Consider the following 72089-nt stretch of genomic DNA (forward strand, 5'->3'; position numbering starts at 1 on the left):
TACCGCATGGTCTTGTCCTCTCCATCTGCTTCTGGGTTCTAGTTCGACTCAGTGTTTATGTATGGGTGTTTGCTCTTGTTTTCAACAGGCATTAGTTGAGGATTCCATGGAGAAGTTAGTTGTTGATCTCACTCTCCGGGAAGTGTCCCATATGTTCGGGTATGTTGTATCCTCATTCTCGTTGAATATTAGAAAGTCTTTAATTTCTTTATTTCTTCTTTGACCCAGGAGTGGTGCAATTGCACATTGTTCAGTTTCCATGAGTTTGCAGGTTTTCTGCTATTTGTGTTGTTGTTGAATTCCAATTTTAAAGCATGGTGGTCCGATAAGATACAGGGGACTATTCCTATTCTCTTGTATCTGTTGAGGTTTGTTATGTCTCCTAGTATGTGGTCGATTTTAGAGAAGGTTCCATGTGGACCAGAGAAGAAGTTATATTCTTTTCTCTTTGGATGGAATGTTCTATAGATGTCTGTTAGCCCCAGTTGAGACATAACATCTGTTAATTCTTTTGTTTCTTTGTTGAGTTTCTGATTTGTGGTCCTGTCTAGTGTTGGGGGGGGGGTGTTGAAGTCCCCCATTATTAGTGGGGGGGTTTTATGAGGGGGGGGGTGTTTTAGTGGTGTTTCATAAAGGGGGGGGGGGTTTTGGGGGGGGGGGAAGGAGGATATGAATTGTGTGTTTTGGTTGATGGCTTCTGCTGGAGATGAAAAAAAAATGCCCCTTTTTTTTTTTTTTTTTTTTTTTTTGTTTGTTTTTTTTTTTTTTTGATATTAGAAAACCTCCTCCTTTTTTTTTTTTTTTTTTTTTTTATTATAAAATTTTCCCCTCCTTTTTTTTTTTTTTTTTTTTTTTTTTTTTGTTGTTATTTGTTTTTTTTTTTGTGTTTTTGTTTTTTTTTTTTTTTTTCTTTTTTTTTTTTTTTTTTTTTTTTTGTTTTTTGAGTTTAATATTTTTTATGGTGAGTAAGGTCCATTGATTGTTGATGCTTGTTTGGTTTAGGTTTGTTGTTGGCAGTGGCATTGTGAATATATTTGTTCTGTTTCACCCTAGGTTTCTGGTGTAGTTGGATTATCTGTTGCCTACATTTTTGTGGGTGTAGTTACCTTCTTTGGGTTGGAATTTTCCTTCCAATACTTTCTGTAGGGCTGGATTTGTAGATACATATTGGGAAAATCTGGTTTTGTCATTGAATACCTTGTTCTCTCCATCTATATTTACTGAGAGTTTTGCTGGATATAGTAGCTTAGGCTGGCATCCGTGTTCTCTTAATACTTTTAGAACATCTATCCAGGACCTTCTGGCCTTGAGGGTTTCCATGGAGAAGTCAGGTGTAATTTTGATAGGTCTGCCTTTATATGTTACCTGTCCTTTTTCCTTCGCTGCTCTTAATATTCTTTCTTTATTCTGTATGCTATGTGTTTTGATTATTATATGTCGAGGGCTCTTTTTTCTTTGGTCCAGCCTATTTGGGGTTCGGTATGCTTCTTGTACTTTCATGGGCATGTCCTTCTTCAGATTTGGAAAGTTTTCCTCGATGATTTTGTTGAATATGTTTTCAGCACCTTGGGCTGGGCTTCCTCACCTTCCTCTATGCCTATTATTCGTAGGTTTGGACTTTTCATGGTGTCCCATATTTCCTGGATGTTGTGTGTTAAGGATTTGTTGGATTTATGGTTTTCTTTGGTCGATGAATCTATTTCTTCTAGTTTATCTTCTGCGCCTGAGATTCTCTCTTCCATCTCTTGAATTCTATTGGTTATGCTTGTGTCCGTGGTTTCCGATTTTTTGCCCAGCTTTTCAATTTCCAGCTTTCCTTCCATTTGTGTTGCCTTTATTTTCTCAATTTCGGTTTTCAAATCTTGAACTGTTTCCTTCACCTGGTTAATTGTTTTTTCTTGGCTTTCTGTACTTTCCTTAAAGAATTTGTTCATTTCTTCCCCTTTTTTGTTTGTTTTTTCCTTCATTTCTTTAAGGGATTTTCTCATATCTTCTTTGAGGGCCTCTATCATTTTTATGATGGTGATTTTTAAGTCGTACCCTTCTGATTCCTCTGCTTTGTTGTTGTGTTCCATTCTAGTTGGTGTAGATTCCCTTGATTCTGGTGGTGTCATGTTTGTCTTTCTGTTGTTAGGTGTTCTCTTGTATTGCCTTCTTCCCACACTTTCTTCCAGAAGGTTTTGGTGGTGTCTCTTCCCTCTCTCTATGGTCCTTCCCCGATGGGCTTATGTGGATCAAAGATTCAATGTCTGTAGCTCTGTGTGGTCCAAGCTCTCTAGGAGGTTTCTCTGCAGACAGGGATCCAGGGATGGGGTCAAGGATGAGGATCCAGAAGAAGATGCCAGCAGGTACTCACAGTGGTCCTCTGGCCAATAGCTCTGGCCAATAGCTCTGGCCAATGACCGGCAGAAGAGGACAAGGTCTGAGCTTGAACTTGAGAAGGTTTTGCAGGGTTGTGGGATCTCACTGAAAACTGGCGCTCTCCAGCTGAGACCTCGTTCTTTAGCAGGGGCCCGGATTTGGGGGTCAAGGATCTTGCTGCAGGAACTCCGAGTGGACCAGCAGAGATAGGCGGATATCTGGGAGGGGCCTGGGACTCCAGCAGAGGACTGGAGGTGGGGTCAAGGACCAAGCTGGTGGAAATTACAGGTGGTCCCACGTGGATAGTCAGGTCTCCTTTGTTCGGAGTTGCTCCGAGAGGTTTCCGAAGTAGGGTGGACTGTTGGCTCCATCCTCTGTCCCAGTGCTCAACCAGAGTGGCAGGACCGTAGGTGGGGTAGGCCACAGGGTAGGGGGGGTAGGCTGGAGGTTGGGATGAGTGGGGGTGTATCAGAGCTCCAAGGGTGCTCTCAATGGGGACCGGAGACAGGAGCAGCAGGATCAGGGGCCCGGATTGTTACTTTTGTAAAAGTTTTTCTTCTCTCTTGGTTTTTTTTCTAAAAAAAATTTTGTTTTCTCAAAAATTATAATTTTCTAAATTTTTTTAAAAATTTTTTATAAAAAAATATATTTTAAAAAAAAATTATATTCTGTAATATTACCTAAGACACATAGTCTTGTTTTTTCTAAAAACCATGTACTAAGTTTTCTAAAATCACTGCTATTTATTTGTCGAGCACTATCACCTTGCCTGCAAGAACAACGCTCAACAACAGGATTCTTCTGCAGCTATGTTTATTGCGCGGCTCATTACAGCAAGTTGAGAGAAGACCCCGAGGAGGCAAAAGGGCTCTACTTATATATGCTCACAGGAGTCATGTCCGTTACTGACAGTTGCAGCCTGCAATGCTCGTAACGGTCACCCCATGACGTGGATCGCACATCCGTGCCTTGCTGGCTTATGGACAGGAAACCGATGCCATCTTTGGGAATGGCACTGGTGGCTCTCTACATTTCACCCTTTTTTGTTTTATAAACACAACAGGCAAGGGTAGTGGTCTGATCTACAGTAATGAGATGGACATTGTATTGCCCCTGAATCCTGGTAGTCAGCAAAGTCAGTGCCATATCCGTCTGGCATCTTTTCCCTGGAGGTGGTGCCTTGGACACCAACCCACATGCAACCAGACTTGCCCTTCTCAGAGCTGCTCATGGCCAGAGTCAACACGGAGTGCAGTGCTAAGACAAACAACCTGAGCATGAAGAATTTATTAGAGTAGGCTAAACTAAAGAAGGACCTGTCTACGTGCAATGGGAAAAAAAAAACCCAGAGCATTAGGGCTGTTTCTGGTAAAAAATGGACACCCTAACCTGGTGCAATGTCATAGAAGACTCAGGGTGCAAGGGCTGTCCTATTGGACAATTAATGTCCATTTAAACATGCTTAGCCACACAGTGGGAAAGGAGCCTATCTCCATAGCAGCTAGGGCTTGAGCGATAACCACTTTGTCATGTGTCTTTTGAGCACGTAGCTTACACACCAACCAGACCAGGAGCACCACCCCACCACATAACAGCAGGCCAAACCTCATTACACCTGCCCTCTCCTTAAAGTGGGAATAAGCGGTGGAGATCCAGGAGAACAATCCTTCTGATAGAGAGGCGTCCACACGGGTGGAATTCACATGGACGATGGCCGTTTGGAGTTGGTCCATCAGGCTACCAAATTCTCCCATTCACCTAAAGGATGCTGAAAAAGTTGTTTAGAAAGGTTACTCCTGCATCATGATGACTGGGCATGGGTTTAGGAAACACCGACAGTATTCTCCATCTGGGTTCAACTGATATCCGCGGAGGATTCACAAGGAGTATCATCAACCGCAGGAGCCACAGGAGCATCTTCTTGAGGGATGGTTGTCACTCTTCGAGATAATCGCTCTGGTACCCAAATTGGATTTTCACCGTCCTGTGGAAAAACACAAATAGCTCCCCTGGATCTTATTAAGATAGGATCCGGGCCTTTCCATGTACCTGAGAGCACATCTTTCCATTTGACTTGTTCTTTTGGAGGTATAGGCAAGAGGCCATGTCTATCAGCTGCTGAATGACCATTAAAATCCAAATTTGAAAAATTTAAAGAAAGGAGTGAAAAAGATATGGCAACTTTTGGTGGGAGAGAGGGCATTTCCTCTATTCTCCCTTTTTGTTTTATTAGATAAGATTTGAGCGTCCGATTGATGCGTTCCACAATGCCTTGCCCTTGTGGATTATCAGGTAGACCAGTGAGGTGTTTGACACCCATCTGTTGACAAAAATGCTTAAATTTTTCAGAAGTATATGCAGGTCCATTGTCTGTCTTCAATATTTGAGGCATGCCCCAAACACTCCAGGATTCGAGGCAGTGCTGGATGACATGAGAGTCCCTTTCCCCTGTTAGTGGGGAGGTATGGATAATACCCGAGCAGGTATCCACAGAAACATGTAAATATTTCATTTTTCCAATAGATGACACATAAGTGACATCCATTTGCCATATTTGTAGAGGCCGAAGGCCTCGTGGGTTAATGCCCACATGAGGTGCTGGAAGAAATTCAGAACAATTTTTGCATTGCAAGACTATTTCCCGTGCTGATGATCTGGAAATAGAAAAACGCTTGCGCAGTGTTTCTGATTTTACATAAAATAATGAATGAAATTTAGTGGCTGCTTCTATAGGATATAAAATAGCAAAAGCTGCTGCTTGAGTGGCCAAATCTGCCAGATCATTCCCTTGTGCCATTGGCCCAGGCAGACCTGAATTGGCATGGATGTGGGTAATGAAAACAGGATATTGACTTGCTAATAAACATTTTTGGATCTCCTTAAACATCTCAGCCACTGTACATAAGCCCCTATTCCTGTTTTTGATCCATCTGTATATACTATCTCCCTATCAGGGAGAGGCGTGGCACTTACCATTTTTGGAAAAATCAAAGGATGTGTTCTAGCAAATGCTAATAAAGGATGTTTGGGATAATGGTTATCAAAAGTTCCCAAGAAGGTAGAGGCAAGAATTGCCCAATCATCACTCATAGCACATAGGGTCTGAATTTGTTCCATATTATATGGTGTAATAATTTGCTTAGGAAACTCCCCAAAATGGGCAAGAACCGTTTTTAAGCCCTTCAGGGCAATTTTTGCAAAAGAAGTTGGATAGTATTCTATAGTTTTTGCTGGGGAAGCTTGAGGGTGTATCCAAATTAATGGACCATTTTGCCATAAGACGGCAGTTGGCAGCAAAGCGGTCTGTAACACACAAAGATCCAAAGTCTCCTGCACTGAGATTCTAATTAATTGTGCTGCAGTGACTGCCTGCTCCACCTTATGAAGAGCTTCCGCAGCTGCAGGAGATAGGGTTCTTAATGAAGTCAATTGTGGATCCCCTTCAAGCACATCAAACAATGGTTTTAACTCTGCTGTGAGTATTTTTAAATAAGGCCATTGCCAATTAATATCTCCTAGTAATTTTTGAAAATCATTCAAAGTTTTAAGTTGATCTCTTCTAATCTCCATCTTTTGTGGTTGTATAATCTCTGGTCGCACAACAGCCCCTAAGAACTGTCCTACTTCTGACCTTTGTACTTTCTCTGTAGCTATGCTCAGACCATATTTCTCCAACCATTTTACCAAATCTGCATAAGCCTTTTCAAGCTCTTTCTCATTATTCCCACAAAGAAGAATATCATCCATATAATGAATAATTCTTAGAGAAATATATTTTTCCTTAACTGGTGCTAATACTTGTTGTACATAAAGTTGACACATACTGGGGCTATTGGCCATGCCTTGGGGCAACACCGTCCATTGAAACCTCTCATCTGGTCCCTCATGATTAATGGCAAATCTAGCTCTATCTTGCTCAAACAATGGAATAGAGAAAAAACAATCCTTAATATCTATTACAATAACTTGCCAATGCTTAGGTAAAGCTGATAAAAGTGGAAGGCCCCGTTGGACTGGGCCAAACAGTTGCATTTGTGCATTAATGGCTCTGAGGTCATGAAGCAATCTCCATTTTCCAGATTTCTTCTTGATAACAAAAATAGGAGTATTCCAAGGAGAGTTGGATCCTTCCAAATGTCCCAAATCTAATTGCTCTTTTACTAATTGATAAGTGGCCTCTAAATTCTCCTGTGAAAGTGGCCATTGAGGTACCCATACTGCCGCTTCAATTATCCATGGTATGGGCACCCCTTCCCCAATGGCCCCTAGGAAAAACCCAATCCTGCACGATCATTTTTTGAAATAACTTGAACAGGTTCTTTAATGCCTTGATACTGCTTTCCTATCCCTATCCCTGGTATATATCCATTATCCAACATCATATTTTGTGCAGAGATGGAATATTCATTCATTAATTTTAATCCTAAAGCTTTTAAAATATCTCTTCCCCATAGATTTACCAGCAAGGGAAGAACATAGGGAGTAAACAACCCTGACTGACCTTCTGGTGCCTTCCATCTTAGGGATTTAGAGCTGATAGCAGTAGTGGCTTCATAGCCTAGTCCCTGCAATGAATGTTCTGATTGGGTTATTGGCCATTTTGAAGGCCACCAGGAGGTGGCAATGATGCTTTTATCAGCTCCTGTGTCCAAAATTCCCTGAAAATTCTTTCCTTCTATATTTAATGTTAATGTTGGTCTGGTATCAAGATCAACTGCAAGATAAGCAGAATCAAATTTATCTGAGTGGCCAAATCCTTCTGCCCCTCTGTTTCATTTGGTGGCCCCAAAATCCTCATGACAACTAGGAAGAATAAGTAACTGTGCTATGCCATCACCCGCGGAGATGGGAAAAATCCTGCATGGCGATGAGCACATGATCTTGAGTTGTCCCTCATTTAATCTTGATCTATAACTCCAGGATGGACAATTAAACCTTTTAGGGTGGTAGATGACCTTCCTAGTAATAGTCCTACTGTGTTTTTTGGTAGAGGGCCTGAAAAATCAGAAGGAACAGGTTGTTCACCCATTTGGGGGGTCAAGACTATTCTAGTGGTGGCAAGGAGGTCCAATCATGCAGAACCTGCATTAGCTCTCTGTGAGGCTTCCTCCTTTCTAGGCTCAGGGGGGAGCTTGTTGCCCCATATGAGGGCCCTGAGGGTGGGAGCCCTGCAGGGCGTATTTTGGCTCAGGCAACCATGTACCATTAATGTCTTTGACTGACTTACAATTATTTCCCCAGTATTTGCCTATTTTACGTCGGGGACAGATTCCTGGCATCCTCTAAGGTGCTGACATACACTCCCTACAATTCTTTTGTATATGTCCCATTTTGCCACATTGAAAACAAGTGTTCTTGTCCGCCATATTGCCCTTTCTTTGTCCTTATAAATTGGCGGCCGCCAGCCTTGCATTGGTCAAAGGACCTCCTATTTTTCTACAAGCCTTAAGCCAAGCTTGTAAGCCTTTTCCTTTCCAAGGAGTTATGGCTTGTCTACATTCCTTGGTGCATTGTTCATAAACTAGTTGTTCTATTAAGGGCATAGCCTGTTCTTGATCTCCAAAAATCCTTCCTGCAGCCTCCATCATACATGCTACCAAGTCTGAAAATGGTTCATTTGGTCCCTGAATGACTTTTGTAAGGTTTCCTGATACTTACCCTCTATTAGGTAGTGCCTTCCAGGCCTTAACAGCACATGTGTTAATCTGAACGTAGACCTCTAAAGGATACACTATCTGATTATTTGTCCATTGTCCTTGTCCAGTGAGCATTTCAAATGTCCAAGCAGGCTGCCCCGCTGCTGCGTTAGTGCGGGCTTGTGATTGACTCAAATCATGCCATATGGCTTTCCACACTAAGTATTGTCCCATAGTGAGACAAGCCTTCACAACGAACATCCAGTCCGAGGGAGTCATGGCCACATGGACAGTCTTTCTATTTGCGACAGAGTATAGTTCGCGCTGATACCATAAGTGCGAACAGACTCTACCAATTCTTTAACCTGTTTATGCTCAAGAAGGTGATGGGTACGATTCCCATCTTCCTCGAACACAGGAAACATCCGGGTTATCTCATGTCTGGTTTCAGGTGAGCAAAAGGAGTATTTACATTCCTTCTCTGCATAAGGAGGAGGCGCAGTAAGGACACATGCAGCCTGCTCCTCCAAATCTTCCTCCTCAGAGGGCGATAGTTCCTCTTCTGAGGGGTGACTGGAAAGCTCTAAAGCCTCCAGTTCCTCTAAAGGATAAAGATATTTTTTCTTTCCTCCACGAGATGGATCCGTCTCGCGGGGCCCTTTCACTTTCTCTTTATTATGTTTTTTCTTTTTACGTGCACCCATCTTTTCTTCATGTTCTGCTTCTGACATGCTTTCTTGAAAATCTGATAATGGTCTAGTGCCTGCTTTTAGTTGCCTATCATGTGCTTCCCCAAAACAAAACAAATACAGTAAAAACAAGCAGGCAACCAAACGCACAATAATCAACCCTTCAATGGCAGGATCAATCCCAAACAGTAGCATGACTATCAGAACTCACCTTATTTGTTACCTTTGTGCCACAGTTCTGAATCCTCTCTAGTCTCCTGAATGGTCCCCCGTCTGCTGCTGATGTCAGTTTCCCGGGTTTCAGCACCACTTGTCGAGTGCTATCACCTTGCCTGCAAGAACAATGCTCAACAACAGGATACTTCTGCAGCTATGTTTATTGCGTGGCTCATTACAGCAAGTTGAGGGAAGACCCCGAGGAGGAAAAAGGGCTCTGGTTATATATGCTCAGAGGAGTCGTGTCTGTTACTGACAGTTGCAGCCCGCAATGCTCGTAACAGTCACCCCATGACGTGGATCGCGCATCCACACCTTGCTGGCTTATGGACAGGAAACGGGCACCATCTTCGGGAATGGCACTGGTGGCTCTCTACATAGAGACAGCTGATCTGACCAAGGAGTAACTAACAGGCCCCCAGATTTATAGCTGGGAATCCAGCATGGGACTGACTCAGACCCCGTGAATATGGGTCTCTGCTAGAATATCTGAGCAGTATAAGGGACCTCAGACAGGGGAACCAGGATGCATTCCTGGTGCAAAAAAGGACCTTGAGGACACATCCCCCATGGAGAGATACTCCCTTAACCTAGAGACAAGAGAGATGTCCTAGTCCCTACTTCAAATGACTTGACAGATTTACATGAACCCACCTGGATGGCATAGCCCTACATGTGGAATGGGGGTGGGAGGATGGGATGGGAGGGTGGTCAGTGTGCATGAAGGAGGAGAGAGGGTAAGAGAGAGGGAGGGAGAGGGAACTGGGATCGACACGTAAAATAAAATTAAAAAAAAATGTTGCTCTGGCTTGATACAGGAAATGGGGGAGCATTTTTTCCTGACTTAACTTGATATGCCAGGCTTTGTCAAAGTCCCCATGGGAGGCCCTAATCTTTCAGAGGAGTGAAATGGGACTTGGTAAAAAGTAGGTGGGGGAGAAAATAGAATGAGAGGAGGGAGAAGAAACTATGATTGGAATGTAAAATCAATAAAAACATTTAAAATTAAAAAAGAATAAAGCTGTTATGAACATAGTTGTGTAAGTTTCCTTATGATAGGAGAAAGGATCCTTTGGGTATATGCCCAAGACTGATGTAGATAGTTCTTAAAGTAGGTTCATTTTTACTTAAAGTAGTGTCATATTTACTTCTGAAATGGTTCTCTTCCTCCATATCTTCTCCAGCAATAGAGTTCACTTGTCTGTCTTATTCATTATTACAAGTTATAGATGGAAAATTTTATAATTATATGCATATGTTGTACCTATATGAATATAAATATGCTTACACAATACATATATGTGTGTGTGTATTTATTCATATTCCTAAATAAAGTACTAAAACTTGCCAGTTTATATGATGTTACTTGTATGTATTTTTTTTTAAGAGCTGATCATTTGATATTAGATAAGTAGTTGGTGCCGGTGCTTTTTCCTGGGGAAAGCTATTTCTCGAAATCTCAGCATTCCTCAGAATTGTAGCATTTATTATTAAAGTACTTGTCTCTGAGGGATCAGGGAATGAGGCAATTCCACAGAAATTGTTAAAAACATTTGGGCAGGTAAAATTGGGGTGGGGAATGGGAGGGGAGGGTGGTCAGGGTGCATGTGAGGGGGAAGAGAGCATAAGAGGGAGGGAAGGAATGAGGGAAAGGGAACTGGGATCAACATGTAAAATATAAATACTAATAATTTAAAAAATTAAAGAAAGAAGATGCAGAAATCCTGGCTTTAGTCTATAAGGCTGCTTTGTCCAGCTGTTTTGAATGTAGAATCACCTGGTACTGTTTCAGGCGTTCTGGCTTGATCAAACCACATTGGCCTGGAAGAAATCCACTGCTTTTCACTTTCTGTGGAAACACAAATAGAAATCCTTTTCCCCAGTAACTTGTCCTTGAACTTCAATCTTGGAGTCAAAGTAATTTTTTCATTTATTATTTTACATGTCAATCCCAGTTTCCTCTCCCTCCCTCTCTCCCTCCCTTTTACCATCTCTCCCCTCTGACATGTACCCTAATGGCCCTCCCCTCCCATCACCCCATGCCAAATCCATATGTAGGGAATGCCATCCAGTTGGGGTCATGTAGATATGACAGGTCATGTGAAGTATGGAATAGGGCTTCTCTCCTGTCTCTACATTAAGGCAGTTATCCCTCTATGGGGGATGTGTTCGCAAAGTCCTTTTGTGCACCAGGGATATATCCTGGTCCACTGTCTGAGGACCCTTAGAATGCTCTGTCCTTCTGGCTGAGACCCATATTCAGGGGGGCCTGAGTCAGTCCCATGCTGGCTTCCCAGCTATCAGTCTGCGGGCCCGTTAGCTCCTCCTTGTTCAGGTAAGCTGTCTCTATGTGTTTCTGCAGCCTGGTCTTGTCCTCTCTGTCTGCATCTGGATTCTAGTTTGACTCAGTGTTTATGTATGGGTGTTTGCTCCTGTTTCCAACAGGTATTAGATGAGGGCTCCATGGATAAGTTAGTTGTTGATCTCACCTTCCAGGAAGGGCATTTATGGTAACCTTTCCATGGATGCTCAAATTGTTAGTTGGCGGCAGTCTTGTAGTTCTCTAGACCTTTCTTTGTGTTCAATTTTATCTTCAAACCAATATTGGCTCCCTCTTTTATGTTTCTCTCTCTCTCTCTCTCTCTCTCTCTCTCTCTCTCTCTCTCTCTCTCTCCCTCTCTCTCTCTCTCTTTCTCTCTCCTATCTTCTATTCCTAACCATGTTCAATCTTCCTAGTCGCACATGTTTTCCTCTTCTCCCCTTCCCTTTCTCCTATTTGTCTCTCTATCTGCTATCCCCCCCACTTCCCATGTACTCTGGGGGACTTGTACTTTCCCAGTTCTGTGAGGGAATTTATATGAATCTCTTAGAATACACCTTGTATCCTAGTTCCTCTGATGGTATGAATTATAGACTGGTGATACTTTGCTCTCAGTCTAAAATCCACATATGAGTGAGTACATACTGTGTTACTCTTTTTGTGATTGGGGTACCTCATTCAGTATGGTTTCTTCAAGTGCCATCCACTTGCCTGCAAATTTCAAGATACGGTTATTTTTTTCTGCAGAGTAGTATTCCATTGTGTAGATGTGCCGCATCTTCATTAACCATTCTTCAATTGAAGGGCATTTAGATTGCTTCCAGGTTCTTGCTATTACAAATAGTGCTGCTATGAACATAGTTGAGCAGATGTCTTTGTTGCATGGATGTGGATCCTTTGGGTATATGCCTAAGAGGGTTATTGCTGGGTCCTGTGGTAAACTAATTCCCATTTTCATGAGGAACTGCCATACTGATCTCCAAAATGGCTGTACGTGTTTGCACTGCCACCAGCAGTAGAGGAGTATTCCTATTTGTCCACATCCTCTCCAGCATGAGTTGTCATTGGTGTTTCTAATTTTAGCCATTCTGGCAGGAGTAAGATGGTATCTCAAAGTTGATTTGATTTGCATTTCCCTGATAGCTAAGAATGTGGAGCACTTTCTTAAGTGTCTTTCATCCTTTTTGATTTCCTCTATTGAGAATTCTTTCTTCAGTTCTGTACCCCATTTTTAAATAGGGTTATTTGGTGTTTGGTTTAACAGTTTCTCCATGAAAATGCCCTTTACCAGCATGAAGTACTTTGGAAAGAATGATGCCCAATTTCCCAAATACTGTTTATAAATGTTTGTTTTCATTTAAATGGACTTGGTTATAAAATAAATAAATAAATAAATAATTTAAATTTATGACAATGCTCAGATTTCAGAGTTTTGCATATTCTTTGCTGTCATTATTTTGGACCATTAAGAAAATATTAGAAAAACAATTTAAATACTGAAAAAAATTAAAGAAAAACACTTGGGCATTGAGATACATGCTCTTATTCCACAGCTATGATGGAAGTGACAAGTAGAAACCTTAGTTTTCCTGCCCAGCTAGCATAGGTTATTTGCTGTGCTCCATAACATTACAAGACTGTGCCTTACAACAAAACAAGATAGTTTCTGATGAATGATGTCCAAGGCTTCTCTCACTTATATGCACATACACATATACAAACATGCATGTACCAAATATACACATATACACATGCATCAAACTAAATTATGTATTTGTAACTTAAAGTGCTAAAATATATTCTTGAAAATATAGTCTATATTAATTTATACATGAAAATACAGAGGCATATATATACAGCATCATTTATATTAATTCCTATAATTTTGTTAGTATGAACTAGGTTTTATAATATGGAAATTATCTCATGAAAAGTATGATAAGTGTAATTGCATAACTGTTGAAAATGACATTTTTGCTCACTGAGGTGTTTGTAAAATCCATGGATTTCACTAGAGCTGGCCTTTAGAATTATAAATGAATAAATAATTTAAGTTCAATTTTATATTGATGTTTTCAGTACTGCACTATAAAACAATACTTCTCAGTATTGAAATGTAATATAGACCTCTCATACTTACTAAAGGAATATCAAGGGAACAAATTGTAGTTCCTCTTCTTAATGCTTCATTATTAAGACATTAAGAATGAAATCTGACTGGTAAGATAAAGCCTTTGTATTTCATATTTTGAAATTTCATAAGGGTAAATACATTATTCTTAATATTTCTTAGGAGTCCTTACTGATTTTGTCGTTTGTCTTTTTTTTTTAATGTCCCATTTGTTCCCAATTGCTATGGTATTACTCCCAGACTTCTTTTAAAGCTTATGCTTTAAAAGCTTATGTCTTCCTTTTTCAGTAGTCCCATTAGAAAATGAAGCCAAGCATACTTCATCACAAACATATTTCTGGGAGGGTTGTAACTATTATACATTTGAAAGAAAATAGGTAATAAGAATTCACAAGTGAATAAATGACATTTTATTAATATATAAAATTTTGTTTTAGCGTCAAATATAAAATTACCTAGACCTCTCAAAACTGTTTTTTACTGACTTTTCCAATTCACTAGAAGAAACTCAACATAATACTCTAAAATTTTATCAGCAAGTCTCATCTTATTCTATTTTCTAGATACTTTTTTGTATTTGTTTTCATCAACCCCAGTTCTACATTTATCTAAAACTTTTTTAATCCATTGTATTAATCTTTTAAGTCAAAATTTAGGTAAGTTTTCCATTACACCCAGCATGATGGAATGACCGACTAATGGGGTTTCCCCTGTACAATGGCAAGTCACTGCCTGGGGATTGTTTGCAATATTATGTTGACATCATATTTTAAATATATGATACAGTCATTACAGTAAGTTTTGTAAAATATTTCCGTCTTGACATTCCTTTATGTTATTGTAGATCAAAATAAATTACTCTTTTTTGCATTATATGTGACTCCTAAAATTGGAATAGATTTAGATTGTTGCCAGTTTTGCATTTCTTTTCTCATTGTCTAGCACTAATATTCCCAAACCATGCTAATCAATCAAATTTAGAAACAAATAAGAGAGAGATTTTTTTTTCTGTACTAAGATGAGAAGGATTGTCTTACCTGGTAACATTTCTTAATGAAAGACTTGAAGTACAATAAGTGAGCATTTGTTACATGATGATTGACTTCCAGGTCATTAGCCTGATACCTGGACTAGTGTCACCAGTTCTCAAAAACTCAGCCAACATCCAGAAAAGATTTGATAGAAGAATGCTAGTTTTGATAATGTATACTAAGAATTCATCACTAACATTAAATACTTTTTTTCTCCAAGTACCAGAAATTATGGAAACTAAATGGGCACCTGTCAAAATAGGTTTTTACATATATTTTCTGAAAAACTTTAGTTTCTCTGTCTTTGGGGGGCATCATGTAGAAGATTGCATATAGATCCATATTTGTTGCCATACACAAAACTTATGTCCAAATGGACCAAAGAACTTAACATAAATCCAGCCACACTGAATCTCTTAGATGTGAAAGCAGGAGGTACCCTTGAATGAATTGTTACAAAAGACTGCTTCCTGAACATCACACCCATAGCACAGACACTGAGATCTACAATTAATAAATGTGACCCCCTGAAACGGAGAAGCTTCTGTAAGGCAAAGGAAACAGTCAACAAGCCAAATGGCAGATTAGAGAATGAGAAAAGATTATCACCCACCCAACATCAGGCAGAGGTCTGATCTCCAAAATACGCAAAGAAGCTAGTCACCAAAACACCAAATAACCCAATTAAAAACTGGGGTATAGAACTAAATAGAGAATTCTTGTGGGGAGTATGGGATGAGATGGGATGGGATTGGAGAGTGGTCAGGGGGAATGGGAGGGAGGGAGGGAAGGAGAGAGGAAGGGAAGAGGAGGAAAGGAAGTTAGTGAGAGGGAGCTGGGATCTATATGTAAAACAAGAAAAACATTAAAACAAAACAAAAATCAAAACAAAAATAAAGAAAGAAAAAGAAACAGAATGAGACTTCCAAAACAAACAAACAAACAAACAAACAAATCTTGATAGAGGAATCTTAATTGGCTGAAAGACATTTAAGGAATTGCTCAACATCTTTAGCCATCTGGGAAATACAAATGAAAACATCTTTGAGACACTATCTTGCACATATCAGAATGGTTAAAATAAGATATTGTGGTTTAATAAGGATCAGAAGAAACAAATAGGCCAAATAAATGTTTATTCATGGAGAAATAACTTACAACATGGACAAACACCAGCAGTTCCTGGTGTCAAGGATGCCTCAGGATGCTCTCCTGTCCACTTCTCACCAGTAAGAGAGCACTCCTTGGCTCCTCCTCAGGCCTAGTTTCCTCAGGTCACTTCTGTACCGGTCTCCACCCCCAATGGGTGTGGACAGTGCCACAGACCACAGAAGGGGACAAAGTGAATACCTCACTAAAATCAGAGACAGTTTATGCTGGAGAGGATGTGGAGAAATGGAAATACTCCTCCATTGCTTGTGGGTGTGTAAACTTGTACAGCCACTGTTGAAATCAGTATATCAGTTTCTCAGGAAAATAGGAATCAGTCTATCTCAAGATCCAGAAATTCCAATCTTAGGCATATACTGAAAGGATGCACATTCATATCACAAGGACATTTGTTCAATTATATTTATAGAAGCATTATTTGTAATAGCCGGAATGTGGGAAAAAAACTTGATGCCCTCAATTAAAAGTTTTTTTCTATTAATGAAGGGTTTAAAATTTACAAAAAAGCTGAAATTAATAATTAAAAACTCGTATATACAATTTTAAGATAGATAATATAATTATTTTATGTATTTTACCCATACTAATTCGCATACCATTGGGTCATATTAGTCCATTGTAGCATGTTGTAGTCAACATTAAAATTAGATCACATTCCAATATTTTGTTTTCACTTTTCCTTTCTTACATTAAATTTTAACTGGTCTCTTGATATTATCTCTCTCTCTCTCTCTCTCTCTCTCTCTCTCTGTGTGTGTGTGTGTTTTCTTGATTTATATGTAAGAGATAATGTTTACACAAATGTGAACAGTACCTACTCTGGACAGTTGGTATTGGTTTATACAAGGAAGAAAGCGGAACAAATCTTGGAGAGCTTGGAAGTCAACAGCTTTCCTCCAGTTCTTCCAAGGTTGATTTATTCTTTCATGCCTTTATCTTGAGTTTCTGTTCTTATTTCACTTAGGGATTGATTGAAACATGAATGAAAATACATGACAAAAGCCAGAACGTCCTCAATTCAGTTATTGTTTTATCACACTAGGAAAACAAATAACAATATTTTTTAGGAAAACTTTGATATCTCACCCATAAATTATTTCTTATATCGCTGAGTACATATAATTATTATTGTTCAAGCTGGCCTATTTATATAGATGTTGGAGTTTAAATTTTTCATAGATTAAATTAAGTAAATTCAATTTCAGTTTTGCTATTGAAAAAGCATGGAATGAATATACCTCACTAATATTAAGATCAAATAACCCCATACATACTCCAGAAAGATCAGAAGAAGTTTCTAAAAATGCTACAATTTGAATATTTGGAGTCATGAACATATAAGAAATTGTTTCTTGAGCTACATAGGTTATTTGGAACTTGCTACTGCTGTATCAATTTCCATATTGAATATGTCTCATAGTAAAAGGCTATTTAATTCTAAATTTTTAGCTTTTTTTCTCTTATAAAGCAGCATGGCAATATTTCTCTCTTCTGAGCCCTTCCAATACCTACACTCTCCCCCAGATGAATTTCTCCCTCTGCTCTTCCTTCAGATGACACACGTCTTTAAGAGACAACAGCAAAATGGGAATAAAAACAATACTAGGGGGAAAAAGCCCTCATAAGAAGGGTGAAGAAGGCAACCCAATAAGAGGAACAGAGTCCCAAGAGACAGCAAAAATGACACAGACACATCTGCTTTCACCATTAGAATTTCCACAAAAACTACAATGCTATCAGTCTCTGTGAGCCCATGTGAGCCCTTAATTAATTAGGTAGACAATGTCCCTCTGTCTCTATAGAAAAATAGAATGAATATCTGAGGTCACTATCCTAAAAATCATATTTTACAATATATTATTCAAATATAATGATGAAACTTTTCTGCTAGAATTCAGCTTAAAGTTCTGGATCATTTGCTTATTATATTGTGCATAGAAACATATGCATATTATCTAAAATTATCATTTTAAGGTAATAAAATGACACCTACTATAAGACCCAAATGACAGGGTTTTATACATTTCCTTGACTCTGCTTTAGTCCATCTGTTATTAAAATGCTTCACAGAGTTTCTCCCAACATCAACTCATTAATGTCTCTCTTACAACTGCATTATGTAAAGAAGAGAAAAAGGCAGAAGAAGATGAATAAGAGTCAGGAGCAAGAGAGGAATAATGTATCTTTTTCACTTCATTGAAGTTTTCTAATTCCAGAATGGATTTAATATTTTAAAGTTCAAAACAAAACAAGGTATAAATATAAAAGGGTGAAAACAAGATCAATTTGCTTCATATGTGCAGGCATTCATTCAGTTATTTCTCATTATACAGAAGTTAACTAAAAATACTTTACTTGTATATAAAAATATTTTATTTTCCTAAAGAAATATGCTAGATCATTGTAATATTCTTTGTATCCAAATGATGAACTAAATGAGGTCATTGTGGTATGCAGATAGTTATTCTGATATTGCTCTTGTCAATCATTTGTCACCATCATATCTTCAAAAATTTGTACATCCTTTAAGAGTTTTTCTTTCCACAATGCTTTTAATTTTCATTTATTTAATTCTTCACATCTTATAATGCAGACACAGCTAATTTAACGTTTTAACTTTTTAAATCCTTATATATACGAGTATTTGCTTGCTTGTGTGTTAGTGATCCACCAATGTGCTGTGCCCACATAGGACAAAATAAGAAGCTGGATGCTCTGGACTTGGACTTACAGATGGCTATGAAGTACCAAGTAAAGTGTGCTGGAACATATTCAGGCCCTTTAGAAAAACAGCAACTGCTCTTACTTGTTGAACCTAAGCTTTATCTCCCAAAAGATTTATTCCCCTGCCAATGTAAAACCTTTATTTATGTATTTATTTCTGATGAAGGAAATGTCTATCCTAGTGGATTGGAGGTAGGGAGAGAGCTGAACATTCCCTATCACCTGTCTTTTCTGAGCTTCTTTCTATGGGAAAATGCAAAGAGCAGGGGAAGGGGCAGTTTCTCTATTAATGAGCAAGGAGAAATATTATGTTTTCTTCTGTATGCATCATAGAGATACTTTAGTGTAGTCCTCAAATGGGTCATGACAACTTAATACTGAATCACTACAATCATGTTCTATTTAGGATAAAAAATATTGTTGCCCTAGCCTTTCCAATTGGTCATTTTCTCATGAGGCACTTTCAAGTTTAGCAGCATGTTCATGCTCCAGCAACTTCCCATTTGCTACCACCCCACAGAATACTGACAGTTGTCAAAATCCATGTGTCCATAGTTGACTCAGTTAAAAGTATTGAGTATTTGCTTTGTAATGGAAATTTTCTTGTTCAAAAAAGATTCAAATGAAATCTACTCACAAATTTTGCATCTGAGGAAATGACTGATATCCTGAATAGCTCAAGGGAACAGTCAATAAACCCCCTTAAGCTATGTCTGAACTTCCAGTGTTTTTTTTTTTTTTTTTTTTTTTTTTTAAATAGGAGTATGGAAATACTTAAGGTTCTTCTAGCACTCCAATGAAAATCTGTGCTTGTGATTTGTTACAATCCAAATCAAACCAACAAATCAAAAAATTTGAGTAGTATGAATGGACTGGACTATTTTTGAGAGCATTGACTGCATAATAGAAATTTTACTTACAGCCCATTAAATTTGGGACAAATTACAATATTTTACAGAAGGCAATATCCTTTGAAATTAGTTTCAAGGCTATACTTTATTAGTGTATTTTCATTTAATACCAGGCACTCCAGGCTTGTAGAGAGGGACAAGATAGGTACAGGAGGGTTGGAGTGAGGTAAGGGAAAGGAGGAGGGATGCAATTAAAATTGATGCAATAAAAACATAAATGTTAATAAAAAATTATAAGATTATAGAAGTCAAAAAATTTAAGATTCACACAACTATATCCAACCTATGAGATATTTGATAAATGTAAACTCATAATGAATAAAATGAATTATCTTTAAATCTCTCAGCTGAAACAAAGACTCAGCTAACCCTGTTATTTAGCCTGTTTAATGTTAAAATACAATCATGAAAATGTAACAATTTTTAAAGTATCCACCATTAGGAACACTTGCAAACAAATAATCCAAAGAAAATATAATGTCATCTCAAATGAAATGAACAAATGCATTATACCAAAAGTTATAATAAAATAAATTGTATCTTTTATTTCAAATAATTTAGGTGTTTCTGGAAAGTAAATTGCACATAACCATCCTAACAGATTTAAAAGTACAGGGAAAAATGTTATGCTTTGAATGATAAAGACAAGAGGCAAACAAGTCAAAAGAGAATGTCTTTAAACTGTGAACATGAAAAATGTTTAATATATAATATTTAATCATAATTAATTTAAAAGTTGACAGTATCAGAGAAACCCTATCTTAAAAAACCAAAGCCAAAAAAAAAAAAAATGTTGAAAGTAGTTTGAAAATGCAAGGATGTCTAAAACTAGCTTTGTGTTGTTGAGCATTATTCTTCAAGTTATAGCCAAAACAATTCAAGAAAGTCAAAGTGTTTTGTATGGAAAAAAAGTAAAGTGTGTCTACCAAGTTGGACATGTGAAAGTATATAAAGATCAAGGTAATCCCTTGAAACTGATTTAGATCTAAGGCAAAAATATGTAATATCCAAATGAAACACATACTCACACAGAATTTAAAATGAAAATTTCTCCTATAGAATATAAATCATTAAAAATAGATTTATCACCTAGTGAGATGGTTCAGGGTAAAATCATTTGTTGGAAGGCTTCATAACCTGAGTTCAATACAAGGAATGTAGACTTTGGAAGGAGAGAACCAGACTCTTCCAGGTGGCCCTCTGATACCCACTAATATCTTGATATGCAAATATGAACAAACACAAATTTTAAATATTTTTTTAATATATAAACTGATATACCCAACAAAATACAGGAAATGTACAATGAGAGTCCAAGTGAGTTGAAAAGTATTAAAGAACAACTAAACAAATTAATAAGAACTAGAAACCTTAGGTTATTAAGTTGAGGAAATTTCTAAATTGATGTAAGTAAAAATATCAATATCACCATCCTGTCCAACTGAGAAATTCAAATTAAAGTGATAAATAGTAAAACTGAAGATGAATAGAAATTGAAAATCCCAAATGATGCTGGTGGGGATGAAAAACATAAAATTAGTATGAAGAGATCTTATAATGACTAAAAATAATTGTCCTTCTTAGTGTTTACTTAAAAAGTATGAAAATATAGAATCCTATGTCAACACAGATACTTCAGTGTGAGTGATCAAACCTCAGTACTTATACTAATAATCATTACACCTCTTATACCCATCTAACTCAATTTTGAGGATTCCCATTGACCACATTGCAAAATAGCTCGAAATCCTAAATAAAAACATCTACTTCCAAGATATTAAGAATTTTTTTTGTAAACTGGATAAATGGCAGAACCAATTATTAAAAGTAAACCACAGTGGAGAAAATACCACACCAAACAGGCCTGGAAACAGGGTTTTCTGAGAAACAATGTCTCCTATAAATGCAACTCAAACAGAACACCCCTCCCTTCTGGATTATGCACAAAATGTGCCAGGGAAGGCATTGGATGAAAGAATGTATACCAACAAAATTGCATCAAGGAAATACTTTGCCATCAGGAAACTACCAGAGTGGTCTCACACAGGATCCAAAACTAGATCAGTCCATTCCTGACACACACTGTTCTAGATTATAGAAGAGCTATAAAAGAGAGAACATAGTAGTATTGTCTAGATGTGCCACATCTTTATTAACCACTCTTCAATTGAGGGGCATCTAGGTTGCTTCCAGGCTCTTGCTATTACAAATAGTGCTGCTATGAACATAGTTGAACAGATGTCTTTGTTGCATGGATGTGGATCATTTGGGTATATGCCTAAGAGGGGGATTGCCGGGTCCTGTGGTAAACTAATTCCCATTTTCCTGAGGAACCGCCATACTGATCTCCAAAATGGCTGTATGAATTTGCACACCCACCAGAAGTGGAGGAGTGTTCCCCTTTCTCCACATCCTCTCCAACATGAATCATCATTGGTGTTTCTAATTTTAGCCATTCTGGCAGGAGTAAGATGGTATCTCAAAGTTGTTTTGATTTGCATTTCCCTGATAGCTAAGGATGTGGAGCAGTTTCTTAAGTGTCTTTCGGCTTTTTTGATTTCTTCTATTTGGTGTTTTGTTGACTAGTTTCTTGAGTTCCTTATATATTTTGGAGATCAGCCATTTGTCGGATATAGGATTAGTGAAAATCTTTTCCCAGTCTGTGGGCTGCAGATTTGTCTTGTCGACTGTGTCCTTTGCCGTACAGAAGCTTCTAAGTTTGAAGAGGTACCATTAATTAATTGTTTCTCCCAGTGTGTGTTCCCCTGGACTTATGTTCAGGAAGTTGTCTCCTATACTAATTAGTTGAAGGGTACCTCGTACTTTCCCTTTTAAGAGGTTCAATGTGACTGGATTGATGTTGCAGTTTTTGATCCATTTGGACTTGAGTTTTTTGTGGCACATCTACACAATGGAATAATACTCTGCAGAAAAGAATAATGACATCTTGAAATTCGCAAGCAAGTGGATGGCACTTGAAGAAACCATCCTGAATGAGGTAACCCAGTCACAGAAAGAGAAACACAGTATGTACTCACTCACATATTGATTTTATACATAGAGCAAAGGATCACCAGCCTATAATTCACACCACCAGAGGAACTAGGATACAAGGTGTATTCTAAGAAATTCATATAAATTCCCTCACAGAACCGGGAAGGGACAAGTCCCCAAGAGCACAGAGGAAGTGGCAGAGCAGCGAATGGAGAGAGAAGTAGGAAGTAGGAGAAAACAAGGGGGAAGGAAAGGAAAACACATGTGACCAGGAAGATTGAGCATGGTTAGGAATAGAAGACAGGAGAGAGAGAGAGAGAGAGAGACAGAGACAGAGACAGAGACAGAGAGAGAGAACATAAAAGAGGGAGCCAATATTGGTTTGAAGATAAAATTGAACACAAAGAAAGGTCTAGAGAACCACAAGTCTGCTGCCAACTAACAATTTGATCTTCCATGGAAAGGCTACCATAAATGCCCTTCCCGGAATGTGAGATTAACAATTAACTTATCCATTGAGCTCTCATCTAATACCTGTTGGAAACAGGAGCAAACACCCATACATAAACACTGAGTTGAAGGAGAACCCAGATGAAGATGGAGAGGACAAAACCAGGTGGCAGAGACACATAGAGACAGCTTACCTGAACAAGGAGGAGCTAACGGGCCCCCAGACTGATAGCTGGGAAGCCAGAATGGGACTGACTCAGGCCCCCCCTGAATATGGGTCTCAGCCAGAAGGACTGAGCAGTCTAAGGGACCTCAGACAATGGAGTCAGGATGTATTCCTGGTGCACAAAAAGATCTTGTGAACTCATCCCCATGGAGGGAAAATTGCCTTAATCTAGAGACAGTAGAGAAGCCCTAGTCCCTACTTCCCATGACCTGTCTGATCTACATGACCCCAACTGGATGGCATTCCCCTACATATGGAATTCGGGTAGGGTATGGGAGGGGAGGGTGTTTAGAGTGCATGTGAGAGGGCAGAGAGGGTAAAAGGGAGGTAAGGAGGGGAGGAGGGATGGAGGAAGGGAGGGAGGGAGACTGAATTGGGATCGACCTGTAAAATAATAAATTAAATAAAAAAAAATTCTTTGACTCCAAAATTTAAGTTCAAGGACAAGTTACTGGGGAAAAGGATTTCTATTTTTGTTTCCACAGAAAATGAAAAGATATGGATTCCTTCCAGACTAATGTTGTTTGATCAAGCCAGACCACCTTAAACTGAGTACCAGGTGAACATACATTCAAAACAGGTGGACAAAGCAGCCTTACAGACTTCAGCCAGGATTTCTGCATCTTCTTAGAATCCTCCATGACAGCACCCATTACCAGCAGGTAGTAGTTCTTAAAAGATGTACACTCATAGTAATTGATTTAATAGATGTTTTCTTTGGTATATCATGACAAGAAAAGGATAGCAAAAATATTGCCTTCATAATGCATAACAATATTAATTCACAGCCCTCTAGGCATTATCAAAGGGAGGTTTTCTCAGAGGGAATTATAAAAGCCCTACCCTGTGCCAATATTTTTTATGGAAGTCACTGCAAGTAATACATATACAATTTTTATATTGTATTATGTGTCAAACTAATTAATTTAGCAAAAATATAATAAATAGTGTGAATATGTGAAGAAAATTTGCCTTGGTTGAGATTATAACTTTTTCATGAAAAAATACAGAGGAGATTCTATTAATTATTTAGGTTATAAAATGAGTTTAGAAAACAATTGACCCCAAATGTTCAAATTAGGATACATAGATAGCAGACTCATAAAAACTTTCAAAGACATGTAAGACATTTCCCAATTATGACACATTATTGGGGTAAAAAGAGATTAACTGATTAACTTAAACAAAACCTTAGATGTTGAGAAGGACATAAATAGTCCTCTGTAATTACCAGTTGAAGTGGAAACAAAACTGGCTTTGGTGGTATAGAAATTATATAATAAAAATGTGGAGTATGTGGAGCTGGAGCTTAACAGCATATTAGTCATAATTCCCTCTTAGCATTCCACTAAAGGAATTTTAATGTAGAGGGAATATATTATTATAGAATTGATCTTTTATTTATACAACATACACTGAACAAAATGTTAAAAAATTATTTTGAAAATATTTCTGAGTTGATTCCAAAAGGGAAATCATGATTTATCATTTATCACTGAAAATTCAGCAGAAATGATTGTACCTTTTACTAATGATGAAAGTGACAAATTGTAAGCAGGAAGTGAACCATGGCAATGAGTTGTAGTTATTTGGGGGAAGAAATTAACAAGTATCCCCAAAGCAAGAGAATTCAATATATGAAGAGACTTAACTGGATTCGTCTTTGCATTTTTCCAGGAAACACCAATAACTAGAGCCCTTACATTCTACACTGATGGAAATAAATCAGGAAAGGTACATTTCAATTCAGAAAACTTAATAAATTGAATCTAAATTCTTTTTATTTCTGTTCAAAAGTCACAGTTATATGCAACTCTCATGGTGTTAATGATCCTAAAAATGCTCTCAACAAACATATTGATTCACAGGATGAAGAAAGAGTGTTTACTTATTGAAACCACTGACTTTATGTTAGATGACAAAAAATTGACTTTATTTTTATTCCATTACAAGAAATAATCAGGACTGGAAAACATAGAACATATGAAACCCTCATCTAATGCCATATGAGTTTGCCAGGCCCTCTAATGTAATATAATAATGTAGATGATCAAATAATGAGAGGAAATGGGTTCAAAGCCTCAGAATTTCATGGAAAAAAAGCACACCAATAGCAAAATATTTAATAAAGACTTTCCATTACTTGGGATAACATAACATATTTATAAGTATAAAGTATAAATGGACTTGGTTATATAAAAGAAAGAAAGAAAGAAAGAAACTGGAAAAGATGTGGATTCCTTCCAGACTAATGTGGTTTGATCACGCCAGACTGCCTGAAACACAGTACCAGGTGATCCTATATTCAAAACAGATGGACAAAGCTGCCTTACAGACTACAGCCAGGATTTCTGAATCTTCTTCGAATCCCCCATGACAGCGCCCCTTACCATCAGGAAGTAGTTTGGAAACAACAACGCCCAAATTCCCAAATATTGTCTATAAATGTTTGTTTTCATTTAAATGGATTTTATTATATAAAATAAATTTAAAAAAGTGAAAAAAAAAAGAAACTGAAAAAAAAAAAAAAAAGAAAAGAAATGTCGTACTTCATCTGTCTAGAAGTACAATGTGACCCGGCCATCCCACTCTTAGGCATATACCCAAATTATCAACATCCATGCAACAAAGACATCTGCTCAACTCTGTTCATAGCAGCATTATTTGTAATAGTAAGAACCTGGAAGCAACCTAGATGCCCTTCAATTGAAGAATGGATAAATAAGATGTGGCACATCTACACAATGGATTACTACTCTGCAGAAAAAAAAATAATGGTATGTTGAAATTGCAGGCAAGTGGATGGCACTTGAAGAAACCATCCTGAATGAGGTATCCCAGTCACAAAAAGAGGAACATGGTATGTACTCAATCATATGGATTTCAGACTTAGAGCAAAGGATCACCAGCCTATAATTCACACCACCAGTGGAACTAGGATACAAGGTGTGTTCTAAGAGATTAATATAAAGTCCCTCACAGAACCAGGAAGGGACAAGTTCCCAAGAGCAGAGGGGGTATGGGGGATCAGTGAATGGAGAGAGAAGTAGGAGAAAGGGAGGGGGAGGAAAGGAAAGCATGTGCAACTAGGAAGACTGAGTCAGGGGAGGAATAGAAGACAGGAGAGAGAGAATTAGTGAGAGAGAGTGAGAGAGTGAGAGAGAAAGAGTGAGGGAGAGAGAGAGAGAGCATAAAGGAGGGAGCCATTATTGGTTTGAAGAGAAAACTGAAGGTAAAGAAAGGTCTAGAGACCTACAAGACTGTCACCAACCTTGGACTGAGCAACCTTGGAAAGGCTACCATAAATGCCCTTCCCAGATAGTGAGGTCAACAATTAAATTATCCATGGAGCCCTCATCTAATACCTCTTGGAAACAGAAGCAAACAGCCATAACTCAACACTGAGTCAAACTAGAATTCAGATGCAGATGAAGAGGGCAAGACCAGGTTGCAGAAACACATAGAAACAGCTGACCTGAACTAGGAGGAGCTAACGGGCCCCCAGACTGGTAGGTGGGAATCCAATATGGGATGGACTCTGCCCCCCCAATGAATATACGTCTCAGCCAGGACAGAGCAGTCTAAGGGACCTCAGACAGTGGAGCCAGGATGAATCCCTGGTGTGCAAAAGGACCTTGCAAACAAATCCCCCATGGAGGGATACTGTCTTAACCTAGAGACAGGAGAGAAGTCCTAGCCCCTACTTCAGATGACCTGACAGACCTACATGACCACACCTGGATGACATTTCTCTACATGTGGTATTGGGGTTGGGGAATGGGAGGGAAGGGTGGTCAGGGTATATATGAGGGGGCAGAGAGGGAGGGAGAGAGGGAGGGAGAGGGAACTGGGATCAACATGTAAAATTATATATTAAATTAAATAATTAAATAATAATAATAATGAAATGTTGTAGTTGTCCTTTATAAAAACACACTCCATTTACTCTAGGAAGTAACCCAAAGGGTTCTTAAAGGAATGCAAGCTAGCAGATAGATGTTTTCCATTTTTGTAGAATTTGGAAAAATTAAAAAGTTCTACCACACCATTGATAACATCTGTCTTAAAAAAAAAAAAAAAAAAAAAAAAACAAAAAAACCCAAAAACAGGTTTTGCTTATTATAATATAAAGCATATTGCAGCTACACCATACAATCCTACAGGACAGGTTTTATAGAAATGTCTAATTGAACTGTAAAAGCATGATAAATAAACATAAAGGAATGATAACAAACACAAGAAATAGATTGCATAGTGTTTTATTAACTTTGACATTTTTGAGTGCTAACAAGAAAGAAACAACACTGTTGGGAGTAATTGGATAATAGAAATAACTACAGAATTAAATCAGCTGATAAATTTCAATGATATATTCACCTTAAATGGAAACCAGGCCTTGTGCTCTGGTGGATAAGAGGTTTTAACTTTGCTTCCACATGTGAAGAAATGCTATGGATGACATCAAAATTTGTAAAGATTAGATTTGAACAAGACAGCTGTATTTAAGATAGATGATCAAGCAACATAGCCGTTTAATCTATGCTAACTTATAAAACAAACACATATTTTTCATTTGATCAGATATAACTTGACCAATGTTTGTCTTTTTCAGGAGAATAAAGGTATCTAGCTAAGCAAACTGGAGACAATGAGACAAATTAGAGATCTGAAGAAAAACTATAAATCATTCAGAGGAATCATCCCTAGAGGACTAGTAATTTGAGCTATTGGTACATCATATTTCTAAATAGATAAAATTTCATAAATTGTCCCAAATGTTTGTTTCTGCCTCTCTCTCTCTCTCTCTCTCTCTCTCTCTCATATATATATATATATATATATATATATATATATATATATATTGACAATGGTATTTTTGTAGTTCCAATACAATTAAACTTTAAAGCTGGCTTTGGAGTTAGATTCTGCCTCTAACCTTATCTAAACCCAAGAATTCTTGTTAAAGTAAAATCCAAAATCTCTGTCTCATGTCAGAAGAGCCACATGTTATGGGACAGATGGGAAAAAATAATTTAAAGTCTATTATATTGTCACTAATATCATCAATCTTTGATTTTATATTGGCTCTTTTAACAGCTTTTTTAAGGCATGAATGTTATATTTATATACATATGCATTTTAAAGTTGCTTCATGACATTAATGGTCACATAGAGTATAAACTTATTCTAGAAAAAGATTTTTATCTACATACCTGCAAATAATTGAGACTTTCAATCCTGACCAGTTCTTTACAGTGAACCATGGCCAAGCCTAATTGGAACCTTTGAAGTCTCCAAAAGGAGGATTCAGTCCCATAATGGCAATTCTACCAGGACTATCATACCCAGACAACACTATTATGCTGAACAATTCCAAGTAAAGATCTGCTTTAGACTACAAACTGCTCCGAACTATTTCGACAATACCAGTTCAGATGTCCCAATCTCACAGACACTGCTCAGAATAATTTTGACATAGTTAGATGAAAGGATCCAGCCTCACAAACTACTCTAGCCAGGCTATGATGCACCCCTGCACTATCCTATTATTCAGAGCCTGAACAAAAATAATACAGGTTGACAGTTAACCTAACTTTTCTCTTTCAGGATATCCTAAAGATGCCATCACCCCCACCCAGCATTTAAAGAAATCACACCCACAATATAAAGTCATGATTTTCCTCTTTCATTGCATTATGGATATTTGTCATTGTTTAGAGTAATTGTTTACAAGTTGTTATTGGTAATGGTCAAAGAAAAAGTGATATAGATATGATAGGATAAAAGATATGATGAAAACAAGAAAGGATAAAGATATGATGAGATATAATGATATATTAGTGATTCTACTTCTAAAAGTAATTATTAGTTTTAAGCATTTTATCTTGGATTGGACTTTCTTATATTCTATAAAATACATTGATACAAATTTGAAATTAATTGGTTAAAACATACTGTGCATATATTTCTTATCTTGTTCAAGGTATTGTACCAACTCAGCTCATTTAACAAAGTAATGCCAATTTCTAATCCTTGAAAGTTATTATTACACACTATATAATAGTAAATGTAGGATAATAAATAGTTACCTGTAGCAGTCGAAATTGTAGTCATTTTAGGAAATGTCCTCAAGGTCAAACAGAGTTATATTTTAGATACACACTTGGTCTTCAGTTAAGAGATTTTCAGAATATGGGGTTTATAATGTTTTTAAATACATAATCATTTTTATTATATATAAATTAGAAACAATCTTATTTTATATGTCAATCCCAGTTCCCTTTCCCTTCCATCCTCCCATGCCCCTCCACTCCACCATTCAATCCCCCATCCACTCCACAGGGAGGGTGAGGCCTTCCATGAGGGATCTTCAAAATCTGTCAAGTCATTTGGGGATAGAGCCTAGACCCTCCCCCATGTCTCTTGGCTGAGGGTGTATCCCTACATGGGGAATGAACTATTGAATTCCCTTCATGCACTAGGTATACATCCTCATTTCACTGCCAGAGGCCCCATAGACTGCCTAGTCCTCCTGGCCAACACCCATGTTCTGGGGGTCTGGTTTGATCCTCTGTTGGTTCCCCAGCTGTCAGACTTGGTTCCATAACTTCTTACGTGTTCAGGTTAGCTGTTTCTGTGGTGGATTTTTCTAGCATGGTCTTGAACCCTTGGTTCATCACTCCTCCCTTTCTGAAACTGGATTGCAAGAGTTTGTCTTAGTGCTTACCTGTGGAACTCTGCTTCTGCTTCCAACAGAAACTGGATGAAAGCTCTGGGATGGCATTTAAGGTAGTCATTATTCTCATTATAGTGAAGGCATTTAAAATACCCTCTCCTTTGTTGCTTAGATTCCCAGTAGGGGTCATCCTTGTTGATCTCTGTACAATCCCTAGTGACAGATTTCTCTTTAAACCTATAATGGCCTCCTCTATTTATGGACCTCCTTTCTTGCTGCTCTCCTCTATTCATTTTCCCATTCAATCTTCCCAATCTCACATGTTCGCCTCCCACTCCTTTTCTCCCCTGATCTTTCTCCTACCTCGATACCCCCTCCCCCATGCTCCCAATTTGTTCAGGAGCTCTTGTCCGTTTCCCATTTTCAGGGAGATTGTGTATGTTTCTCCTATGGCCCTCCTTGTTTTCTAGCTTTTCTGGAGATTTGGACTGTAGTCTGATAAACCTTTGTATAAGTCTAATATCCATGTTTGTCTTTTTGTGACTGGATTACCTCACCTAGGATGGTTTCTTCTAGTTCGTTCCATTTGCCTGTGAATTTCTAGATTCCATATTTCTCCCCCCATGGAATAGTACTCCATTGTGTAAATCTATCACATTTTCTGTATCAATTCATTGGTTGAGGGAAAATCAGTATGGCAGTTCCTTCAGAAAATGGGAACTAGTCTACCTCAAGATCCAGCAATTCCACTCTTAGGCACATACCCAAAGGATGCACATTCATACAACATGGTCATCTGTTCAACTATGTTCATAGTGGCATTATTTGTAACAGTCAGAACTTGGAACTTATGTTTTTTTATGAAAATGAGACATGTCGTATTCTCCTACACCAATGTACTTCAGAGAAGATGTGCATCAAACAAACTAGGAACTAGAGAGAATATACTGAACATCAAAGAAACACCTCCTCCTAGAGTTTCCTTTTTTTGTTTGTTTGTTTGTTTGCCAAGGTAATCCACTAGGCAAAAAAATTGCCTTTGCCTTGACTCCTATCCAAATCCTAAAAACAGGACACCAACAGGAGTGACTGTGAACCTTGCCCAGACAAGCTGGGTAGTCCTTCAAAGTATTTTGCTTCACAGAAGTGTCTGTCAAATATGCTAGCCCTATATGCCAAGGATTGATCCCCTTGATCAACCAGCTGTTTTTGTCACTTTTCATATTTTTGGGAATCTTTTGCTCATATTTCCTGTTTACTCACTTACTATCATTTCCTTCTTGGTCCTCTGAAGGAGTTGAAGAATATAAACTATAGTTTCAGTTTTCCTTGGTCATCAGACTCTGAAAATTATCTTACTAAAGTTATGTAAAGTGTAAAAGCTTGAGAGACATTGAAAGATAACTTTATAATGCAAATTAGAATAGAAAGTAAATTAAGTTGAAGTTTTTGGATATCTCACAATAGGATAAATAATGAAATATTTTCGCTGAATTTGTTAAATGCTAATGGACTGGACATGGTTGATATACTTATTGCCTACATATATTTTGTATGGCTAATTTTCTTATTGTATATAGCTTTTCTTATATTATTTGTAACATTTAATTTTAGACAAAAATGGGATGTGGCAATATCTTCTATGTACAAATAAAGTGTGTCTGAAGATCAGATTGTAGATCTTGCCACTAGCTAATTAACAAGCAAATGTGTGTTGGCTGGGTAGAGAGGCGATTATAGCTAGGAGAAAGCAGAAACTTGCTCTCTTTTCAGCTGGAAAGTTGTTGAGGTAAGGTGTGGCTTGCTCCTTCATCTCTCTGATCTTTCAGAGTTTTCCTTACATCTGGCTGTAGCTGTTGTTATTAAGACTGGTTAGAACTCATGATAAAACTATTATTATGAATATGACGTATGAAGTACCTGTTTTCATAGTAAATTCTTTTTAGTGCTTTTTGTCAACTGAAAACTGAAAACTGACTGACCACAAAGATTGATATTAAGCAACAACAACAAAACACTAATCAAGGTCAATTCTCAGATCACCTCAATTCTCCATGACATTTGAATAATTATCAACAACACCATCAGTCATAGGGTAATGACACATCATTAGACATTGCCATTATAACATTGAATCTGCTGCAACTTTCAGGTTCAGCCAAGAAAATTTCCAGCTTTTTTGACTAGATTGTGGTATGTATTTAATAGAACACCAATGAAACATTAGCATTTGTTGTAAATTTCCTTAATATAATAAGGTGAGACATGGGATTAAAAATTTTCAAAGTGATTCATTACAGCCAATCCAGTAAGGCCATCATTACTGACACTTCAGATAAATAAAAAACTACCATTATGTCACCTGTGAGAAAAAAAAAGAATTTTTGGCACAGTTTGAATGCAAATCTATATCTTCATCTACCATAGATATTCTTGAAACATGTGAAATAAATTATCACCTATTAATCTTGCTGCCAAGCAGAAATTTTAAATTTATGAAATCTGCTCAGCTTTTGAGAAAATTCTGATGTTTGTTAGGAGTTCTCTGGATGTTAATTTCCAGAGAAAGAAAAGTTATCTTTTAAAAAGAGAATGTGCATAAATAGCATCTGAAGTTTTATAAAATTCTATGTCTCAGACAGTCCTACTAGGTTTTTATGAGCTCATGTTAGTATGATATTATCAGCACATGTGAAAAGAATACATATAGAATGCTATCTCACAAAATTCTAACAAGGTTACCTGAAGAAGGCATTGTGCTCAGAACCTGTTCAATATGTTATTAGAGCAAATCATATGGAAGATAATTATGAGATGCTCTCTGGGAGGCTGTTTATTCTTTTGCATTAGAAAAAATTCAAGAGAAGAAATATTGATATTGTATGGAAGATGATGGAAGAAGAAGGCGGAAAAAAAAAGTTAAATATACAAAATAAATAGGCATGGAGTTTGCATTTTTATTTGTGTTTTCTGTTTATTTTGTTTCATTTTGTATGTTTATCCTTAAGACAAGTCCCTATATGGAAACAATACTTGAAAGATTATGTTTCTAAGCTGTACAATAAAATACAAGTTGTTTCTTGACTGAGAAGAGATGTTATCCAACACTTCAAGAGCTTCTTTTCATAGCTGTTGTGTTGTATCAATGTGGTGCTGTTCATTGATGAAAAATATAGCTGGGAAGAACATTAAAATGATGCAAGAAGGGTGATAGTTCATCAGTAAGGGAAGTTAATAAGATGTGGTATAGAGGACGAATTAAAATTGAATTAATGTGTTAATGGTTTTGCAGTGTGAATGTTTAGTTAACCTAAGTCATATGCAACTGTTTTATTATAATGTCAGGGGAATGAGACTGAGATGATATGACAATATACCACTCTAATGAATACAATAAATTACTGAAATTTCTATCAGATCTTGGAACATAAAAGTAAGATATGCTAAGCCAAATTAAGCAGTTATGAAGCAGAGGAAGTTTAATATTCAATAGTAGAATCCCATACACTTAGATCTTCATGTGTGATGTAAGGCAACAAGGGTGTAACATTATCTAAGCCATAATACAGAATACAGATAATTGTGCACCTGGGATTACTACTAATGCTGCGTAGAGCTTCTCTGTGGATCTTCAGGCATAAGAATTATGTGAAAATAACTATAGATGCATTTACCAAGGGCTCTTATTAATGTAGAGCTGACATAAGTTGGCATAAGCTGCAGACGACTGACTAAAATGGGGTACTAAGTGGGATTCAGACATATTCTACACCAGCAATTGCTTGGCCTGTATAAAAAAGAAACAGAGATTAGGGTATTTGAAAAGAGAAATATATATATATATATATATATATATATATATATATATATATTTTAAATTGTGTTATGTGGGCATATTTCTACTGATTAAATTGCACACATAAATGCAAAATAATAACAAAACTGAAACAAAACTTTATTAGAATTACAAAATGCAATTCTTATCATCATAAGAACAGGATTCACAATGATATTTAGAATTTCCAAAATAGAAAATTAAACATGGTTCATATTCATTGTTTCTTAGGTACAAATTTGGAAATGAATATGAAGTGATGGAAGGTGAAATAGGCCACCAATAAGGTTACTGCGGTTACAAGTTGAAACTGACCTGACAACAAAAGTATGGATTTATATATTGAATGATTTTGCAGACCATTTTTTCATATTTATCAGATGTGAACTACTTATGCACCAGAAGTGATTATTTGTGTGAAAGCCACAGTTCCCATGCTTTTAAATCCTACTTCAAATGTTTGTAACAGGCAATAGGTATGCACTAACTTTTTCCAAAGTTAAAAGATTACAAATAACTATAACTGTCATTTTAATATTAGGAATCAGAAGGCAGTGACATGGCTCAGTAGATGAGAATGCTTGCAGGGCAGGCAGACATTATACTCTGAGTAAGATAGCTGTAGTCCCCTGAGAAAAGAAAGAGCCTGAATCACAGAATATATCTTCGGATTTGTACAACTTAGAGTGCATGTGAGTGTTTCTTCATGAGCCCACGCACATGTGCATATGTGCGCATACACACACACACGAGCACAAACACCATACCATTTTCATGACAACTGCACAAAATATTGAAAAGTATCAGATGTATTCTGACAATTGTGGGCTCCCTTCCTCATCCTTATTGTGTGTTAGATTTCTATCATGAGGCAGGTAAGTTTTAGCATAGAACATTTTAATGGGGTTCATGATATTTGCTTTTGTGGCATATGTTACTTTTGCATATTTTAGATATATCTACTAGATATTTTATTTGACCATAATGAGAAGGAATGACTATAAGAACATATTATAAATACAATTTAGGAGAACTCAGTGTTCAATAATGCAATGTTAATCATAGTTCTGTTAGGCTGCCAAGAAGAAAACAGTAACAACCTATGATGGTATAATTCTTAATTAATTGAATAGTGATTAGTGAATTATGTAATAGCATAACAACGTCAAGAATATTCTGAATTGATGATACTGTGGTTACATAAGAAAAACATTCTGAATTTTGTTATATACACTCTATTGATATGTGATGACTTGTAAGAAATATTTAAAATTCTGCTAATTACATATAAATATCTGAGATACAATATGAGTAGAAGAGATTATTGTTAAGACATGGGTAGAGGGCTTGATACACTTTAGTCCCAGATCTCCGGAGGTTGAGGTAGCCATATCTCTTTTAGTTCAGGGTATCCTGGCCTATAGAGTGAGTTCAAGGACAACCAGAGGAAACCCATATGGAAAAAAAATGAAACAAACAAACAAACAAAAATAAAAAGAATAGCCAAATTATTAATATGATAGTTCAATTGAGCAAAATACAATTTGGTTATAAAAATATTTGTAAGATTCATTTTACTATGATGTTGCTTTCTTTCTTTCTTCCTTTCTTTTTTTCTCTTACTTTCCTTTTTCTATCTTTCTTTCTATTTTATTTTACATAACAATCCCAATTCCCTCTAGTCCCTCCTTTCCTCTTTCCCTCCCTCCCTTCCTCTCTACCTCCCATGCTCCCCGACCACCCTCCCATCCCATACCCCTCACACTCCACAGGGTTTTTCCTTACTTTTAATTTATATCAACATTAAAAGTTGGGTATATCAAGATGACAGGACTCAGGCCAGAAGTACTGGACCAGCACAAAACAAACTGCATGGGTTGTATTTGTTTGTTAACTTTTTGTATCATTCTATTTTGGCATTTTCCTCATTTTTTATGTGTTTGGTTTATGTTTTGAAAAAGAAGTCAGAAATTATTCTTACAAGGTGAGTAAAGAACTGTGCTGGAATTTTAATGGGGATTACATTGAATATGTAGATTGCTTTTAGCAAGATTGCCATTTTTACTGTTTATTCTACCTATTCAAGAGCATGGGAGATCTTTCTATTTTCTGATATCTTCTTTAATTTCTTTCTTTACAGCCACAAAGTTCTTATTATATAGGTCATTTACTTGCTTGGTAAGCATTTCTCCAGGACACTTTAGGTTGTAAAGGGTGATGTTTGTCTGATTTCTTCCTCAGCCTCTTGGTCATCAGAATAAAGTAGGACTACTGACTATTTTTTTTTTTGAGTTTATGTTGTATCCTGCTAGTTTGCTGAAGGTGTTTATCAGTTGTAGCAGATCCCTGGTAGAGTTTATTGAGTCGCTTATGTGAACTATCATATCATCTGCAAATAGAGACAGTTTGACTTCTTCCTTTCCAATTTGGATCCCCTTGATCTCCTTTTGTTGTCTTATAGCTTTAGATAGAACTTCAAGTACGATATTTAAGAGATATGGAGAGTGAGAGTAGCCTTGTCTTGTTCCCGATTTCAGAGGAGTTGGCTTAAGTTTCTCTCCATTCAGTTTGATGTTGGCTGTTTGTTTGCTGTATATTGCTCTTATTATGTTTAGGTATGTTCCTGTTATCCCTGATCTCTCCAAGACCTTTATCATAAAAGGGGGTTGAATTCTGTCAAAGGCTTTTTCAGCATCAAGGGAGATGATCATATGGTTTTTCTTTTTCAGTTTGTTTATATGGTGGATCACCTTGATAGACTTACCACAGTAAACCCTCTCTGCAATCCAGAGATGACACCTATTTGGTCATGGTGGATGATTTCTCTGATGTATTTTTGAATTCAGTTTGCCAGTATTTTATTGAGTATTTTTGCATCGAAGTTCATCAGGGATATTGGCCTGTAGTTTTCTTTCTTAGTTGTGTCTTTGTGAGGCGTGGGCATTAAGGTTATTGTGACCTCGTAAAAAGAGTTTGACAATGAACCTTCTGTTTCTATTGTGTGGAACAATTTGAAGAGTATTGGTAGTTGTTCTTCCTTGAATGTCTGGTAGAATTCTGCACTGAAGCCATCTGACCCTGAACTTTTTTTGGTTGGAAGGCTTTCGATGACTGCTTCTATTTCATTGCGGGTTATAGATCAATTTAAGTTGTTTGTATGTTCTTGATTTAATTTTTGTAAGTGATACTTTTCCAGAAATTTGTCCACTTCCTTTGTATTTTCAACTTTTGTGGAATACAGGTTTTCAAACTATGACCTGAAAATTGTCTGGATTTCCTTGATGTCCATGGTTATGTTCCCCTTTTCGTTTCTGATTTTGTTCATTTGCATGTTCTCTCTGTGCTTTTTCTTTAGTTTGGATAAAGGTTTGTCTATCATGTTGGTTTTCTCAAATAAATAAATAAATAAATAAACAAACAACTCTTTCATGCATTGATTTTTTTTTTTTTTTTTGTATTCTTTTCCTGGCTTCTATTTTGTTGATTTCAGCCCTCAAGTTGATTATTTCCATGTGTCTACTGCTCCAGGGTGAGATTGTTTCCTTTCTTTCTAAGGTTTTCAGTTGTGGTGTTAATTCTCTTAAGTGACTATCCTCTATTTTCTTCATATATGCATGTAGTGCAATGTATGTTGTAACCCTGCTTTCAAGGTGTCCCATAATTTCGGGTATGTTGTATCCTCATTCCCATTGAATATTAGAAAGTCCTTCATGTCTTTTTTTATTTCTTCTTTGACCCAGGTGTGGTGCAATTGCACATTGTTCAGTTTCCATGAGTTTTCAGGTTTTCCATGATTTGTGTTGTTGTTGAATTCCAATTTTAAAGCATGGTCTGATAAGATACAGCAGACTATCCCAATTCTCTTGTATCTGTTGAGGTTTGTTATGTCAGATAGTATGTGGTCGATTTAAGGGAAGGTTACATGTGGATCAGAGAAGAAGGTATATTCTTTTGTCTTTGGATGGAATGTTCTATAGATGTCTCTTAAACCCAGTTGAGACATAACTTCTTTTTGTTCTTTTGTTTCTTTGTTGAGTTTCTGTTTGGTGGTCCTGTCTAGTGTTGAGACAGGTGTGTTGAAATCTCCCACTATGAATGTGTGAGGTTTTATGTTAGCTATGAGTTTTAGTAGCATTTCTTTTACGAATGTGGGTGCCTTTGTATTTGGGGCATAGATGTTCAGAACTGAGACTTTGTGTTCATGGATTTGTACTGCGATCAATACGAAATGACTGTATTACCCTCTTGTTAGATATTAGGATAGCCACACATGCTTGCTTCTTGGTTCCATTTGATTGGAAGATCTTTTCCCAACCCTTTACCCTGAGGTAAAGCTTAGATATGTTTCTTTTATGCTGCAGAAGGATGGATTCTGTCTTTGTATCTATTCTGTTAGCCTGTGTCTTTTTATGAGTGAGTAAAGATCATTAATGTTGAGGGTGAGTAAGGCCCATTGATTGTTGATGCTAGTTTGTTTTAGATTTGTTGTTGTCAGTGGTATTATGAATATTTTTGTCCTGCTTTACCCTTGGTTTCTTGTGTAGTTAGATTATCTGTTGCCTACAGCTTCTTCCAGTAGGTGTTGTTGGTATGTCTCCCTCTCTCAATGGTACTTATGGGCTTATATGGGGCAGAAGTTCAATGTCTGTAGTTCTGGGTGGCCCAAACTCTCTAGGAGGTCTCTCCCCAGACAGGGGCCTGGTGATAGTGGCCAGCGATTAGGCTCCAGCAGAAGACAGGCAATGGTGGTCAAAGACTCCAAAGGCCTGTACTCTGGGTGTTCCTTGTGCCTATAGGCAGATCTAGCCTGGGCTTGGTACTCTCCAGCTGTAGCTTCTTTAGTAGAGGCCCTGCTATGGGGGTAAAGTATCTTGCTGGCAGGAACTCAGAGTGGTCCCTCAGAGATAGGCACATCGCTGGGTTGGGCCTGGGACTCCAGTAGAGGACAGGCAGTGAGGGTCAGAGACCAGGCAGGTGGAAATTACGGGTGGTCCCATGTGAATAGGCAGATCTCCTGTGTTCACAATCACTCCCAGAAGTTACCCAAAGTTGTCTGGACTGTTGGCTCCACCCTCTGTCCCTTATTTACATTTTTTTGTGACAGGCTTTCAATGTGTTGTGTAGTCCTGGCTGTGCTGGATCCCATTCTGAATATCTGGGTGACCTCAAAATCACAGTGATCCACTTGCCTCTGCCTCCCCAGTAATGGCTTTAAAGGAATTACTGCCTTACCCAGCTTATTTGTTTTAAGTGTGGAAAATTGTTTATTAGTGTTTATATAATAAACTGCTTCTTTTGTCGAAATGAAGGAGAGGATAATGAAAAGACATCAATGAGTGAAGGCCCTATTCAACTATCCTTCTGCCTGGATCTGAGCTTAGAGTCCTTTGGAAATAAACCACACATATCAGGTGGCTATAAAATATTTTCTTTAAATAGTTTATATATTTTACAATTTTATATAGAAATACTATATTTATATACTCCTACCTCTCTAACTATACTCATGTTTCCATACACCTTTGCTAATTCATGGCTTCTCACTTTATAATTTCCAAAATATATACACATATGCACATCTATTGTTATTTACTCCAGAAATTAAACAGATCATTGCTTATAAAACCCATATGAATTTTGTACATTATTCCTTTAAAAGTTGCTTGTGATTAGCTCTTCTCATTCTAACAGGGCTTGAGTAATAGTAGAAAAAGTGTACAGACTACTATTACTTTGTTCACTGACTTTTCTTAAGGACATAAAATAAATATGTGTATTCACCTAAAATAAGATTCTGAAACAGGAACAATTGCACTTAGACCTAGTTTAGTGCCCCTGAAATTTCTGTGGACATAGTTACAGGAATATGGGAAAGGGTTACATAAGGAGTATAGGAGCAGGAAGTACTTAAAGGCAGCTGTATCACTAAAAAGCCCTGCACAATAGGAGGTACTCAAAAAACCTGTTGTTGTTCTTCTGCTAAAATTATTGACTAAGAAACACAAACAGGAGACTTAGCACACATGTAGAGTTTATTGGTATGGAGAAGAGAAAGGGAGGGGTGGGGAGAGAGCAAATCAAGCGAAGAGTAGGAGGGGAGCAGAGCAAGAGCAAGAGAGGGAGGGGAGCAAGAGAGCAGAGGGAGAAAAAGAGAGAAGGGGAAAGGGAGCAAGGGAGACAGAGAGAGGAATGCTTGGCACACTTGCTTTAAAAGGGAAACTTGCTCATGCAGTGAGGTAAGTGGTGACATAGAGATAACATGGCCATGAGCATCCTAACCATTGCTAGGGGGCAGGGTCAGCAGACTGCTGGGTGCCTACATTGGCACCACTTCTTATTATTAAAAGCTTGGGGGTTTGGGCATGGCAGGTTAAGGAATAGGGATGTTGAGTTCTCAAGACTGCTTCCTGCTGACTTGGGGCTATGATCCTCTTTGGGTGAATGAGAAAGCTGGGGTGCTGCCATGTACTGGTAGTTTGTTGTTTCATTGGAGTCCTAACAGTATGGAACTCTTTTGTCCCTTTGAGACCTGGCAAGATGTTGGTAGAGCAGAGGACAAGGTAAAGTTTAGAAAAAAATATTTTTCTTAGGTCCTAATATTTGAGGGGAGAATTGTAAGATGAGGGAAGGATTCCCAAGGTGAGAGAAAGGAGTCCTGGGACCAGAGAAATGTTGCATATTTATTTGGAGTGAATCTAACCTGTTTAGGTAGAATCTATTGAGTTTGTGAAAACAAATATTATGACGCATTAGCAGCATACTTATGTTAGAAACACTTTGGCTGGAAGAATTAACACATAAAACTGGCAGATTTTTTAGCACAATGAAAAGACCTTAATTTTGAGCTTATTGTTACAGTTATGATCGTATAGTGACATACTATGGTGTTTAGTACACTGTCAGAACTGGATTAGTAGCTCACTAAAACTTTAATGATAAATCTTAAGACTATAAACAGTAGCAACTTTAAAATACCCATTTGTGAAATCTGTTTTGTAATAGTTGGAGCCTTGGCTGCTGCTTAAGCAGACAAAGCTACCAGTCATCAAAACCATCAGAGTTTTTGAGAAGGATAAAATTTTACCTGAAGGAAAAAGGGTAACAGAGAGACACTAGCTGCCAGCATGGACAGCCACCCCAAGTCCTCCACAGTTGTTGAGATTAGAGGCTTTAAGGACATCTTCCTTCTGCTAATGGCAAGAGACCTGTTGATTAGGAGCTTTTGGAAGAGTTACCTACCATTGGCCCAAACATCGTGGAGAAAGTTGATTCCACTGACCTTATGTCCACAGTCCTTAGGGTCCTTTGTAGCAGTTGAGATGAAAGGCAGGATGGCTCAGTGTCTAGTGTTGCCACTTTTGTGGGTGGAGTTTCTTCAGTGTCCACCAATCTTCTTGGAGGAAATGGGTGGTGCCAGCAGCTGGCCTGTCTGTGATAAAATCTTTTTAAGGAAATATTTAAATGCCATATTCTCTAGACCTCTGAGCATTTGAGGGCTATCTGACTGTTTAGTATACCTTAGTATACAGAATTTGTCTTTAGTTACTTGCCTTAAACACATAGGTGGCTAGGTAAGGGTTTATCCATGTAATTAATTAATCTGTCTGGAAAACTGGATCCAAGCTGAGAGGCTATGGAGGGATGTTTTACTGAGAGCCCTCCAGCCTGACTGTAAACTGGTTTTAATTTAGTATGCTAGACTTACACTTGTAAAGGACAAAAAGGTAGAAAAAAAACTCCCTTTGATAATAGAAGCCTAACCTTTATAAAGAGCTTACAGGAAAGACTGGTGGCATAACTATTTTGTTGGTTTGAAATAGACCTTTAGAACCTTAAATGTTTACTATCATTTAAAGACACATAACAACTTAGAAATATTTGAGACTTAATACAGTTGAATTTCAGTTGTATAGAGTTAGGTTACACTCACATATAAAGCTAAGTTTAAATCACGTATACAGATATATTAAATAGGACTGGGTAAAAACGAGAATAAGCAGAGTGTGAGGCAATGATAAATGTTGACATTCTCTTTTGGAATGGCATTCCTGTGACAGTTATATATATATAATGATAGGAGAGAAGCATGTGCTACACATCAACAAATACTTTTAGTAATATATTTTACATTTGTGTACTGACATTTATTCTTATGTGTTATTGTTATATTGACATACATAAATTGACATATATAAATAATTCTTATTTAGTCAGAAGAGTTTGTTCATTTTAGATATTCAGGAATTTGAAAGTGCCCTTTATGCTGTTGCTTTGCATTTCAAATATGCCTTGCTAAAATTTAACATAAAGAAAAATGATTTGAGGAATTGAAGTATACTATAAGCTATAGGGTTTTAAAAAGAACTGTAATTGCAGCTGACTACTAGATGGTAGAAATAGATGTACATCTGTGTTCTATAAAAGTTAACTACATATACTTTCAAAACAAAAATGTGTCATATAATTCCTTTTACCACAGTTAAAATTGAAGTATTTTAGTGTCTTTAAATAATCTTTTAGATTGTCACTTTCAAGATAGAAGAGCCATACATCTTCAGAAAGTGAATAAACATTATCCTAGCTTTATAATGTTGTTGGAAATTTTGTAATTTTCCCTGTTATATCCATAAATACTTATCAAAAATTAAGAGTTGTGGGTGTACTGTTCATTTCATCTCAGAGCACCTACATTACACAGCATGGATAAATTATGAAAAATTTGTTCAGAAGTAATAAAGCTTTAAATCAGCTTATCAGAAATATTCTTATGGATTTTTCATATTTAATATATTGTGAAGATTTAAGAATGGGTTCAATATATCTAAACAAAGCAACAACTCATTATGCACATTTGGCTAAAATACAGAAGAAATATAATACTATTACTTGTTATTTAGATTAGTTATTCATGCTGTGTTACTAATTGTAAGATGAGCCATCATTATCAGGAGATTTAAATGATACAAAGACAGTTTGGGTTTATTAAGGGTATTGTCTAATAATTTGGTGTGATGAAGTTAAATATGTCAGGAAAGAATGAAGTTATGTGTAGACTAAAATTTTCAGGCTCAGTACCTTGATTATCAGGAAGAGAGGGAGGAATGCATCATAATATGAGTTATTTAGCTATGGAAGGACAGGGAGAAGGTGAGTGAGCATTAGACAAAAGCAGTGCTAGATATATTTCAGAGTAAGATTTTGCCTTTATTTTCTTCCACCCAATATACTTACCATTGTGTGACATAGATAACTGAAACTTAGACAAATGTTAAGGGGCTGGTGATGAAGAATGGCTTTACATCCTGAGCAATGCAACTTCTTTGGTGATGTACATATGTATGGAAATTCATGGCATTGTTATTTACCATAAGAAGTAGAGAATGTCCTTAAGGCCATAGCATCTCTGATGTTAGACCACAACAGATTCACTATGCCCTTTCCTTTGGAGGAACTTAGCAGAGAAGGCCTCAACCAGTCCAATGACTTATAATTGTCAGAGTGATTTACAAATAACACAATCATGATTCTGATCACTCTTATAGAACTCTGCAACTTTGCCAATTACTATTGAAAAGTTTTATGTTGCCCTATGAAAACAATAGGTACAGAAATCTAAACGGTTTGTTTTTGCTATTTTAATCTTTTGTCTAATAGCACAGGTAGTTCAGAGAAATCTTACCTAAATATGTCGCCACATATCTATAATCTAAGCACTCTTACAGCTAAAGAAGTAGATTTCTGAATTCCATTGATTTGTGAGCTACATATCAAACTGTGTTTAAAAAACAAACAAGAAAAAACAAACAATCAAAAACTTGGTGGGGTAGAAAACCAATGATAATAAAATAAAATATAAGGGTCTAGCAATGTGATCCAGGCACACTAATTTGTCATTAAAACAAATGTATTGATTATGTATATAATTCTGCACTGTGAAGGAAATGTGAATTAACCTACTGGTATTAAAATTCAAAATACTAATTTTTCACAAACTGAATATAAATAGGCTACATGACACATCATTATATTCAGAATGCATTTTATTATGCATTTATTAGTTTTGATTTATTTATGTTCTCAAGCATGTATTTATTATTCACAAATTTACTGCCTATTTACTGCTTCATTAAATAGTTTAATAGCTGCACGACATTCACTTAAATGTAAGTGGTGTGTTTTCATTTTTATACATATTTTTATATTTACAAATACTTTTTTTATTGTATGCACAGTGGATTAGCTTATGGGAAAAATCTATCTGAATATTGTCATTAATATTTCAATAATCCTATTACAAAAATTTGTGTATTAAAATCTATATACATTTTTACTGTGAAGCCAAAATATTTTGCCAAAGAACAATTTCTTAATTTGTGAAAAACAGCATGATGTACAGAATGTACTATATAAAACTTGAAATAAATTGGCTATCATTTATGTTAGTATTGGCAATTTAATTTTTAATATCTGCTCAGAATCTTTTGATGCTGCTTAGAATCTGAGATTCAACTTGTTTATACTCTCGACAGTCTTGCTGTATATGAAAGGGTGTTCTCTGACAAAGAGCACACTATTAATTGATTCATCTCCATTGCCACAAAACTGTGATTCAGTAGTATTTCTGATACAGATCTTTCTCCTTTGACTATCACAGTGAATTTTGAGATTCTTTTAAACATCTTTTGCATAGATTGGGTAAGGATATTTTAACTTTCAAGATTCATGGTAGTTACTTGCTTGAAAGTGCTGAGCAATTTGAGATAAAGTGTAAAAATAAAACATTATTCTCTTAAAGGGAAATACTTATCATACTTTAAGAAGATCACATGAACCATGACAGACTTTTAATATTCCAAACTTCTAAAAATGTATTTGTGTAGTATTTTCTATGTTCAAAAGGAAAAAAAAATGTCTTTGAAATTTTTCCTGTTGTACATTTTCTTACAGAAAACTGTAAGACTTTGTTAGGAGTAGGTTTTTTCCAGTAAGTAGGTTTTGCCTGATGGCCTGGACCCACCACAGCACCAGCCCCAGATAACACACAGAGACTCTGTATTTGATATAATTATGTTGGCCAGTTACTAGTTTCTTATTGGGTATTTCTGTGTTAATTATTAACCCATATCTATTAATCTAAGTATTTCCACATGGTTTGATCTTACAGGAGAGTGGGCCCGGACCTCTGTTCTCTCCAGTCTCCACATGCTGACTCTTCCTTAATACTTCCTAGAATTCTCCTTGTCTCCTAGTCCCACCTATCTTGCTTTCCTATTGGCCAAAAGTGCTTTATCCATTAACCAGTATGAGAAACATATTTATAGAAGGACATCTCCCATCATCTCCTCTTTTCTGTCTAAAATAAAAAGAACACAACAGTTATCAAATAAGAATCAGAGTTAACAATATTTAGTCCTGATATTTGTGGATCTATGGGACTTCAGTGACCAATATTCTATAGACATAGCACATTGAAACAAATGCACCATTTTTCTTGTTAGCTTATGTCATCTAGAAGAAAAACTTTTTCCAAAAAAGGTAGCTGCATTTAAATCCCAATTCATATATGTGGGCTTATGTTTTAAGGAGTTTTTGCTGCAATTTAAATGATTTGTTTCAGAAAGTCTTTAATTATAGTTATTCTTCCTCATACTCCCTCTTCAAGCCTGTGGTACCATCCCAAACCACCTATGTATTTAATCTTCTCACTTTATTACTTATGTCTATACCCAGTTATATCCAACTATGGTTCTGTTTATTTTCACAAACGCATGTAAAACTGAAATACACATATCATCATTTTCAGTATTTCTAAACGGTGTTTTGTTTCTATAGTGTAATGCATAAATATATTTCATTCTTTATGATTGAATGGCTTTTCCAAGTATGGCATAAAAAGCCAAAGTGAATGTGAATTTTTTTTTGTATTTTGTATTTTTCATTTTAAAATAATATTTTATCATTTTACAAACCAATTCCAGTTCCTATTTCCTCCTCTTCTTTTGCTTTCCTTACCTTCCTCTCACACCATCCCAATCCATTTGTCAAAGCATAAGGCTTCCCATGGGGAATCAACAAATCATGTCACATTATTTTGAGGCAAGAATAAGGCCCTCCCCTTATATCAAGGCTGAGCAAGTTTTTCCTCCAAAGAGATTGGGCTCCAAAATGCCAGTTCAAGTGCTAGGGATAAATCCTGATGATTCTAAAGAATTCCCAAACCACAAAACTGTCAACCCCATTCAAAGAGCCTAGTTTGATCCTATGAAGGTTCCCCCCAGAGTCATTGTCCTCTCACTAGCTCAGATCAGGTGTTTCTGTGGGTATTCCCAAAATGTTCTTGACACCTTTGTTCATATTATCGCTCTTCCCTCTCTTGAACTGAACTATGGGAGCTCAGCCTAGAGCTTAGCTGTATATCTCTACATATGCTTATATCAGTTACTGGATGAAGGTTCTATGAGGAATGACAGTTCAGATAATAATAAATCTGTTTACATGGGAAGGACAGTTGAGGTACCATCTCCATGAATGCATAGGGTCTCAGCTCTGGTAATCATTGTAGATTCCTGGAAATTTCCTAAGTGCCAGGTTTCTCACTAGCCCCATGATGACTCCCTGACCAAGATATCACTTTCCTTGCACTCCCTGCATGTCCTTCCCCCATCTCAACCATCCAGTTCCCTCATTGTCTCCTGCCTCTCTTCCTCCCACCCTCCCCTTTTACCTTCATCTCCCACCTACACTGACTACCAATTATCTCATGAGTTCTTGTCTATGTCTGTTTCCCATGGGCATCCATGTATGATTCTCTTGGCACACTCTTTGTTACCTACCTTCTCTAAGGTAATGGATTATAGGCTGACTATCTTTTACTTTACATCTAATATCCATTTATGAGAGAGTACATACCATGTTTGGCTTTCTTGGTCTTGGTTACCTCACTCAGGATGGATTGTTTTCTAGTTCCATCCATTTGCCTGCAAAATTCATGATGTCATTGTCTTTTAATGATGAGTAGTACATAACTTTATAAATGCACTATATTTTCTTTTTTCCATCATTTGTTTGAGGGGCATCTATGTTGTTTCCTGTTTCTGGCTATTACAAATAATGCTGCTATGAATGGAGTTGAGTTAATGTCATTGAAGCATGACAGTACTTCCTTTAGCTATATGCCCAAGAGTGAATTTGCTAGGTCTTGAGGTAGATTGATTCCCAGTTTTCTAAGAAACAATCATACAGATTTTCAAAGTGGCTGTACAAGTTTGCACTCCAACTAGCAATCAAAGAATTTTCCCTGCAATTATCCCAACATAAGCAGTCATTGGTGTTTTTATCTTAGCTATTCTGACTACTGTAAGATGGTACCTCAGAGTCAATTTAATTTTCATGTGCCCAATGGTAAGGATAATGAGCAATTCCTTCAGTGGCTTTTGGCCATTTGAATTTCTTCTGTTGAGAATTCTACTTAGACCTCTGCCCATTTTTAAATTAGATACTTTTCTGTTTTGATGTCTATTTTCTTTAGTTCTTTATATATTTTGAATGTCAGTCCCCTGTCTGAGGTAGTGTTGGTAAACATCTTTTCCCATTCTAGACACCACAATTTTGTTTTATTAACAGTGTCCTTTGCCTTTCAAAATCTTCTCAGTTTCAGGACATCCCATTTATTAACCATTGTTTTCAGTGTTTGTGCTACTGGTGTTATATTTAGAATATATTCTCCTGTGCCCATAGATTGAAGGCTACTTCCCACTTTCTCTTCAATGAGATTTAGTGTAGCTGAATTTATGTTGAGGTGTTTGTCTTATTTGGACTAGAATATTATGCATGGGCATAGGTCTTGATCTATTCAATTTGTTCTGCATGTTGACATCCAGTTATACCAGCACTTGACGAAGGTACTTTCTTATTTCCATTGTATAATTTTAGGTTATTGTCAAAAATCAGGTATTTACAGATATGTGCAATAATATTATTGTGTCCATTTCAATTCAGATGATCCACCTGTCTGCTTTTATGCCAACACCAACATATTTTTATTACTGTAGCTCTATAATAGAGCTGGAAGCCAAGAATAGTGATGCCTCCACAAGTTCCTTTCTTTTTCAGGATTGTTTTGTCTATCCTGTGTTTTGTTTTGTATTGTTTTTGTTTTTATTATTTTCATATAAATTTGAGAATTGTTCTTTCAAAGTCTGTGAGGAATTGTATTGATATTTTGATGGGAATGGCACTGAATATGTAGATTGCTTTTGGTAATGTTGCCATTTTTATTATGTTGATCTTCCCTATCCAAGACTATGGGACTATGGGAGAATTTTTCATTTCCTGATATCTTCCTAAATTTCTTCAAAGCTTTAAATTTCTGACATACAAGGCTATCACTCATATCATAGAAAATTACTGCAAATGCTTATCAACTGTAGGTGTTCCTTAGTTGAATTTTTTAGTTCATTTATGTATACTATCATATCTTCTACAAATAGCAAAAGTTTGACTTCTTTCGTTCCAGTAAATATACATTTGATCTCTTTTTATTTTCTTGCTGCTCTAGCTACAACTTTGAGTATTATAATATATAGATATGGAGAAAATGCACAGGATAGTCTTGTTCAAACTTTGAATTTTTCTATATGTAATTTTATGTTGGCTGCTGACTTGCAATGTATTGCTTTTATTATGTTTAAGTAACGTATCTCTGATCATTTCAAGACCATTATCATGAAGAAATTTTGCATTTTGTTGAAGGCATTTTCAACATCTAATTTTGTGATTCTATGGATTTTTTTTCTGTCAGTTTATTTACATGGTCGATTACATGAACAGATTTCTTTTTTCATAGACAGATTTTTCATATGTTGAACCATCTCTGCATCTCTGGGTTGAAGCATACATGATCATTGGAGATGAATTTTTTGATGTGTTCTTTGATTCAGTTTATCAGTATTTTATTTGATTATTTTTGCATCAATCCTCATGAGTGAGATTGGCATGTAATTCTCTTTTGTGGTTGAATGTTTGTGTGGTTGGGTATCATGATAACTGCAGCATTGTAAAAAGAGTGTGAGAATGAACCTTCTATTCTATTGCATGGAACAATTAGAGGATTATAGGTATTAACTCTTATTTGAATTTCTGGTAGAATTCTTCACTGAAACCACCTGGACCAGGAATTTTTTTGGGGGGTGGTGGGGTTGGGAGACTTTGGTGAATCCTTCTATTTATTTAGTGTTTATAGGATTTTTAAAAGTTGTTTATCTAGCCTTAATTTAATTTTGGTATGTGGTACCTATTCAGAAAATTGCACATTTCTTTTAGATTCTCCAATTTTGAAAAGTAGTTGTTTTCAAAGTGTGATTCTTTGGATTACCACAGTGTTTGTTATCTCACCCCCCCTTTTTTCTGATTTTGGTAAATTGGATATTTTTTCTCTGTCAATTAGTTAGTTTGGATGAAACTTTGTCTATGTTATTGATTTTATGGGAGAACCTGTTCTTATTTCATTAGTTCTTTGTGCTGTTTTCTTTGTTGCTATTTTATTGATTTCAGGCATCTATTTCATTATTTCAAGACACCTACTCCTTCTGGTCCATTCGGTTTGTTTTTGTTTTAGAAGCTTTCAGGTGTGTTACCAAGTTGCTAGTGTGGGATTTCTCTAGCTTCTGTATGTAGAAAATTAGTGCTATGAACTTTCCTTTCAGCACTGGCTTTCTAGTGGCCCATAGGTTTGAGTATGTTGTTTTTATTTTCATTGAAATGTAATAAGTTTTTTATTTTTTTTCTTTGATCCTGTGGTCATTCAGTTGAGGATTGTTCAATTTCCATGAATTTGTAGGCATTCTGCAGTTATTTTTGTTGATAATTCTACCTTTAATACATGGTGATTTGATAAGACACAGGAGGTTATTCAAATTCTTTTGTATTTGTTGAGATTTGCCTTGTGACTGAGTATGAGATCAAAATTAGGCAAGGTTTTGTTAGGTATATTCATGTTTGTGAAGAGTATTCTATAGATGTCTGTTAAGTCTACTTGAATCTTACATCTGTTAATTCTCTTATTTCTCTGTTCATTTTATGTCTGAAAGACCTGTCCATTGTTGAGAGTGGGGGAGTTGATGTATCATACTATTAACCTGAGCATTTGATGTATGATTTAAGCTTTAGTAATGTTTCTTTTATATATGTAGATTCTCTTTTATTTTGGGCATAGTTGTTCAGAAATGAGACTTTATCTTAATGGACTGTACCTTTGGTGAGAATGAAGTGATTTTCTCCATCCCTTTTGAGTAATTTTAGTTTTAAATTTAGTTTTTTTTAGATATCAGGATAGCTGCACCTTCTTTTTTCATAGACCTATTTGATTGCAAAATATTTTCCCAACATTTTATTCTCAGGCAATTTCTGTTGTGGTGGTTTGTTTCTTATTTCCAGCAGAAGAATGGATCCTATTTTTCTGTTTAATTTGTTATTCTATGTCTTTTTATAGGTGAATTGAGTTCATTAATATTAAGAAATATTAATGACCAGTGATTGTTGATTCCTGTTGTTCTCCAATGGTATTTTTTGTGTATTTTCTTTCTTTGGGTTTTCCTGCTGTGATGTTATCTGTTACTGTGTTTTCATAGTTGCAACTAGTTTTAGTGGGTTGGAGATTTCCTTCTATTACTTTCTATAAGGCTTGAATTGTGGACACGCATTATTTTAAACATGGTTTTGCCATAGAATATCTTGTTCTGTCCAACTATGGTTTTTGAAAGATTTACTAGGTATTTAAGTATGCAATGTCATATTTGGTCTCTTTGTTTCTGCAGCACATTTTTCCTGGATCTTCTTACTTTTAGGCATTCAAATGAGAAGTCAGGTGATGGGAGATGTCATTCTATAAATATGTTTCTCTTATTAGTTAAGGAATAAGGAACAGTTGGCAAATAGAAAGGCAAGAGAGGTGGGACAAGGATACAAGGAGGATGATGTGAGAAGTAGTTGAGGGTCAAGATGAGGGTCAAGGGGCTTAGATAAAAGGTCCTGACCTTCTCTTTGGTAAGATAAGACCACATGGGAACAATTAGATTAATAGAAATTGGTTAATATTTAAGATAAAGATAGCCAACAAGAAATGCTAATAACAGGCCAATAGCTTTAAATCTAATATAGCATCTTTGTGTGGTATTTGGAGGCTGATGCAGCTGTGTGACCAGGATGGCAGGAAAACTGCTTGTATCAGTCAGGTGCATTTATGATAGATTTGCCTTTATTTGTTGCCTCACATTTTACCTATTCATCTCTTAACATTCTTTCTTAATTCTGTATGTTTGGTGTTTTGATTTTTAGGAGGTAAGAGGATTTTCCTTTCTTTCTTTCTTTCTTTCTTTCTTTCTTTTTTCTGTTTTTGGTACAGTATATTTGGTGTTCTGCAGGCTTCTTGTACTTTCACAGGCATTTCCTTGTTTAGTTTAGGAAAGTTTTGTTCTATGATTTTGTTGAATATGCTTTCTGTATGTACGAGCTGGACTTATTTGCTTACTTCTATACCTATTATTCTTATGTTTGGTCTTTCCCAGTGTCCCATATTTCTTGTGTAGTTTGTGTTAAGTATTTGTTAGACTTAACACTTTCTTTGGTTGATGAATCTATTTCCTTTGGTGTATCTTCTATACCAGATTCTATATTCTATCTCTTGTGTTCTGTTCATTATCCTTACATTTGTAGTTCCTGATCATTTACCCAGGTTTTTTTTTTATTTCTAGCAAATCCTCAATTTTTGTTTTCTTTACAGCATCTATTTCAGTTGTGAAATTTTGAACTGTTTGAATTTTTTTCCTTCTCCTGTTTGACTGCCTTTTGTTGACTTTCCTAGGTTTCTTTAAGAGATTTGTTAATTTCTTGTGTTCGTTTTAATTTGTCTTTTCCTCCCTTTCTTTCAGTTTTGTTTGTATTTCTCACCATTTCTTTAATTGATTTTCCTGTTGGGTGCAGGACCAAGGATCTGATGGGGGCAGATGATATATGTTTTTGGCTGCCCCCAGGTCTCTGAGGATTTGTTGACTGGACTATGTGCTTCAGTCAAGGGCATCCAACCAGCAACAATCTGTTATACATATAACTAAAATATAATTTGGGTAAATTTGAGAAATTAAATTTCATTTAATAATTTATCTAATTAAAAATGAAATGTAAAAATGTGAAAAGCGATAAATATTTTGTACTGAAAAGATGGTTTGGTAGAGTACTAATGAGCTTGCTGACCTCTGTTGAGATTCTCAACTTTGTCTTAGAAAGTTGGGCAAGGATTCTGAGTTCCTGCAGGCAAGATCCTTGACCCCCAAATCCTGGCCTATGCCAAAAAAAGAGGCTTAAGCTGGAGAGTTCCAGTTTCCAGTGAGATCTGACTGTCCTGCAAAACCTTCTCAAGTTCCAGCTCAGCCCTTGTCCTCTTTCACCAGCTATTGGCAGGAGGAGACTCTGGGCCCAATCGGGGTTGCCTGTCCCCTACAACCACCTTTCCCACCTCCCCCGCACGAACTCCCTGGGTTGGCCCCTGATCCTGCTGCTCCTGCCTCTGGTCCACATTGAGAGAACCCTTGGAGCTCTGATACACCCCCACCAATCCCCACCGCCAGCATACACCCCTACCCTGTGCCCTACCCTACCTATGGTCCTGCTGCTCTGGTTGAGCACTGGGACAGAGGGTGGAGCAAACAGTCCACCCTACTTTGGAGACTTCCCAGACCAACTCTGAACAAAGGAGTCCTGACTATCCACGCGGGACTACCCATAATTTCCACCTACTCGGTCTCTGACCCCACCTACAGTGCACTGCTGGAGTCTGGGGCCCCTCCCAGATATCTGCCTATCTCTGCAAAACCACTGTGAGTACCTGCTGGCATCTTCTACTGGATACTGATCCTGGACCACATCCCTGGATCCCTGTCTGCAGAGAAACCTCCTAGAGAGCATGGACAACACAGACCTACAGATATTGAATCTCAGACTCCCATAAGCCCATCGGGGAAGTACCATAGAGAGAGGGGGAGACCCCACCAACACCTACTGGAAAAGCTATGGGAAGAAGGCAATACAAGAGAACACATAACAACAGAAAGACAAGCATGACACCACCAAAATCTAGGGAATCTACACCAAATAGAATGGAACACAACAATAAAGCAGAGGAAGCAGAAGGGTACGACTTAAAAATTACCATCATAAAAATGATAGAGGCCCTCCAAGAAGATGTGAGAAAATCCCATAAATAAATGGAGGAAAAAACAAACAAAAAGTGGAAAAAATGAACAAATACCTTAAGGAAAGTACAGAAAGCCAAGAAAAAACAATTAAGCAGGTGAAGGAAACAGTTCAAGACTTGAAAACTGAAATAGAAAAAATAAAGGCAACACAAACTGAAGGAATGCTGGAAATAGAAAAGCTGGGCAAAAAATCGGCAACTACAGACACAAGCATAACCAACAGAATTCAAGAGATGGGAGAGAGAATCTTAGGCACAGAAGATAAACTAGAAGTAATAGATTCATCGACCAAAGAAAATCATAAATCCAACAAATCCTTAACACAAAACATCCAGGAAATGTGGGACACCATGAAAAGGCCAAACCTAAGAATAATAGGCATAGAGGAAGGTGAGGAAGACCAGCACAAAGGTGCCGAAAACATATTCAACAAAATCATCGAGGAAAACTTTCCAAATATGAAGAAGGACATGCCCATGAAAGTACAAGAAGCATACCGAACCCCAAATAGGCTGGACCAAAGAAAAAAGACCCCTCGACAAATAATAATCGAAACACCTACCATACAGAATAAAGAATGAATACTAAAAGCAGTGAAGGGAAAAGGACAGGTAACATATACACATAGACCTATCAAAATTACACCTGACTTCTCCATGGAAACCCTCAAGGCAAGAAGGTCCTGGATAGATGTTCCACAAGTATTAAGAGACAACGGATGCCAGCCTAGGCTATATCCAGCAAAACTCTCAATCACTATAGATGGAGAGAACAAGATATTTAATGACAAAACCAGATTTTCCCAATACGTACCTACAAATCCCGCCCTACAGAAAGTATTGGAAGGAAAACGCCAATCCAAGGAAGGTAAATACACCCACAAAAAGGTTGGCAACAGATAATCCAAGTACACCAGACACCAAGGGTGAAGCAGAAATAATATATTCAAAATACCAAGGCCAACAACAAACCTAAATCAAACAAGCATCAACAATCAATGGTCCTTACTCACCCTCAACATTAATGGTCTTAACTCACCTATAAAAAGACACAGGCTAACAGAATGGATACGAAGACAGAATCCATCCTTCTGCTGCATACAAGAAACACATCTAAGCTTCAAAGATAGACATTACCTCAGGGTAAAGGGTTGGGAAAAGATTTTCCAATCAAATGGAACCAAGAAGCAAGCAGGCGTAGCTATTCTAATATCTAACAAGTTGACTTCAAAAGAGATGAAGATGGTCATTTTATATTCATCGCAGGAGAAATCCATCAACACAAAGTCTCAGTTTTGAACATTTATACCCCTAATACAAAGTCACCCACATTCGTAATAGAAACACTTCTAAAACTCAAAGCTCATATAAAACATCACACACTTATAGTGGGAGACTTCAATACACCACTCTTAACACTAGACAGGACCACAAATCAGAAACTCAACACAGAAACAAAAGAATTAACAGAAGTTATGTCTCAACTGGGGTTAACAGACATCCATAGAACATTCCATCCAAAGACCTTCTTCTCTGATCCACATGGAACCTTCCCTTAAATCGACCACGTACTATCTGACATAACAAACCTCAACAGATACAAGAGAATAGGAATAGTCCCTTGTATCTTATCGGACCACCATGCATTAAAATTGGAATTCAACAACAACACAATCATGGAAAACCTGCAAACTCATGGAAACTGAACAATGTGCAATTGCACCACACCTGGGTCAAAGAAGAAATAAAGAAAGAAATTAAGGACTTTCTAATATTCAACGAGAAAGGATACAACATACCCGAACTTATGGGACACTTTGAAAGCAGTGCTATGAGGGAAGTTCATTGCACTAAGTGCCCATATGAAGAAAACAGAGGATAGTCACATAAGAGAAATAACAGTGCAACTGAAAGCCTTAGAGCAGAGAGAAGTGAATTCACCCCATAGGAGTAGACGCCAGAAAATAATCAACTTGAGAGGGCTGAAATCAACAAAATAGAAACCAGGAAAAGAATACAAAATAATCAATACAACGAAGAGTTGTTTTTTTTTTTTTGAGAAAATCAACAAGATAGACAAACCTTTATCCAAATTAACGAAAAAGAACAGAGAGAACATGCAAATTAACAATATTAGAAACAATAAAAGGGGAACATAACAACAAACAAAGAGGAAATCCAGACAAATTTCAGGTCATATTTTGAAAATCAGTATTCCATAAAAACTGAAAATTCAAAGGAAATGGATAAGTTTCTGGATAACTGTCACTTACCAAAATTAAATCAAGAACAGACAAACACATTAAATAGACCTATAACCTGCAATGAAAGAGAAGCAGTCATGGAAAGCCTTCCAACCAAAAAGAGTCAAGGGCCAGATGGATTCAGCGCAGAATTCTACCAGACATTCAAGGAAGAAATAATACCACTACTCCTCAAACTGTTCCATAAGTTAGAAACAGAAGGTTCATTGCCAAACTCTTTTTATGAGGCCACAATACCTTTGGTACCCAAACCTCACAAAGACACAACAAAGAAAGAAAACTATAGACCAATATCCCTCATGAACAATACTCAATAAAATACTGGCAAACTGAATTCAAGAATACATCAGAGAAATCATCCACCATGACCCATTAGGCTTCATACCTGGAATTCAGGGATGGTTTAGCATACAAAAATCTATCAACGTGATCCAACATATAAACAAACAGAAAAAGAAAAACCATATGATTATATCACTAGTTTTGGAAAAAGCATTCGACAAAATTCAACACCCTTTCATGATAAAGGTCTTGGGGAGGTCAGGGATAAGAGAAACATAGCTAAACACAATAAGAGCAATATACAGCAAACCAACTGCCTACATCAAACTGAATGGAGAGAAACTTAAGCCAACTCCTCTAAAATCAGGAACAAGACAAGGCTGCCCTCTCTATCCATATCTCTTCACTATCGTACTAGAAGCTCTAGCTAACGCTATAAGGAAACAAAAGGAGATCAAGGGGATCCAAATTGGAAAGGAAGAAGCCAAACTGTCTCTATTTGCAGATGATATGATAGCTTACATAAGCGACCCAATAAACTCTACCAGGGAACTCCTACATCTGACAAACACCTTCAGCAATCTAGCAAGATACATGACAAACTCAAAAAAATCAGTAGTCCTACTTTTTTCAGACAGCAAAGAGACAGAGAAAGAAATCAGAGAAACATCACCCTTTACAATAGCCACAAGCAACATAAAGTATCTTGGTGTAACGCTTACCAAACAAGTAAAAGACCTATATAATACGAACTTTGTGACTCTAAAGAAAGAAATTAAAGATGATACCAGAAAATGGAAAGATCTCCCATGCTCTTGGATAGGTAAGATAAAATTAGCAAAAATGTAAATCTTGCCAAAAGCAATCTACAGATTCAATGCAATCCACATTAAAATCCCACCACAATACTTCACCGACCTTGAAAGGTTAATAATCAACTTTGTATGGTAAAACAAAAGACCCAGGATAGCCAAAACAACACTATACAATAAACGAAATTCAGGAGGCATCACCATTCCTGACTTTAACCTCTACTACAGATCTATAGTTCTGAAAACAGCCTGGTATTGGCATAAAAATGGACAAGTAGACCAATGGAATCGAATTGAAAATCCTGATATTAACCCATGCACCTATGAACACCTCATTTTTAACAAAACAGCTAAAATTACACAATGGGGCGAGGACAGCATCTTCAACAAATGGTGCTGGCACAATTGGATGAAGGTGTGTAGAAGACTGCAAATAGACCCTTGTCTGTCACCATGCACAAAACTCAAGTCCAAATGGATCAAAGACCTCAACATCTATCCAGCACATTGAACCTCTTATAAGAGAAAGTAGGAGGTACCCTTGAACAAATTGTTATAGGAGACCGCTTCCTGAACATAACTCCAGGGGCACAGACACTGAAAGTAACAATTAATAAATGGGACCTCTTCAACTTAGAAGCTTCTGTAAGGCAAAGGACACAGTGGACAAGACCAAACGGCAGCCCACAGACTGGGAAAATATTTTCAACAATCCTATATCTGACAACGGGCCGATCTCCAAAATATACAAAGAACCCAAGAAGCTAGTCAACAAAACACCAAATAACCCTATTAAAAATGGGGTTCAGAACTGAAGAAAGAGTTCTCAATAAAGGAAATCAAAAACGCTGAAAGACACTTAAGAAAATGCTCCCCATCCTAAGCTATCAGGGAAATGGAAATCAAAACAACTTTGAGATACCATCTTTCTCCTGCCAGAATGGCTAAAATTAGAAACACCAATGATGACTCATATTGAAGAGGATGTTGAGAAAGGGGAACAGTCCTCCACTGCTGGTGCAAGTGCAAACTCATAGGGCCATTTTGGAGATCAGTATGGCTCTTCCTCAGGAAAATGGTAATGAGTTTATCATATGACCCGGCACTCCCCCTCTTAGGCATATACCCAAAGGATTCACATCCATGCAACAAAGACATCTGTTCAACTATGTTTATAGCAGCACTATTTATAATAGCAAGAACCTGGAAGTAACCTTGATGCCCCTCAATTGAAGAATGGTTAATGAAGATGTGGCACATGTACACAATGGAATACTACTCTGTAGAAAAAAATAATGGTATCTTGAAATTGGCAGGCAAGTGGATGGCACTTAAAGAAACCATACTGAATGAGGTAACCCAGTCACAAAAAGAGGAACACAGTATGTACTCACTCATATATGGATTTTAGACCTAGATCAAAGGATCACCAGCCTATAATTCACACCACCAGAGGAACTAGGATACAAGGTGTATTATAAGAGATTAATATAAAGTACCTCACAGAACATGGAAGGGACAAGTCCCCCAGAGCTCATAGGAAGTGTGGGGGGTGCTGCGAATGGAGAGAGATGTTGGAGAAAATGAGGAGGAGGAAAGGAAAACATGTGCGACCAGGAAGATTGAACCTTTTTAGGAATAGAAGACAGGAAAGAGGGATAGATACAGAGACAGAGAGTGAGAACATAAAAGAGGGAGCTAATATTGGTTTGAAGATAAAATTGAACACAAAAAAGGTCTAGGCCTGGAGAGATGGCTCAGCCATTAAAGACTAGTCTCACAACCACAAAAAAGGTCTAGAGAACTACAAGACTGCTCCCAACTAACAATTTGAGCTTCCATGGAAAGGCTATCTTAAATGCCCTTCCCGGAGGGTGAGATCAACAACTATCTTCTCCATGGAGCCCTCAACTAATGCCTGTTTTAAACAGGTTCAAACACCCATACATAAACACTGAGAAGAACTGAAACCCAGATGCAGATGGAGAGGACAAGACCAGGCGGCAGAAACACATAGAGACAGCTTACCTGAAGAAGGAGGAGCTAATGGGCCACCAGACTGATAGCTGGGAAGCCAGCATGGGACTGACTCAGGCCCCCCTGAATATGGGTCACAGCCAGAAGGACTGAGCAGTCTAAGGGACCTCAGACAGTGGAGCCAGTATGTATCCCAGGTGCAAAAAAGGACTTTGCGAACATATCCTCCATGGGGGGATACCTGCCTTAATCTAGAGACAGGAGAGAAGCCCTGTTCCGTACTTCACATGACCTGTCAGATCTACATGATCCCAACTGAATGGCATTCCCCTACATGTAGAATTGGGGTGGGGGATGGGAGGGTAGGGTGGTTAGAGTGCATGTGAGAGGGCAGAGAGGGTAAAAGGAAAAGTTACTTGGGAAAAGGATTTCTTTTTTTTTTTCCACAGAAAATGAAAAGATATGGATTCCTTCCAGACTAATGTGGTTTGATCAAGCCAGAAACAGAGTACCAGGTGATGCTACATTCAAAACAGCTGGACAAAGCAGCCTTACAGACTACAGCCAGGATTTCTGCATCTTCTTAGAATCCCCCATGACTGTGCCCCTTACCAGCAGGAAGTAGTTTGGAAAGAACAACACCCAAATTCCCGAATATTGTCTATAAATATTTGTTTTCATTTAATTAGACTTTGTTACATAAAATAAATTAAAAAAATAAAAAAAAAAGTTGGGAAAGAAGGTACATGTCTATTTATAAGCACATGTTATAGAACCGTGGCAAAGAGAAAAGAGGAGCCAAGGAGTTCATTGCCTTCACAGTGTAGTCCGGCTTTGATAAGAAGATTCAGTCATGGCCTCTGTCTCCAAAAGAGTAGTGGCTTTTGTATGCAAACATATAGTTGAGCCCAATCTCACACAGATATATATGCTCAGTACACAAGCACAATCATGCAAATAAGTATACAAACAAATAATTAGGTGACACTTAAATTATTTTGTTCATGATGCTATGGTGAATAGATATATGATTTTATCCTAATACAATGAACTGTGCTGTGAAGGTGAAAATAAACTGACCCACAACCATTACAAGTATTAAATAAGGAATTTGATGTCAGTTTAAGTATTGAAAGTAATAATCAATCAAGAATAAGGTAAGATTTCAATAATACTGACAGCAAAATTTACTATAATAATTACTCCTTGCTTAAACAAACCCATAAGTATTATAATGAGTCTACACAATAACAAACATCCTTGTATACATAAAAATAGTTGAAAATGTTAGTTATAATACTATGTGTAGTGGGATTAGGTAATTCTACTAAGTTCACAATAAAATTCAATACCTTAGAGCCTTGCAGTATAACAAAGTGCTATAAATGAAATTGAGATCCAATACAACCACAACTGACACACTTCTTCTGTTAAAATCAGGGCTCTTTGTTCCACCAGGGTCAATTATTTGGCATTGCATGACTAAGGCTTTAGAATCAATAGATGATCACTGAATCTTCAGATTGTCTTATTTTAAAAAGGATAAATATAAAAGTTTATTTAAATAAGCCAACTTAATAACCTGATTTATATGCCACAGGAAAATGAATCATTATAGCATTATAGGAATTTGATTTACTAGCAAGTATCAAAAATGTTACTTCTTTGTGCCTCTGCAAAAATTCCAGTTAGTGGATATGATAAATAAAACATTAGTAGTAAACACTTGGCTTCTTATGATTTTTTTGCAGTATATTAAACATGATATTAACAGGGATCTGAAACAAAGAGAAAGTAGAAGATCAACAGAGCAAATTGTAATGAAGAAGAATGTAAAAAGGAGGAAGGGGTATAAAAAGGGAAGAAAAGAGGAGAGAGAAATTTTGAAATCTCAGAAAGCAGATCATTCACAAGCTAGGTAATATTACAGTTCCTCAATTTTGTTTTGGAAGATTTGTTAAGCACTGAGTCATCTCTTCAGTGACTAGAAACACTTTCAATACATATAAATTTGATTATCATCATTGACATTATTAGAATAATGTACTATCCAGAAGAAATTGTGACACCACAAGCAGGAAGTCAAATTGCATTGTAGAATTTTGGGTGCTCAATCAGTGTAAAAGTGCAATACAGGGAACAATAGACACAGAAAGAGAGAAGATAACAGCTGCTGACATTCTATTTTTTTAACTCTGAAAACTTTTCCTGCTTGAACATTTTTAACAAATCAAGTAAATGTCTGCACATGACTGCACAAGCTATTTCCCAAAACATTTTTCCTATATCATTTGAAAGAATTATGAATTATTTTAGATTACATTGGCACCATAGGAGGCAGGCACATATATATCAATACATTACTGCAAGACATAGTACTCCCTTGTGATAAGTTTCTGCAAACTGGAGCATTTCATCTATAATGCTCAGCCATTAGTTACATGCCAGTTAAGATCTATTTTGAGAAAACCCAGTGATAAGAAATCTTGAAAAGTTTTGTTATTTATGTTCAGGATACTCAGCTATGTACAGACCTAACATTGTAAATCCTTAACACAGTAAAATTATATCATGCAGTGCCAACTATCTATCAAAATTAATGTTGTAGCAGAGATAAGGACATTGAAAATTATATATATATATATATATATATATATATATATATATATAGTGAGAAACTACAATAGATGTGGAAGTAGAATTACTGCCTGTGTAGTTTTTCAGATTTTGCTATGCTAGATTTATAATTATTTGAAACTAAAGCAATGTTCAGAATTTTTGCCATGGAAGCACTGGTGAACTTTAATTTTGCAGGATCATAAAATTCTTTTCTCCTTATAAACATAATTCCTATGTTTGCATAATGTGTTTGAAATTCATTATAAGACCATGTAGAAACTATTTCCAGTCATTGTCTCAAAATGAATACCATAACACTGCTAGAAACTAGGATCTTCACAAATTCCAAAGACCTTTAATACTGGAATCATCCTGCATACACTTCTTTTCCCTCAGTAACTCACATGGGATTGTTAGGGAGCTCTTGAAACATTTAAATAATCAGATCAAATGGTAAGATGTTAATACTGACTAAAATGGTGTCATTAGAGAAAATGTGTTATTTCCTCAGTAAAAGCTTAAAATTCCAAACATAGGAATTCAAAATATCAGTTTCAGTAGTCAGCGTTAAAGGGGTTACATCTCAGTGGCATTTCTGTAACAAAGTAGACTAGAAATGTCATACAAACAAAACAGAGTTGTAAATCTTGGTACAAAAATGTCCCCAAGAGTTCAGACACAAATTCACCCATATGTAAAGTTTGGAGGCAATCGAGTAGTAAATGTTTTATAGTATAAAAATCCCTTGAGACCTCTAGATGGTTAATGAACTTTGTTTCTAAATGGAATAACCCATCTGAAAAGGTGTGTCAAGACATATTAAGATTACTTATAATGATTAGGTTCAGTATACCACCAGCAAGAATGCGATAGAAGAGATAGGAAAAGCATACATGCAGAAATATATATATGAATGTATCCTAATAAAACCACTTTTTAATGCTATTTTCATTGTTTATAATTTATTTTATTTCATTTTATTTTACATATCGATCCCAGTTTCAGCTCCCACACTCCAGCCCTCCCTTTTTCCCTTTCTCCCACCCTCTCAAGCCCCCCTGACCACCCTCCCCTCCATCCTCCCAACTCCTCATGTAAAGTGATGCCCTGTAGGCAGGGTCATCTAAATCTGTCAAATCATTTGCAGTAGGGACTAGGCCTTTTCTCCTCTCTCTAGTTAAAGGGAGTATCCCTTCATGTGGAATGTGCACCCAAAGTCACTTTGTGCACCAGGAATACTTCATGGTTCCACTGTCTGAGGTCACTTAGACAGCTCAGGCCTTCTAGCTGTGACCCATATTCAGGGGATATGAGTCAGTCCAATGCTGCATTCCCAGCTATCAGTCTGGGGGCCCATTAGCATCTCCTAGTTCAGGTCAACTGCCTCTGTGTGTCTCTGCAGCTTGGTATTATCCTCCTTCTCTGCATCTGGATTCCAGTTGGGCTCAGAGTTTAGGTGTGAGTATTTGCTTGTGTTTCCATCAGCAAGTCGATGAGGGCTCCATGATGGTGGAAAAGTTAGGTTTTGGTCTCATTATCAGGGAAGGGCCTTTCCACTGTTGCTCAAATTGTTAGTTGGCATCAGTCTTCTAGGTCTCTGGACATTTCTCTAGGTTCAATTTTCTCTTCAAACTTATAATGGCTACCTCTTCTATTCTATCTCTTTTCTGCCCCTCTCTCTCTCTCTCTCTTTCTCTCTGTCTCTTTTCTCTCATCTATTTCTCCCCTGACTCAATTGTCCCAGCCCCATGTGCTTTCCTCTTCTCCCCTTCTCTTTCTCATAGTTCCCTCTCCATTCACTGACCCCCCACTCCTCACATGCTCAAGAGATCTTGCCCTTCCCCCTTCTGTGAGGGAATTTATATGAATCTCTTAGAATTCTCCTTGTATCATAATTTTCTCTGACAGTGTGAATTACAGGCTGGTAATCCTTTGCTCTATATCTAAAATCCACATATGAGTGAGTACATACCATGTTCCTATTTTGTGACTGGATTAACTCATTCAGGATGGCATCTTCAAGTTCCATCCTCTTGCCTGCAAATTTCAAGATTCCCTTGTTCCCCCCCCCCCCCGCAGTGTAGGATTCCATTGTGTTGTTGTGCCACATCTTCTTTATCCCTTCTTCAGTTCAGTTGAGAGGCACCTAGGTTCCTTCCAGGTTCTGGCTATTACAAATAATGCTGCAATGAGCATACTTGAGCACATGTCATTGTTGCATTGGTTTGGATCATTTTGTATGTACCTAAGAGTGGGTGGCCAGGTCCTGTGGTAGACTGATTTGAATTTCCTGAGGAATCACCATACCAAACTCCAAAATGGTTGTACAATTTTGCACTCTGATAGCTAAGGATGTTGAGCACTTTCTTAAGTGTCTTTTAGCCTTTATGATTTCCTCAATTGAGAATTCTGTCTTCAGTTCTGTACCCCATTTTTTAATAGGGTTAATTGTTGTTTTGATGACTAGTTTTTTGAGTTCTTTGTATATTTTGCAGATCAGCCCTCTCTCAGATGTAGGATTGGTGAAGATCTTTTCCCAATACGTAGGATGCCATTTAGTTTTTTCGACTGTGTCCTTTGCCTTACAGAAACTTCTAGTTTCAGGAGGTCCCATTTATTAATTGTCAATCTCAGAGTTTGTGATACTGGAGTTATGTTCAGGAAGTGGTCTCCTGTACCAATGTGTTAAAGGGTACCTCCCACTTTGTTTTCTAAGAGGTTCAATGTGGATTGATTTATGTTCAGATTTTTGATCCATTTCGACTTGGGTTTTGTGCCTGTTGATAGACATGGGTCGGTATGCAGTCTTCTACATACCATCATCCAGTTATGCCAGCACAATTTGTTGAATATGCTTTCCTCCTCCCATTGTATACTTTTAGCTGTTTTGTCAAAAAATAGATGTTCATATGTGTGTGAGTTAATATCAGGTTTATTGATTCAATTCCATTGGTCTACCTGTCTAATTTGGTGCAGGAATATAGCTCTGTAGTAGTGCTTAAAGTTGGGGATGGTGATGCCTCCTGAAATTCCTTTATTTTATAGGGTTGTTTTGGCTATCCTGGGCCTTTTGTTTTTCCATATATAGTTGATTATTATCCTTCAAGGTCAGTGAAGAATTATGCTAGGATTTTAATTGGAATTGCATTGAATTTGGCAAGACTGCCATGTTTACTAATTTTATCTTACCTCTTCAAGAGCATGGGAGATCTTTCCATATTCTGGCATCATCTATAATTTATTTATCTAAAGACACACAGTTCTTATTATATAGGTCTTTCACTAGTTTGGTAAGCATTACCCCATGATGCTTTATGTTGTTTGTGGCTATTGTAAAGGGTAATGTTTCTCCAATTTCTTTCTCTGTCTCTTTGTAATCTGAATAAAGTAGGGCTACTGATTTTTTTTTTTTGAGTTTATCTTGTATCCTGCTATTTTGGTGAAGGTGTTCATTAGAAGTAGCAGTTCCCTGGCAGTTTTTTGGGTCTCTTATGTAAACTATCATATCATCTGCAAATAGTTACAAATTGACTCATTCCTTTCCAATTTGGATCCCCTTGATTTCCTATTGTTGTCTTATTGCTTTAGCTAGAACTACAAGTAAAATATTGAAGAGATATATTGAGCAAGTGCAGTCTTGCCTTAAGCTTCTTTCCATTTAGTTCATGTTAACTGTTGGTTTATTCTATATTGTTTTTATTCTGTTTAGGTATGTTCCTGTTATTCCTGATCACTCCAAGACCTTTAGCATGAAAGGGTATTGAATTTTGTCAAAGATCTTTTCAGTTTGTATTTTCTTTATAGGGTCTTATTTAGTTTTCAAGTCTTGACCTGTTTCATTCACCAGTTTAATTGTTTTTCTTGGCTTTCCTTATTTTCTTTAAGGGATTTTTTTTCATTTCTTCCTATATTTTTTCTTCTATTTCTTTAAGGGATTTTCTTTCATTGTTTTTGAGTGTTTCTATCATTTTATGATGATTTTTTTAAGTCATTCTCTTCTGGTTCATCTGCTTTGTGGTGTTCTGATCTAGTTCGTGTAGAGTCCCTAGATCCTGGTTGTGTCATGTTTGTCTTTCTATTGCCATCTTCCCATTGCTTCTTCCACTAGGTGCAGGTGGGTTCTCTTTCTCTCCCTTTGTTACTCCCCAGGTGAGATTAGGTGGGTCAAGAGTTCAATGTGTGTATCTCTGGGTGGTCCAAGCTCTCTACAAGGTCTCTCCTCAGGCAGGCGCCTGGAGATGGGGGTCAAAGTTCAGGCTCCAGCAGAGGCCTGGTGACGCTGGTCAGAGATCCAGCAAGCAGGAACTCATGATGGTCCTAAGAGGATATTCATGTCTCCAGGAGGAGCCTGGACCTCCAGCAGAGTACCATCAGTGGGGGTCAGATATCAGGCAGGGTAGTCCTTCATGGATAGACCGGTCTATTGTGCTCAGAGCATCTCCAGGAAATGCCCCAAATGTGGTAGGATTGTTGTATCCCTCCTCTGTCCCAGTTGTCAACCAGAACCTTGAGACAGTGGGCAGGGTATGATACAGAGGGCAGGGAGGGCAGGCTTTTCATGGGTGGGTGGTTGGGTGTGTATCAGAGCACCAGGATTGCTCTTGCTGGGGACAGGACATAAGGAGGACAGAGATTTGCTATCAATCCTGGGAGTTCCCAGGAAGAGGTGTGGGGGGATTCAACCCAACTAGTCCCAGACTCCCAGATTTACCTCTAGCAGAGGCTATGTGATGAGGGTCAAAAAAAAAAAAAAAAAGGTGTATGATAATTTTAAAAGTTTATATTAATGATAATATTTACCTTCATAATGATACATGACTTAGATTTTAGATTAGAAAAGAATAGAATAAGTGTCATCTGTATACCACTAAGTAATTACAACCAAAAGAAAAACATGTTGTTGCATATTTTTTAAGGTGTATGACCTCATTCACAAATCAAGGATATAAATAGTTTGTATGACTGGAGATTCCTGAAAGTTGCCATTGCCAGGTCATAGCATTTGGTGACTAAGATTTACTATGAACCTCAATGGCATTATAAAATAGAGATTCAGAAAAAAAGCTTACAGGGAATAAAGATATGCTACAAACAAAACTTGAATGTCATTAATCTGATTCTAAAAGATGTGTTTCCTTCAAATATTGTTTTATTATTCGTAAGACAGAAAAGTCATATTGAATATCAAAAGAGAGACAGTCAAAGAGGAAAGAAATAACTGAATCAGAAAAAAAAAAAAAAAGAATCAAAGAGGGAGAAAAACAGAACAATCATAACCGTCTTGTCACAGAATCTAAAATAAGCATGACTGACAGATGAGGACACCAGAGGAAAATTCCTAAAACTATTAGAGTATGCAAACAACGGGAGAGGAAATTAAAATATCTTCTGTAACATACGTATTAATTATTCAATGTGGACAAAAAGAATATTCTGGAGGCAGACTATCTAATGTTATTTATTAAACAGATAGTAAGGCTTAAGGAAAATTGACAAATAAAGAAAATTGTACATGGCTTATATTTACAGAATTTCAATATAAAATAAAAGACACTGACAAGTATTGTCATGAAAATCAAAAATATTACAGTGTATGCATAGCTAATGGCTATAATAATGTAAGCTTCCTTGTGATGTCTGTAAAGTTTCTTGAACCCATAACTAACTGAAGACGAGACCATCGATATGCCTTAAATGGTAGGTACATCTGGACAAAAGAAGATGAGGTGAATTAGTCACGTGGGACTCATGATGAAAGGAGAGGCCAGTCTAATTTTTTTCACATGTCTACATGGATTCAATTGTGTATCTACAATCTCTCTCTCTCTCTCTCTCTCTCACACACACACACACACTCACACACACACACACTTATTCCCTCTCTCTCTTAGGAGTAGGTTTTTCCTGCCGTTCAGGTCCAACTGCCATGCCAGCCCCAAATAGTACACTGAGACTCTGTATTTGATACAACACTGTTGGCCAGTTACTTGTTCCTTATCGGCTACCTCTGTCTTAAGTATTAACCCATTTCTATTAATTCCACATGGTCTCATCTTACCAAAGAGGGGCTGTGTTCTGCTCTCTCCAATCTCTCCATGTTGACTCCTCCTTACTACTTTCTCTCTCCTCCTTGTCTCCTAGTCCCGCCTAGCTTGCTTTCCTATTGGCCAACAGTGCTTTATTCATTAAACAGTATGAGAAACATATTGACAAAATGACATCTCCCATCATGTCCTCTTTTCTGTCTAAATGAAAAGAACGCTTTTAACCTTAACAAAGCAAAATATATAATGCAACACTTATCAAGTAAGAATCACAGTTAACATTATTCAGTCCGTTAGCAGTTAGCAAGATTTGAAGAAAATATTCCATCATCTATCCTATCTTTGTGTGTCTTCAACTCCCTCAAAGAACACAGAATGATAATATACAAACTCTAGAAATGGCAGAGACATCTTGCCTTGTGAGTCACCTGTAGTTCTTCTGTAATGTTCCCTCTTCAGCCTATAGGCCTTAGTGTGTCTAGCATACCCCTCAGCAAAGGAGGAAACTAAACTGTCCACCTGTATTGGCAGTTTGTCAAGCACTTTTCTCTGTGTCCAGCAGACTCAATGGCAGACTCTTCCATGAAGCACAAACTTTCCTATGGGGCTTGCATGTCCAGTTTTTACAGCATAAATTCAAACAGTCCAGACAAGAGCAGTATCTTGTCCAAATGGCTAGTCTTGCCATATAGGAAGTAAACTTCATAACGAGTTTCTTCGATGTCCATCTTCCTTTCTAATACAGGTGGTGTTCCCAGGAGCATTTATGTCTCACTTTCAAGAAAAACCGTAAACCATTTTAAATGCCATATTCTGTGGTGTTTGAAAGGTTTGAAGAATGCCTATCTATCTCAAATACATCTTTGTGTATCTTGAAAACTTAACTAACAACTCTAAGCTTTGATTATCTTAGGTAATTTTCTATAATCTGTACTACATTATACATTGCATTTTTAAATGAACTATATAAACACAATACCTAAACAAAAGGATAAATGTACATATCATAAAATTGACCTTAAATTGTATCAATAATCATATCTATACCACAATCCTCTTTTTACCTTTAAAAAAAGATTGGTTGTAGTCATTAACTGTTTATAACCAACCCCATTTAAATGAAAACAAACATTTATGAACAATATTTGGGAATTTGGGTGTTGTTCTTTCAAAACTGCTTTCTGCTGGTATGGGACACTATCATAGGGATCCTAAGGAGATGCAGATATCTTGGCTGTAGTCTGTAAGGCTGCCTTGTCTGAGATGTTTTAAATGTTGGATCACCTGGGACTCTGTTTCAGGGGGTCTGGCTTGATCAAACCACATTAGCCTGGAAAGAATCCACAGCTTTTCATTTTCTGTGGAAACAAGTAACTTGTTCCCAGTAACTTGTCCTAAGACTTAAATTTTGGAGTCAAAGCATTTTATAATATATAAATTGGCTTGATCAGCAGCATTTGTCTTAACAGTTGTTATTTCCTCAGCAACCAAGCGATACAAAGACAATATACCACACAGTATCCAGATTCTCTCCATTTTATGTGGCTTTTGTATTACTCTGTTCTTTTACTTCTATTTTTTTTTTTTTTCATTTTTTGAGACAGGGTTTCTTTGTGAAACTCTTATCTGTCCTGGAATTCACTCGGCATACCAGGTTTCTTTGAAATCACAGAGATCTTCTTTCCTCTGTCTCCTGAGTGCTGGGATTAATGGCCTATGCCACCACATCCAGCTCCTGTCTTTTTAAAAGCATTTATTTTTCTTTCCCAAGCCTACATATATTTTAAAACACACTGTAAACATTTAGATGTTTTCTTAATGTGAATCTGTCTTTACTGAAAATCTTTATCTTTTCATAGCCACAAGTCTTTTATCAGGTAAACAACAATATTGCTAAAATGACAGGCATAGCTGTATTAGCCATGATCTATCCAAGATAATGGTGGGTACTTTACTGCCAGAACTGAGAGCTGTGCTCACTGCCTTGGTCTACGCTGCCATCCAGCAGCATGTTGCCTGCTTTGAGATGTGGTCACTGTCATTGCCAGCACGTGTACACAACATTCAGTTGTTAGCAGAGCTCTTTAAAAGCTTTGTGGTTTTTTTTTTTTTTTTTTTTGCTGCTTATGCTATGTCAGGAAATCTCCCTTAAAGGAGCCACACAAGTCTCTGCTTATCTCTTGCAAAACAGAGTGCAACCCATAATAATGCTGTTAGCAAGAAGCCTTGCTTGTCTTTGTTCTTTTGTTTCTCAAACCGTTTTTTAAGCTTTTGTTAAATTTGAAGTGGAAGTTCTTATTAGCCATGTTGCAGCACCATGCCAGCCCCAATTAACTCATACAGACATTGACTGTATTACATATAATTCTGTTGGCCAGTTATTTGTTTCTTATTGGGTAGCTCTCTCTTAAATATTAACTCATTTCTATTAATCTAAGTATTTCCACGGTCTCATCTTACTGAAAGAAGAGGCCACATTCTACTCTCTCCAGTCTCTCAATGTTGACTGGACTGATGATGGAAGGAAAGGCCAGTCTCTGTAATTTTTTTTCACATGTCTACATGGATTCAATTATGTACCTACAAACTCTCTCTCCATCTACCTCTCTCTCTCCCTCTCTCTCTCTCACACACACAAAGTACATACATACAAGCACACACATACACACACATACACATACAAACACACACATATTTATTTCCTCTCTCTCACACACACCCAACCTATACACTCTCACATACACACAAGGGCACATATACAAGCACACACACTCAAGCACTTACCCACCACACAGGAAATAAAGTACAGTAAATATTTAAAACTGAAATCACATATGACAGACAATAAAAATATGCAAAATTCAGACTATATATTGCTTCTACCTATCATGGATGGAAATGGATGTAAATTATCAAAAATACATGCCTCATCATTTTTTCTTCTATTTAAAATTTTTGTTATATATTGATCAAGTTTTTCTTGATTCATCATTTCTCAGATCCTCCTTACATTCCTATTCACCAGTTGTTCCTTTGATTCAAAATAAAACATAGGGAAATTACTAATAGGAAAAAAATCCAATTTGACACAAATACCACAAGTTAAACAAAAAGCACATACAAATTGGGAGGTTTCATTGGTTTGTTTTTTATGTTGACAAAATATGCAAGTGCTTCTGGCAGAGTGACACACACCAGAGAAAATCATTTTTTTTTTTTTTCATTTTCTAGCAGGTATCAGTGGGGAAAAAGTTCATGGTTAAGAATATTAATTTTTAATTTTTAATGTTAGAATCTTTTCTGACATGTATCTCTTTTTTTTCAGCATGTTCAAAGAGCCTCTGAAAATTTATATTTGCATATGCAATGGGACTAGAAGACATTTTTTTCTTGAAGTCATCAACCATTTTTTGATAATACCATGCATTATTATTTTAGTGTAGAATAAAATGGTGGCATGGGTCTGTGGTCATCATTATAGGACACCAAGAAAAAATATAAGATGAAGTAATATTGTAACATAAATTCTCTTTAAGTAATTAAATTGATGATAGAAATGAAAGTATTCTTTCATTGAATAAATTATTTTAAGAGAATGTAACAATATAACAAACAACAAATAAAACCTATGAAATTATACATAGAAAGAAAAAAATCATAGACAACACAAACAATAGTGCTTGATGTAACAAGTTTACTGGAAGGCAAAGTTTATGACCTCATAATAAGTTTTGATGAATAAAATATGAATGAATGTATTAACACAATAAAATAACATAAATTTGGAATTACCATGAAAGTAACACTTTAAAGCAAGTTAAACATTTTCTTTTCATAACATCATTTTATGAGTAATTAATTTGAAAACATAATGAGAAAAATACTAATGTGAGTCATTGTACAATGGATGCATATTTCAAAAGTTTATGTTGCATGTAACAAAGTTTTGTATGTTTTATTAATTAAAGTAATAATTGGGTATGGAAAAATGAAAAGCAGTTACATGAACACACACACACACACACATACACACCACAAGTGTATATGAATTAAAAAGTAAAAGCTATAAAAGCAAGTAATCCATAAATATTTTTCCATTTGTCCTTATTACGTGTATATCCATATATACTTATAATTCTGAATACATTAAAAAACCTATATAAGGTCTGAAATATTACTTGTACGTATGTTTTCATTTCTGATAATTCAGAATTGAACAACCAGTGTTGGGCTCTTCATTGAGAAAAACTACTTGTTCTGCTCTTGGTATTTGCCTCTAGGATTTTATGTAGGGTTGAGTGCTCACAGGCTTTCCCCCCTCAGCTTAAGATTGTTCCATGTTCAACTAATGAATTTGAAAGATGAATAAGAAATAAATAGAGGGAGTTAGAGTGAGAAAGGTAATGAAAAATAATGTAATTATATTATATAAGAAATAAGACAAATTTAAAAACCAATTAGTTAACTCATTCATTGTTGAGTCAAATATAATTATTTAAAAGGTCATGATAAAACTGGGGTATGATAAAGTTGTAATTCAATATTACTAATGGCTTCATGAAGATACAAAAAAAAAAAGAAAGAAAGAAAAGAAAAAGAAAGGTTCCACATACATAGTTACTGCTGAGCCACAGTATTTCATTTTATGTCCTCTCCCTCTTCTCCTTTATTCTCTTCTATATTTTTGCTTTCTGTTATCCTCCTCTAACATTTTTGTTTTTGTATTTTGTGTGTGTGTGTGTGTGTGTGTGTGTGTGTGTGTGTGTGTGTGTGTGTTTTATTTGTCTCCTATTATCTATTTTCTCATACTTTTTGGTTCTCATTATTCTAATCATGGCTAGAATAGCTAAACAGGTCTTGAAATTTTCTTCAAGGTTTTGATGTTCTGCCAAATTCAGGTAAACTTGAGCATATTGAGTCTAGAGAGAAATTTTTGAGCAAAAAATGTATTATTTCACTTTTAAAAATGTAATATGATTTCTCATTTCTAGCGTTCCTGAGTTTTTAAAATGTTGATTTATGAATCTGAATTAGAATTATGAGAATACAGGTTTTGAGAAGCTGTGGCTTAGAGATTTGTACTGTAGCCCATGAAAAGTCTTTGATATTTAAATTTAGCCTTTAAACACAGCATATTATTTTAATTTGCATAGAATAAGTTATTTTGGGAATCCTTAAAAGAAATCTATAAAATCACTAAAATATCACTTGTCAGAAAGAAATATTCCTGCAATTTTTAAGCCTGCATGACAAACTCACTACAGATACTATCATTTTTAATTTTAATTTATGATACTTGAAAATTGTGTTTCCTTAGATGATGTTGTTGAAGTTGTCAAATCTTTAATTTGTTTTCTCTGGGATTAAACCTTTATCTCTTTGTTGTAGCACACAGAAGGATTTCAAAGGCAATAGTTTATTCGCGTTTCAAAAGACAGAATTCTTTGGTATCTCCAAGGTTTCCATTTTCTT

General features: G+C 36.7%; 1 pseudogene; it reads right to left on the minus strand.

Moving 5' to 3' along the window:
• Nucleotides 1-7745: 7745 nt before the first annotated feature.
• LOC127236306 (igE-binding protein-like) lies at nt 7746-30062 on the minus strand (annotated as a pseudogene).
• Nucleotides 30063-72089: the final 42027 nt, after the last annotated feature.

The sequence above is a fragment of the Phodopus roborovskii genome, unplaced genomic scaffold (genome assembly GCF_943737965.1).
Source record: "Phodopus roborovskii unplaced genomic scaffold, PHOROB, whole genome shotgun sequence".
NCBI lineage: Eukaryota > Metazoa > Chordata > Mammalia > Rodentia > Cricetidae > Phodopus > Phodopus roborovskii.